At 39.2% G+C, this 72,089-nt stretch overlaps 3 pseudogenes across 2 annotated transcripts; 1 reads left to right on the forward strand and 2 right to left on the reverse strand.

The window, feature by feature from the left end:
- The first annotated feature begins 11,919 nt into the window (after nt 1-11,919).
- On the forward strand, nt 11,920-19,893 carry LOC143620630 (receptor kinase-like protein Xa21 pseudogene; annotated as a pseudogene).
- A 4,440-nt stretch (nt 19,894-24,333) lies between these two features.
- LOC143620631 (uncharacterized) lies at nt 24,334-27,794 on the reverse strand (annotated as a pseudogene). The gene is made up of 3 exons (XR_013151367.1): nt 24,929-27,794; nt 24,430-24,845; nt 24,334-24,360 (listed from the first exon to the last, which is right to left on the reverse strand). The product of XR_013151367.1 is annotated as an uncharacterized LOC143620631 (transcript).
- A 1,951-nt stretch (nt 27,795-29,745) lies between these two features.
- LOC143620755 (uncharacterized) lies at nt 29,746-38,027 on the reverse strand (annotated as a pseudogene). The gene is made up of 3 exons (XR_013151392.1): nt 37,839-38,027; nt 30,242-32,565; nt 29,746-30,160 (listed from the first exon to the last, which is right to left on the reverse strand). The product of XR_013151392.1 is annotated as an uncharacterized LOC143620755 (transcript).
- Nucleotides 38,028-72,089: the final 34,062 nt, after the last annotated feature.

The following is a 72,089-nucleotide window of genomic DNA, read 5'->3' on the forward strand; positions in this document are numbered from 1 at the left end:
AGATGGGAAGGTGGCAAAGATTGGCGAGAACCCCCATGCGTACCTGATGGGCCGGCCGTCGTTGCCGGTGGCGGGGGCATGGTAGTAGCCGCCGCAGTCACTGCCGCAGAATCAGCAGCAATAGTAACCGCCGGCTCGGTGAAGGATGTTGTAAAAATCGCACTCACGGCCGGCGGTGACGTCAACTCGGCTGGAACAGTCGGCTCAGAGTGAGCAACTGGACCAGCGGAAGCAGGCGCAGGCGCCTGGGTCGTCGCCTCTGGTAGGCTGACCAAGCCTACCGTCATCGGCGGGGAGATACTACTCGGCACTCCACCCTGGAATGCGTCAACATCCACGCCTGCGTAAAAAAGAAAAGTGTTAGAATATTATGCTATGAAGATAAAAGCTGAAGGAAGTTGTACTTACGGGTTTTCTTGAGCCTGAAAGTACGGACGAGCGGGGATGAACCCGATGGAGCCGGCCTCTTTGCGCCGGTCACCGTCGTCTTCTTGGGCTCTCCGGAGGTGACAGTCGCAACCTCCGGAGCCGTGGTCTTATCACCACCGGGATTCCCCGCCACCTCTTCGCTCTCAGTCTCCGAGTCAGACAGAGGCACCGGATCGGCAGTGGAGGCCACCTTCTCCTTTCCCTTCCCGCCGGCAGCCTTCTTCTTCCGCACCAACGGAGGACCATCTGCGGATTCCTCATCAGAACAGACGATTAGAGGAATTCCAGCAGAGGTTTCAACATTGAGGGGTCGAGGGTTGAAGAGCGCCTTACCTGGCCGCCTGGCGCTAAGGATCTCATGGCCTAGCGGATAGACCTCCACGAACCGATCCGCAGTTTGTTCGAGGATGGGCAACTCGTTCTCGTCAAGAGCGCGAGTACCCATCCGTACGGGACCGTCAGCCTCCCGCGAGTTGAGGAGCGACTGCAGGTCGTTCCCCTCTGAAATAAAAAGGAAAGAAGTTAGAAGAAATTCAAGATCAAGAAAAGGGAAAAAGGCATACCGTAAGGAACAGAATTCGAACCGTATTCGAGGACGATTGGGATCTTTTGCGCATCGGCAGCCTTCCACACTCGGCTCATCCCCAGCATCACCATCCCGGACTCCGCAAACCGGTAAACCGGAGATTGGACCCGAGATATCTTCGCAAACCATTCCGCCTCCTGGTAGTTGGAGGCGTGAAGGCTCGGAAGTGCTTGCCCGTTCTTGAATTTCATGGCAATGGGGATGGCGCGAGCGGATATGAAGAAAAACTCCCTCTTCCACGAGCGAAGACTGCGCTCGGTCGCGCAGATCTTTAAACCCTTAATCCGGGTTGACAACGTGTACCACCCCTGGATGCACCTCCAAGTATAGAAGGTCATCAGGCGGTCAACATAGGGCTCAACGCCCAGTATCCGGCACACCCACTCGAAGTGGCGAATCTTGGCGATCGCCATGGGGTGTAACTCGGTCAAATGAACACCGTGCCTCTCAAGGACACAGTAAACAAACTTTGTCAATGGGAACCTAAGATTCCCATAAACAAAGAATGCTGCATAAACCCCGATCTTGCCTCTGGGGGCATCGTACACGGTATGATGGGGTTCAGGAAACTCAGGCTCGAGAGACTCGAGCATGAACTTCCTGACGACATACCGGTACAGATCGCCAGGCAGAGCACACTGGCACTCGCCAGCAGTACTCTTATCATCGGCTGTAGATTCAACATCTCGAGACGATATCTTGTGAAGAAAAGAAAACGATTTCGGGAGAATGCTTGCCTGAAAAGGATGAGTATTCGCCGGAAATCGCTTAAAAGATGAAGAGAAGATTGAAAGTGTGGATTACAAAGAACCCTCTCCCCCTTTATATACTAATCGCAATTAATGCGATGAAATTAATGCGGAGGAGAGAGAAAACAAAGGCGCAATGAAACTGTGACACGTGGCAAAAAGCAAGCTGGCAACAGCTGTTGACAGGACGCATACCATTAATTTCGCGGCCACGCGCCCGAAAAATCGCGCCCACGCGCCTGAAAAAGCGTCTGGAATGACCATGTACTGTCACGTCACCATAACTTCCTGCACGTCCTGACACAGTCAGAAGAAACCGTCGCACGACGTTTCAGATGTTTGGACTGTTCCTATCATTCCACCAACTCTTCGAATTTCGAAATTCAAAATTCAAAAAGATTCAAAAGTGAGCGGGAAAATACCCCTTACCTTGGCAATCAAGTAACCGTAAGACGGATGCGGGTACAGTGTCAAGGCAAAACCCTTCACATACCTAACACCCGCAGGGAATTGAAGCCAAGAATAACCTGGCAATCAAGTAACCGTAAGACGGATGCGGGTACAGTGTCAAGGCAAAACCCTTCACATACCTAGCACCCGCAGGGAATTGACGCCAGCAATACCTTGAAAGTAAAGTAACCGTAAGACGAGTACGGGTACAGTGTCAAGGCAAAACCCTTCACGTACTTGGCACTCTGCAGGGAATTCAAACCAAGAAGGATCTTCTGGGCCATGCTTGCGGAAACGTGAATAACATTCCCGCATGACGGGAACGTCGAGAACTATATTGTTTGAAACTCCAAGATGGAATTGGTGGTTTTAGCATGATTGATCACTATGTCGAAAACCACCAAGACCCCATGGAGAATCCACACAAGTGGGACTCAACGCTCCTGACGTGCGAGGAGGTTACAAACCTACCCGCTTCACACCCAAAGATCAAGCAGAAAAGTCGGGAATTTCTGTGTGACATCAGGAAAACCGCGGGATGAATCACCACGGAAAACCGAAAAACTAAACCCTTTTCAAAACCCCTTGTTAAGTCCAAAAGTTCACCTCACTTATTAATAATTCATGAGAAGAACATTGGACTGGGGGGACTTGAAGAGGTAGGTCCCAGCAGAGCCCAGTTGGACCCGCAAGACTCACCTTAAACAGGGACGTCTGCGCAATGACCAACTGCTCCAGCAGGACCCACCATGCTCAAAGAACCTTACGCGCAGTACGCCAGCTGTACCCGCAGGGAAAGCCTCCCAATGGTGAAGTACACCGTCTGTTCCCGCAGCTGCGGATACAAGCCATCAGGGAAGGCTACCCGCACTAACAGCAAGGCTACACGCACAAGGCATTAGCTACTTCAGTAGTCACATGAAGGAATGAGCAAGGCGGGAATACTCCCGCCCAAGTGAGCCAGTCCGTATGCTTCTGGAAGGTCTTTCGTACTATACCTACTAAGGTATGGGCGGAACAGACAAATTGACCAAAAGCAGCCCATGAACCAATCACAGGGTGACAGCTCACCGACAACAATACGAGGAGGAGCACCCTCTAGTACTGTTTGTCACTATTAGCCGCTGCCTACTCACCAACCCTTACAATGGGACGTGCGCAGCCTACAGTTGGTGGAACAGTGCGTAGCCGGCAGTAAAGGAACAGTATACAGCCGACCTTATTACTGTTGGCTGTAACCTATCCACCAACCAGCATGGCCTGTGCATAGTCCACTGTTGGTAGAACAGGAATACTATTCAGCCGGCTGTACCTGCTTGGAAACCTACCTTCGGCTATAAATACTCCAACACCTTGGAATGGTAAGGACATCATCTGATATCTCAATCTTATCTAGCAATCTCTTAATATACACTTATATTCAGAGCAATCTAGTCTGATTCTCACGCCGGAGGGTGGTCACAAGGAGGAACCCCCCCCCTTCTCAGTGACGAGCTTACGGTGTCTGTTTTGCAGGTCCCCTGAAGAACAACTCTCTGCTGGATCTCATTCCCGTGGGAAACATTACTTAACCCCCAGATTATCTATAATATGTCCAGGGTTCACCTAGTGTTTCTTCAGTTATATATAGTTTTGTGATAATTCATATACTTTTAACTGAATATTTATGCAGACTTCTAGTAGTCTGTGCTTGTGAAGATCCCTGATTACATATGGCGACGGCAGGCAAAGTTTCAAAAGCTTGTGAGACATTTACTTACCGTTATATTTAATCAGAGTTTCTGGATAATAGAAGGATCTAAGCCAGTGGGATTGAACGGGCCAATACCTTCTAGCGTTACACTTTTAACAAACTTATCAGACTTGTGAGTAATATCTTGAATATTACATTATTTAATTTGCTTGAAATTATAATTAGTTGTGGTAAGTGAAAATTAGCGACTTGGGAGGAACAGACTCAGTTTGCCCACCTTTGGGTAACACATCTTTTAAAACACTGTGACTACTTGAATTTCTCATATTAATGAAGTATTACCATTTTATTCTTTTGATGGTTTATTTTCAAGTTAATAGTGTTAGGATCTTAAAGCATATAGGGACCATAAGAAGTGGGCTTCTAGGCCTGGACTTAAGCTCTTTACAACCGACTTAGCACACTGCACACCACAATTCCGTTGTTTTACAAGTTGAAAAATGACCAAGAGATGATCATTTTGTTATGTTTATTTTTTCCATGCAAAGACACTCTAAACCTGCATTTTGGTGTATCTGTTGAAGCATATAACACATTACTTAGGTTGTGTTTGTTTTTTCTTATAAGGTCTGCAAGAAGCCTATGTCTGTGGGCGCGCAAACATAAGCTCTTGAAGACTGTTTGTTTTTTAAAAAGAAAAAGATCTGAAAATTGCTTTTATGGTCTTAAAAAATAAGTTTTTTTCACCATCTTCACACTTCTTAACATCATACCAAGTACCAACACCCAATGTCCAACACCACCACCACCCACCATCCGCCACCACCGTCCGCCGCCACCACCACCCACCGTCCGCCACCACTACCGTCAACCACCTGCCACCACCACCGTCCATCACCACCACCACCCCCGCCGGCCACAACCACCGTCCACAACCACCACCACCCACAGTCCGTCACCACCACCATCCACCACCACCCGCCACCGCCACCACCCACTGTCCGCCGCCACCACCATCCACCACCACCACCGTCTGCCGCCACCACCACCCGCCTCAACCGTCCACCACCACCATAGTCCACCACCCACCACCACCGTTCATCACCTCCACCACCCATTGTCGGCCACCATCACGGTCCACCACCACAACCGTCCATCACCACCACCCATCGTTCACCGCCTACCACAATCGTCTACCACCACTCACTTTCATAGTTCATACATAACTACCAATTATTTTAGCAGGCTACAAACGTTAAATGACTTTTATTTACTTCAATATATATGATATGTAACTAATTTTCAGCTTATGCAGACGATATCCAGTTTATAAAACAAACAATATTATATTTTCAGATTGCAGACCTTCAGACCACATCTTCAGTTACAAACATTAAATCAGATGAAATCAAATTGCAGACAATTTTTGTCTTTAAAAACAAATAGCACCTTAATGTTATAAGTTACTTGTCTTGTTTACACATTGTCTTGAAATCTGACATTTATGTGTCATCCATCAGAAAATAAGATCTTCTTGATGAGGCCTGACATTTATAAGTTAGTTGTCTTGTTTTACTACCGATTTTCCATTATTATATAATTTGAAATCTTTTGACTGATATGTAATTTTTTTTATCTGCAGTTGCTTGTAATGGATGAAGCTTTTGCTCAGTTTAACTGTGAACTTGTAGTCACTGAACTTGAGATCCAGGTTTGCTTCACTATTTTCACTTTAATTATACGTTTTCTTTTCATGTTCAAATTTATTTTTTTAAACTTTTTTCTTCAGACATTGTTAAATATTGCAAAAGAAATTGCTAATTATGACATTCTGGCTGCAGGTTTAAGAAAATAAACTGGAAACGCATCTTCCATCTGGTCTTTTCTTTACATGTAATTATTATGACCTTTTAACACTCAAAGTGGATAAACTGTTAATATTATATCATTTTTTTAGTGCTAATTATTATATATATTAATTTTTAACTTTCTTAAGCTTAAAGGGTTGTACCCCTAGCATAAGGGGTTGTACCCTCTTTCTTAAGCTTAATGAGTTGTAATCCTAGCTTGAGGGGTTGTGCTTTTACTTCACGTATACAAAACACAAACTTTTCAGTGTTTTATTATATTATTTACGTTTCAGTTTAATATTTGTGCGTACATGCTGAAACAGACGTGCGTGATTGAACGTTTTACATCCAATTTCCGTTAGGTTTAACAGTCTCGATGCAAAGCACGGAGGGCTTAATACACAACTTGAACAAAACGTTTAACATTTCTTTTTCATGGTTTTACACCCCCGCCGCAACACGCGGGGCTTAATAGTAGTTAGTTGATGAATTACATTTCAGATTTGAGCATGCGCCTGTTCAAGTGTTGTTATCGGAAGAAATTAATTACTGCTTCTTTAAGGAAGCTGAAGGTATGCAATTGTGATATTTATAGCAATTGTAGCACAACAGATCATTTCTGACACATCTTGAACCAAACATATTATGTTCACACCAAGATCAAGAAAATTAAAAGTTTTAATCTTTTGCTATGTAAACAAACACAAATGAATCCTACTAAGACTGAAATTTGTGCTTTGGAGCTCAACTTACCTTTCCAATTTCACTTGCTACGCTTTTGCAACGTAATTGGGTAGGGAAATTCAGGTTTTTTTTTGCCGTATCTCAAACTCATAGCGAAACTCATCGGAAATTTAGGTTTTTTTTTCTGCATCGTAACTTTATCGTACATGCATAGAAACCTCTTGACAAAAATAAAAAAAATTTATAGCAAAAGCTCTTGTTTTCTAGCAGTGGTATTGTTCGGTGTCGGATGTCTTTATGAACAATATATAATATCTGTCATTTTGAAATTATTATTATTTTTGTGAGATGAGTGTTTTTTTTGTTATTATTAACTAGTTGCGCCATGGCAATAGTAAAACCCAAGCGTTGTCGGTCACAAGTGTTAAGGCGGTAAGTCGAAGCAAACTCGATCGGTTGGTTCCGGTTACATGTGTTATGGTACCAAAACTAAAACCAAAATAAAAAAGAGGAAAAATTTGAGCGGGACCAATCGGGTGGCGTCAACTAGTAAAACTTGGGCATTGGAAAACCCGATCGTTGTTAATCCGGGTATTGAGGCAATGAGTCTACGCAAATTCGGTTGGTTTATTTCACATCCGTGACGGTACCAAAACTAAAACTATAAACAAACAAAATCAGCATTCTATCGATTTTCATTACGTTTGTTACGGTAATAGAACTAAAACAAAACACGTCGAGTCTACTCGAATTTGGTCGGTTACTACTATCATGTTTGTTACGGTATCAATATTAAAACAAAACAAAATTTACATTTGGTCGGTTTTCGTAACGTTTGTTACGAAACAGACCGTAACTAATACAAACCAAAAAGGATCAATACGTTGCCACAAAAGTTGCCCGATCAAGACTTTGCGGCACCAAACTTCTTGTTTGTATTATATAATAATTACTTGAATAATAGCTCAGGCTAAATCATTATCAATTGATCATTATGAGTGAATTATGCTTCGTGATCATTACATACATCTTACAATACTATTAAAGCAACACAATATTTCACATGACATTCAACTAGGGTGTCCACCAATGTTTTCAAACCCGACTTGAACACCGACCCGGAAGTCTTACCGGGTCAAAGGTCGGACCGACGCGGAAGAGCGGACTGGTGTTTGACCCGGATGATGTCATAAATAATTTAAATATATATTTATTTATATATATAATTCATATACATATAAAACATAATAATAACAAATTTTAATATTTATTTATGTTTCATACATTGCTTTTTGAATATTTATGATTTGATCACTAAAGACATCAATGAAGATTGGTTGGTTGGCTCATGGGTAATTGTTAAAGCTTCCATCTAGAAAATAACCCAAGTTCGAATCCCGTCATGCACATTTCATTTTGGTGTTACTGAAAAAATAGGTTTTACCGGTAGACTCGCCTAGTCGTCGGGTTCGATCCGACCGCCACCTGCAAAACCCGGCCGAGTTTTTAGAAAACGGCCCAACCCAGCCCGGTTTAAAGACCGGGTCCGACCGGCCGGGCCGGGTTTCAAAACACTGGTGTCCACCTATACATCCATGTTATCATGTTTTCATTTAAATCTTTTTCACATATTCACAATTTATTTTATTCAACATAAAATATCTCATTCTCATTATATGGACCTTAAGATTGTAAACTCTAGTAATAATTTTAATTTAACTTCTCTATCTCTTTCTTGCGTATTACCTCATCTACCAGCTTTGCCGATCGCATATTATTTTTTTCAGGTAAGTTATTTTTTATACTCTAATGGCCGTGTCTCATATTATTCATTATTTTCATTGGAAATTCATTTTCTTTGCCGGTTTTCGTTGGTATTGATTTTAATTATTATATTGTTTTCATATAATCTCTTTAGGTTCTATATCAAAATCCAAGAAGTTATCACATACAATGAGTGGTTTATTTAGCTTGTGATTTCACCTATTATCGAATTTATTATGTTAATTATTCCAGTTATATCCATTGGAAGTTCAATTATTATGGTTACATCCATTGGTAATTCATTTTTTCCGGTTATTGCTAATTATTCCGGTTATACACACTATGACATCAATGATAGATTTGTTCACATAATTCAAAACTACCAGAATTGGTAATTCCATTATTATGTGATATCAATTGTTATCGGTTTTATTGGTAATTATTCTAGTTACTAACCAAAATATAATTTCTGATTTTACCAATCATTTGTTCCGGTTACTAATAAGTTGTTATATGTTGATATCAATTTCAAGGTATGGCCCCCAATTTGGCTGAATAACTAATGTCATTGTTGGAGTGTTTGCTGCAAAAATGGCTTTGATGGAGTGTTGATGTTATTTTACAATTATTATTGTATTTATGTATTCTGCACAATTCATGTAATTTAATTGATTTAGACATCATCATTCTTCTATTGTTGTTGGTCAAATCCATTTCATATATTTGCAGAATGTTGATTCTTTGTCAAATATGATTTAATATATTTTCATGATTTTTATTATTGGTCAAATTCTATTTAATATATTTCCATTATTTTAACTACATAAATACAATAATAAAGTTTCCATTCTTTTCACTTATTTCCACATTTATTTTCATTATTGGTCAAATTCTACTTAAAAGTTTCTTTTAAAATTTCTTGTATTAAGTGAAGTTCCTCCGATGTTTTTAATTTTATATTATCTATATATTATTTTTTGCTATTAATATTAAATGCATTTTATTAATATAATCGTCTATTAAGTATTGGTTTTTATTTGGTCAGTTTCTTCATATGGTAACCATTATTAAATTAAAAATGCAATGACTAACATTTTGGTTCATGTTAATCAATACAAATGAAATTACCTTTAATTCAATCTATGTCAGTTGACTTTTGTTTAAAGATATTTAAGGTAATTAATTAATTTACAATTTGATTTTTGTTTACTCAATTGTAGAAGTCAAATTAAATTATTAACGCTTTCCAAAACACCCGGGTAATTATGGAAGTCAAAATGAATTATTTAAACTCAAATTTATTTTAATTCACACTAATAATATTGTAACAAAGATATATGTATTTTAAGAATGATTTCAAATATTATGATAACTAATTATCATTTGACCAAAATGATATAATCATAATTAATGATATTATATTTTGCCAACTTCAAAACCATTTATACTTTTTATATATGAAAATTCGTTTAAATTATTTTTTTTGCAATATATGTTGACCACTATTTAATTTATTAGTTATGAGGCTATATGTAGTGGAGGGGCTGTAAAATGAGGCGTTTTACGTCATGTGACGCCCAGTTAGCAAAGGGTGAGTTTTTGTTTTAGGGTGTAATAGTGTTGTAGCCCAATATATATATATATATATATATATATATATATATATATATATATATATATCAATATCACCCACACACATACTAATATAATAATATTAAACACAAAACACAATCTGGCGAGAAATACTCTGCCCTCCATGTCGCCCCACAAATCGCGGGGGGGGGGGGGGGGGGGGGGTTGGCGCCCAAATTCGCTCACAACTATCGGCCACTACGTTGGGCCTAACGTTTTTTTAAAATCAATTTTGGAGGGCAATTAGATGTTTCACTTTTTCAATTATTCTTAAAACGGATTTTTCAAACGTTTACGTATTACATAATTTTTCACTTTTATTATATTTTTCATTCGTAGAGAAAGTCTATGTCTCAAATTCGTATGGGTCGGCTATCGTGTGTTTATCAACGACTATTTGTATGAAATTGAAGATTACAACACCGGTATCACAAAAAACTATGATACTCATTTATTATATATATATATATTGTTTATATTTGTTGTCAAATTAGTTATGCAAATAATATATTTGTCATGTGCAGCTTGGTTGGATATATTTGTCATATGCAAATAATATCATAGTTATGCAAAAAACTATGATCTATTTTTAATCCAAAGATAGGCTAATGGCTTATAAAGTAGTTGAGTGGACTCGGTCAAGAATAGTTATATGTATAAGAATAAATTAGTTAAATACGTAGAACTTATAAAATAACCAAAATATGATTAATTAAATATGTATAAGAATACTTATAAATTCGTTTTCAGGGGTCTTTTTGGTGAACTCGGTCAAAAGGATTCTTGTAAAAAGTAGAGATAACAACAGTAATTATGTTTTAAAGTGAAGCAAGTGGGTGTCGGATAAATGTAATATTTACATTACGAGGGCATAAATGAATCAGATTCAGACAAGGGAGGCTTTAGAAAGAAGTAATATACCAATTCAAAACCGAAATTGTGCTTTGTGTGATTCAGAGTTAGAATCGAATGAGCATGTTTTTACAAGTTGTATAGTGGCGACAGTGGTTTGGGACTCAGTGCCGGCCCATATGTTATGCTAATTGAAGCTAGAGCTTTAGACCCATCAATTTTTTAAGGCCTCAGTTTCAAAAGAATAATTAATATATTTAATATGTATAGGGTTTTGTTGGATTTTCTGACCAATTAATCTCAGCTAGTGTGTTTGTAAATTAATGGACTTGTTTTGCTCTGACCAGGGATCGATTCCCATTTCTCGTACTGATTTATTTATTTTTATTTTTTACTTTTAGACCCTAACAAAAATTCAACTCAACATCTCTAAAATGATAAGAAATTCATTTTTTTTGGTAGCTTTAAGTATAATTTATTTTTTTCGTATAGCCTTATAGACTTTACATTTTTCAATATAAAAGTTTATCAATATTTTCTTTTGTACTTCAAGTATATTTCATTTTTTTAAAAAGACTAATTAATTTTATAACTTGAACATATGCATATGCATTAGTTTTTAATTGTGGTCAAAACTTGTTTCTAATTTAGAATATAAATTTAGGAATTATAATATGAATTAATGTTAGGAGAAATGAAACTATTTTAGTTATATATTTAACTTCTTTATATCATTGATATCGAAGCAAAACAAATAAATTTTTGTAAGTACGAACTTAAATTTTTAAAAAGTTCTCAGATTTTTTAATCGCTTTAGAGCACCAAAATGATTGGGCCACTAATGGGACTTTATTAGTCGATGGTGCAAAGTTCTTCCGGTCTACGGTGTCTCGGTTAGAGACTTATTGGATATGCATTGCTCGGTGGGGGTTAGAGACCAAGAGAAGGAGGCTTTTCATGGTATCGTGACCATAGCGTTATGGAGAAAATGGAAAACGAGAAACGACAAATTATTCGGGGGCAAAGAGGTAAAGTTAGAAGAGATTATTGGCGATATTAAGTCCCTAGGTTTCCTTTGGTTGAAACATAGAGCCAAAAGGAAATCGATAAAGTGGTCAAATTGGTGTAGTTTAAATTGTTGTAATAGTGTTGTTGCTTTTTGTTTGGTGGCTCCTCTCCATGTTGTGGAGTGTGTGCCGTTTGTTTATAAAAGCGAGCCGAGCTCAAACCCTTAGATGCCAGATGAGCACAGATCCGCTCGTTTACACCCAGATTGTCATCTTATTCTTTTATGAAAATCCATATGATTATTAACTCATCCACCAATGTACCGACCCTACAAACTTGATTTTTTTTTTCAAAAGTCACCCTTCAAATTCGATGACACATTAAATGACTCAAGTACAATGGGCATAAGAAAAGAAAAAAAAAATACTAAGTGATATCAATTCCTATAAATTGATAGCATCTCTAGCAACTTAAGCAGTCTAGTTTTCTTTCAAACAGTGTCTTGATACCTAATACATATCCTTAAATCTTCATAATGCTCTTGTCCCTATTCTCTAAACTAGAACTAGAAGCAATCCTAACTGTCGTTTTAGTCATACATATGATTGGAGCCGTATGCGGTTCTAGTGCTGCTTCGGATCATCTTGCATTACTGGAAATCAAATCCAAGATTACACATGATCCTCAAGGTGCTTTGACATCTTGGAATGATTCACTTCCTTTTTGTCAGTGGAGAGGAATGGCATGTGGTCGCCGTCACCAAAGAGTTACAATATTGAATCTACAAGACTTGGGTTTAGTAGGTTCTGTATCTCCTTATGTTGGTAACATGAGTTTCCTCGGTTACATTGTCCTTCGCAGAAATCAACTTCATGGAAGTATCCCACCCGAGATAGGTAATCTATATCGATTACAGGTATTATCCCTTTCCAACAATTTATTTACCGGGGAAATCCCAGCCAACATGTCAAGCTGGCCAAAACTTACATTCCTTGGCTTACAATTCAATAAGCTATCCGGGAAAATTCCAAATACTTTTAGTTCTTTGTTGAAAATAAGTTCGTTATCTTTCGCCAGCAACGACCTCACGGGTGGAATTCCCCCATCCCTAAGCAATCTCACAGCTCTCGAAGCGCTCAGTCTTTCTTCTTGCTCATTGGGAGGGAGCATTCCTAATTCCTTCATTCAATTAAAAAACTAGAGAAGAATAGGCCTCGGAGAAAATGGCCTCGTTGGTGTATTCCCTTCGTTTTTATTTAACCTTTCGATGTTAGAAATTCTGAGTTTCCCAGAAAATCAACTACAAGGGAGTCTACCCTTCAGCTTATGTTTGAGTCAACCCCATCTCACACATATAGAAATAGCGATCAATCACTTCAATGGCTTCCTTCGACCGTCAATATCAAATTGTTCAGAGTTGGAAACTCTTGATGTTACTCATAATGAATTCAAGGGAGGAATAGCTATTGATTTTGAAAGACTACAAAATATTACTTTTCTGTCCCTTGGCTTCAACAATTTTGGAAGTAAGAAACTCGATGACATGAATTTTTTTCCTTCTTTGTCCAACTGCAGCAATTTGGAAGTTATAAACCTTCCTATGAACCAATTAGGAGGGGTGCTACCAACTTCACTTGGGAACTTCTCATCCAAACTGTCATACCTACAGATGACTTCAAACTATATCACCGGCAGTATCCCTTCATCTATTGGCAATTTGATAGGCCTAAAGACACTTTCTCTAGGTGCAAACAACTTCAGAGGCATGATTCCTGAAAGCATTGACAAGCTTCATAACTTGCAAATGCTAAATCTTGCCGACAACCGTTTCTATGGGGCCATTCCAAGATCTATAGGAAACTTGTCACTTTTACCTAAAGTAACTTTAGGTGGAAATAATTTGGATGGTACTATACCCATGACTATTGGGAGGTGTAAAAAATGACAGGTTTGGATCTTCATAGAAATAAACTTACTGGAAGTGTACCCAAACAACTATTCGACATGTCCTCACTTTCTGAAGGACTAGATCTTAGTCAAAACAACTTGTCTGGAGTGCTTCCACAAGAGATTGGTAACCTGAAACACTTAGGATTACTTTATATTTCTGAGAATCGTTTCTCAGGTGAACTGCCAACAGGCTTAAGCAGTTGCATCAGCCTTCAAAAGCTAAACCTTTCTGGGAACTTTTTTTATGGATCAGTTCCGGTATCATATAGTTCATTGAAAGGCCTGGAATCGGTTGACTTGTCACACAATAACCTTTCTAGGCACATTCCAACGTATTTGCAACAAATTCCCTTGAAGAATCTCGATCTTTCGTATAATAACTTTGAGGGTGAGGTACCTGTTAAAGGTATTTTCACCAACGCAAGCGCAACATCCGTCATTAAGAATGCTAGACTTTGTGGGGGACTACCCGAGCTTCACCTACCCATCTGCATAACCAAAACAAGAGACTCCAAAAGACGTACTAGAAAGCTTTCTGCTCGTGTTATTATAGCAATTTCACTATCTTCCTCTGTTGCGGGTTTAGGTTTGTTATCATTTGTCTTGCTTTACTGTTGTATAATAAAGAAAAGAGATAAACCATCAGAATCAAAATTTGCTGAATCTTTTGAGAAAATATCATATGGAAGACTTTTCAAAGCAACCCAAGGGTTCTCTTCAAAAAATTTGATCGGAACTGGTAGCTTTGCTTCTGTTTACAAAGGAATTCTTGATGAGAATGGCTTCACTGTGGCGATCAAAGTACTAAACCTTCAACATCGAGGAGGTTTCAAGAGTTTTATGCCTGAGTGCGAGGCCTTGAGTAATATCCGTCATCGCAACCTGGTGAAGGTTATAACTTCTTGTGCAAGTATCGATTTCCAAAGGAACGATTTCAAAGCTTTGGTGTACGATTTCATGCCAAACGGGAGTCTGGAGAGGTGGTTGTATTCAATAGATCATAAGTTAGATCTTGTTCAAAAAATCAATATCATCAAAGATGTGGCTTGTGCTCTTGATTATCTACACAGTGGTTGTGAAAATGTTATTGTCAACGCAGGTTCTAACACAAACATGAGTAGCTCAAGTATCATAAGAGGAACCATTGGGTATGCATCTCCAGGTAATTTATGACTAGTCATTAATTAGATTGTTTGTTCTTATATTAGTCATACTTACAATACAATTCACTCTCAATGAGTTGCAGAATATGGGCTTGGAAATTGAAGGATTTAGAATCAGAATAACAAATTAAACAAGAGATTTGAACAAGGCCTTTAATTATCAAATAAACTGAAGCAAGATTGCATACATACGAATGAAAAGAAACTCTCTTAAATAGAGATAAACATAACTGATCTACCCTTAGGAATCGGACTTGATAAGACCGAGTTTACAGCAGACTTATTCAAAATAAAGAAACAAACTTAACGTTACAAAGCCTTGTAAAATAAACCATGTGCATGGATCATATTTCATCACCCTCCCTTGATCCATGATCCTTTATTCCAAGCCAATGCCTGAAGTGAACAAATTTTTCTCGAGTCACAGCCTTGGTTAGAACATCAGCCAACTGATCATTCGTGTTACAATGTTCTAGTCTCACCTGCCCTTGTTTGACCATTTCCCTGATAAAATGATGTTTTAACTCAATATGCTTAGAGCGGCTATGCATGATCGGATTCTTGCTCAGATTTATGGCTGACTTATTATCACATAACATCAGAGTTGCTTGAGTCTGAGGAAACCCTAGATCAGTCAGGACTCTTCTCAGCCATATAGCCTGACAAGCAGCCGTGGTAGAGGCAATGTACTCAGCCTCTGTGCTTGATAGAGCAACTGTTGATTGCTTCTTTGAACTCCATGAGATTGCACCACTACCAAGTGTAAATACATTAGCAGACACACTTTTCCTATCATCTGCACATGCTGCCCACTCACTATCTGTATACCCAATCAACTCTATCTTGACTCCCTTCTCATACCACAGACCATAAGAAAGAGTTCCTGCAACATACCTTAGTATTCTCCGAGCTGCACCAAGGTGAATCTTTGAGGGTGATTGCATGAATCTGGATACCACACTTACAGCATATGCAAGATCTGGTCTGGTGTGTGTTAGATAAATTAGACCACCCACAAGACTTCTATATGTTACTTCATTTACTTTATCAGCCTGATCTTCCATAGCAAGCTTCTCATATGTATTCATCAGAGTTTCTTCAGCATTGCATGTGGTCATCCAGAACTTGGCAAGAAGACTTCTTGCATTCTCTTGTCTTAGAAACATACCTTTCTTGGACTGGTATACTTCTAGACCCAAGAAGAACTTTAACAGACCCAGTTCAGTCATCTCAAACACATTTTTCATTCCATCTTTGAATTCAGCAATAAGTCTTGGACACGGACTTGTGCAAATTATATCATCCACATACAAGCAAACATAAATGACCTTGTGATTACCATTATTCTTGACATATAATGTAGGCTCGTTATCACTTCTACGGTACCCATTCTCCTCAAAATAACCATCTATCTTTCGATACCGCCCTTGGGGCCTGCTTGAGGCCATAAAGAGCCTTTTTTAGACGGTAAACATAATCTTCCTTTCCTTTCACCACAAAACCTTGAGGTTGTTCAACATAGATCTCCTCAGTCAAATCAGCATTTAAGAAGGCTAACTTGACATCTAGTTGGTGTATAGACCAACCCATTTGAGCTGCTACACTTAATACAATTCTGATGGTTTCAAAACGGGCAACAGGAGCAAACGTTTCCTGATAGTCTATTCCCTGTTGTTGTGAGTACCCCTTTGCAACAAGCCTTGCCTTATGCCGTAGGACAGAATCATCAACACCTAGTTTAGTCTTGTAGAGCCACTTCAGACCCACTAGGTTCTTTCCAGGTGGGATTTTCACCAACTCCCAGGTCATATTCTTTTTTATGGCTTCTAATTCTTCTAGCATGGCATGTTGCCATTATTCTTTACTGGCTGCTTCTTCAAAGTGTATAGGATCAGTGGCATTCAAAGCAAACTGACAGTTGTAGAAATCTTGATCAACATTAATTTCCATGTAATTGTCATAGATTTCATCCAACCCCCTAGTTTTAGGAGGATATGACGGGGTGTAGGTGTGGTCTTGCTGTGATTCTGGGACAGCAGGCATGGAAGAAGAACCACTTGTTTCAGTTGGTGAGTGAGGTGTGTTGTGGGTAGTTGTAAAGGGTGAGTTAGTGCTTGATGTGACTGGATTTGAGTTATTGTGTGACATAGGTGAATATGGTGTAGAGAGGTCATGGTTGTTGTGTGTTTGAGCAGGGTCGTCGATGGATATTGGAAATAGATCAATGAATGTGGCTTCCAAGTAGGAGAATTGAGGTTGATTGTTCCATTCCCACGTTACTTTCTCAAAAAACTGCACGTCTCTCCTTGTTATAAACTTTTGGGTAACAGGGTTATACAATCTATAACCTTTACTTTGAGTCGAATAACCTATGAAGATACACTTCTCCGATTTATCATCCATTTTTCTTCGGAACTGAGAGGGTGTTAGAGCATAAGTCACACAGCCAAACACTTTGAGATGGTTAATAGACGGTTTTCTATTATTCCATGCCTCATGTGGTGTTTTGTTTCTCACAGCTTTTGTAGTAGCTAAGTTAGTGAGATAAACAGCTGTGGCAACACTCTCAGCCCAAAACTGGTTAGGAACATTCATACTTTTGAGCATGCTTCTTGACATTCCCATAATGGTGCGATTTTTCCTTTCAACAACACCATTATGCTCTGGTGTGTAAGGCACAGTGAGCTCCCTCTTTATACCATGTGCTTCACAAAACTTATTGAACTCATTAGAGGTGTATTCCCCACCCCTATCAGATCGTAAAACTTTTATAAAACAATCACTTTCCTTTTCGACCATAAGTTTGAAGAGCTTAAATTTTGAAAACACGTCTGATTTGTTGGAGATAAAGTACACCCAACACATCCTGGTGTAGTCATCAATAAAAAGAACATAGTAATGACTACCACCTAGGCTTGAGACTTGCATTGGTCCACATACATCCGAGTGAACCAATTCAAGTTTTTTTTGTAGCTCTCCATGATTTGAATGGAAAGGATTCTTTAGATTGTTTGCCTATTACACACCCTTCACACTTTTCTGCCAATTGAATATTTGGCAGCCCAAACACCATTTGTTTATCATGTAAAAGTTTTAGACTTTGAAAATGATAATGCCCATATCTCATGTGCCATAACTTTGAGACTTCATCAATGAGAGTCCTGGTATTATTATAGAGGTTAGTTCCTTCCTTGGACGCATTCAGAAGGAACATATTGTTATTCAACACCGGTACTCTCATTAATATACATCCTGTGATTTTGTTAGTAATGACACACTGATCATCATCAAACAAAAGGGAATACCCCTTTTTCATCAATTGTCCTACACTTAATAGATTATAACCCACTTGAGGAGCAACTACTCCTTTTCCTTGAACGACTAACTCCTTTTTGTCACCCAGCTTCACACTAACTTTGAAGGTTTCATCAAGTTGAGAGAAGCAATCTTTGGCTCCTGTCATGTGATTAGATGCCCCTGAGTCCAAGAACCAAAGGTGAACATCATTATCACGTGTTTCAGCATCGGTTGTGGCCATGAACAATTTTTCATCATCTTCTTCCTTTCCTTCATTTTCTGCAGCCATGGTGCCAGCCGGCTCATCATTGTACCAGCAGTCTTTTTTATAGTGACCCAGCTTGTTGCAGTGAGTGCACTGTGGGATCTTTGAGTAATCTTGATTTCCTCCACGACCCCTTCCTCTGATGGGCATACGACCTCTGCCTCTAAAGGAAGCGCCTCTAAAGGAGTTATTTCTTGATCTGTTTGAATCATGCATAATTTGTAGAGCATGTTCATCATTCCCTTTTAGTTTCTCAGGAGTTCTGCTGTTTAACCTTTCTTCTTGGGACTGTAGACATCCCATAAGCTTGAAAATAGTGAGGGTGGTAAGATCATTGTTGATTTCGATAGAGGGAACTACATAATCAAACTTGGAAGTAAGACTACATAGTATTTTTTCAACAACAACTTGATCAGGGATGATCTCACCATAAGCCCTCTTTTGGCTCACAAGCGCCATAACCCGTCCAAAGTAGTCACCAATGACCTCTCCTTCTTTCATGTAGAGATTTTCAAAGTCACGTCTAAGACCTTGAAGTTTAACAGCCTGAACTTGGGAATCTCCTTGAAATTCCATTTTTAAAATTTCCCATGTCTCTTTAGCCGTTGAGACGGCAGCAATAAGTGAGAATAGAGACTCATGCACAGCTTGTTGTATTAGTGACATAGCATATGCATCTTTCTTTTGAGCATTCTTCAATTTGCCTTGATCTTTCTCTGATTCATCAAGACCTTCTTGTACGAAGTCCCATAGATCGCGTGATCGAAGTATCATCTTCATACGGATGCTCCAGTACTCATATCCCTCTCCTTTGAACACAAGGATTGGAGTTGAAGCTGTGGATTGGTTACTAATTTGATCGGCCATGAAGAGAATTAGGGTTTGGAAGGAAGAGAGAAGTAGGGTTTTGGATGAGGGTGATTAGATTGATAGAGCTCTGGTGCTCTGATACCAATCTCTGAAGGATTTAGAATCAGAATAACAAATTAAACAAGAGATTTGAACAAGGCCTTTAATTATCAAATAAACTGAAGCAAGATTGCATACATACGAATGAAAAGAAACTCTCTTAAATAGAGATAAACATAACTGATCTACCCTTAGGAATCGGACTTGATAAGACCGAGTTTACAGCAGACTTATTCAAAATAAAGAAACAAACTTAACGTTACAAAGCCTTGTAAAATAAACCATGTGCATGGATCATATTTCATCAGAAATGAAGTGTCAACTAGTGGTGACATATATAGTTTTGGGATCCTATTGTTAGAGATGTTGACAGGGAAAAAACCTGTTGATCCAATGTTTGAAGGAGGGCTAGGCCTGCATTCATATGCCATGAGTGCCTTAGCTGATGGCTCGGTGCTTCATATTTTGGATCCAGTGTTTCGAAATGAGGATGTCTATGAAGATGGTTTAGTTTCACTGGTAAAAATCGGGGTACAATGCTCTTATGAGTCTCCACAAGATCGGATGGATATTGGGACTGCTGTTCACAAGATCTTTGCGATAACAATATAACTAGGTCTTGATTTGTTAAAACACCCCCAATGTAGGTGGTGCAACCCAAAAGTCTATATAGCTAGTTTGTGGTTATTTATTTGTGTATGTTAATATTGTATTGAATTGATGTTTGGGCGTCTGCGCAAACATTACTTTCTTATATCTTTTGTTATATATAGTATACTGAAACATAATCACAAGATCTACACCATGAACATAATTTTCTGTGCATCCAGTCTAATATCTTTTAGAGTCATCGATCCTTAGACTATAGTGCATGGATCCGGGATTCAGTGTTTTATGTAATATTGGCGAATAGCTAGTGCCTGATCTATTAGACGACTTAGTTGTTGTTTGCCATCTTCTCTGCCTTTTTATTTTTTTAACAGACAGTGCTCTACTTGTATCTATTGAAGGTTTTCTTGCCTTTTGTTTTAAAGATTACACAATAAATCTAAGGAATACATGATTAAAATAACTAATTTTAATTATGATATTTTCTTGTTGAAACTAGTTTTAAGAACCGTTTAATCACAAAAATACTTTTAGGCGAGTTACAAACACAATATTAAATATTTATACTTCGAACTATCCGTTGTAAATTCTTTACCTTAAATATCAAATCCTTAAGTCTACATATATGAAGATCATATGTCTAAAATAATTAAATATTTCTAAAAAACACTTACAATGAGTAAAACCATATATCTATATAGAATGAGACAGGCATCAGTGACTAGAAAGAAAACAGCAATCATGTGGAAGAATAAACAACAACCAGGAAAGTGAAAGTATGTAAAGGTGAGCAGAATTTTATGGACCTCACAAAGCCCAAATTACAGCTAATCTGTTATGCTTGGGTCCCATCTTTCAAGAATATTCGGTCTCGGACCAGCCATCAGTCTTGAGCCAAGTTAAACCGACTTCATGAAGCCCGACTCAAGGCCTTCAAATTTAATGCATTACCTGTTAAATTAGCGGCCCATTAAAACTATCAGTAATAATTGAACAGGCCAAATAATCAGGTCATTAATTTATTAACTTGGTTTGTTTTTCTTCTTGATCAAATACATGATTCAGGAAAATGAATAAAATTAACATAATCATTGAAACATATCTTGATTGAGTTCAATACATGGTTCATGAATGGAAACAAGCATTTAAATAAGTGAATATCACCCTTACATTACTTTTATCTCAATTCATTTCCGCCCTTACATTGCAACCGATATACTATTGTTGCAAAAGGCTCAGATCATTGCACTCTTACAATCACTAAAAATTGACAGAAGAAATTGTTAAAAATGATATTCACTTTATTCCCGACCCTAAAATTGTAATAAACCAAAATATTTGATTTGAATAAGAGCACAATCAAGTACTTGTTCAAATGAGAAATAGACACACAGTAGAATAACAAGAAATCAAGAAAAACCAATAACAATAATAATATAGGATTTACGTTCAAGACTCTTGGGTAGAATCACATCCCTTTATTAACGGGTCAGTCAACCCATGATTTAGCACCAACACATGATCAACACCTCAAACAGAAGAAAACAAAGCAGAGTGTCTAAAAAAGAAAAAAAGAAGGGAAACAAATAACATGTATATCTAATACCCGATTTCCACTTAAGTTAAAGGAGATCGCATCTTAAACATTTTGAAGGGTAGCCATAGGGGTGTTCTTCGGGTTTCGGGTCGGGTTCTTTGGTTTCAAAGTTGTTAATTTTAACCCGAAACCCAACCCAAATCTCTCATGGGTTTTTCGGGTTTGGGTTTGGGTTTTCCGGGTTGGGTTAATCATGTTTCGAGTATCCTAGAAAACAAAAACAAAAAAAAAACTTCAATGCTAAATTAAAACAACATATCATTCTTTGCTCGTAATGCAAATAATCAAATAATAAACCAACATAACTTGATAAAACAATTTAAAAGAATAATATAACTAAGTAACTAACTCGAACCATAATCTTCTTCAATCGGACGTGATTTGGTTGTTCGATTACGGCTGCTATTAGTAATAAACGGAAAACATAATTTAACAATAAACAATCGATCCATAATAGTTGGAATGACAACAATCGATTAGGGTCAGAAACCGATAACTTTAGTGGCTAACACTAAGCCTATTATACCTAAAAATATATTTAATTTCAAAACTAAAAGTTTCTTCGGGTTGACCCGAAACTTATAAATCAAACCCGAAAACAAACCCGAATTTCTTCGGTTCGGGTTCGGGTTAGTTCGGGTTCGGGTACGGGTTTTTAGGGTTGGGATTCGGGTAAAAGTGACAGACCTAGGTAGCCATACTACTCTGCAACTTATGGACAACGTCTTTGATATTCATCCGTTGTGGTGTTGTGGTGGGGAATCCACCGAGCATGATACTCCAATATTCACAATTGAAGCCATGCATTCCTCTATTTTTTGTGCATTTGGTGTGTTTGTTTGCATAGCAATTGCATCATCTTGATGATAATTTATAAGGCCACCATCAATAACATCCATCACATGGTTCGGCAAGGCTATGTATGCAAATTTATGAAGGCTAAGGCCGTTGTTAAGCATGTCGTCTGCTTGTCTTTTCCCTATCACGACCTCCAACAATAATACTTCAAAACTGTAGACGTCTCCACTGCATGTCATCTCACTCTCGAGACCATTCTCTGCAACAAAGACGCATTTTAATATGAGAAAGGTAATAGTGTGTACAACTAAATACACGAGTTTTACCTGGAGGTGCATACCCGGTGGTTCCTCTAAATTCTATAGAGTTGCTTTGATTTGAGTGCGTTCCAAGAAATTTGGATAAACCAAAGTCTCCAACATGGGCCATGATATCTTCATCAAGTAGAATATTGCTAGGCTTCAAATCTCCATGGACGATAGTCGTTTGGCAGTGATTATGAAGATAATCAAGTGCACATGCAATATTGATAGGAATATTTAATCTTTGGATAAGGTGTAGCCGATGTGTACGTGTACTTAAATGCATCCAATCATTTAAACTCCTGTTAGGCATGTATTCGTAAACCAAGGCTTTGAAATTAATGCCTTGAAAATCAACAATTGAACATGAAGTTATTATCTTCAACAAATTTCGGCGTCGAATACTCCGCCATGCTTCACACTCCTTATGAAAGCTTCTGTAGGCTCCTTGGATTTGAAGATGTAACACTTTGATTGAAACAAATTCATCATCATTATCAAGGATTCCTTTATAAACAAAGCTAAAGCCGCCCTGACTAAACTTGACTAAACTGGTATAAGGGAATCCATTAGTAGCCCTGGCTAGTTGATTGTATGAAACTTTCGAGAATCTTCTGTTCGTTAGTGATTGAGACGACTGACTCTTGATTTTCTTCTTAAGCCATATATCTATACAATGATTAAAACCATATATCTATACAATGAGATAGGCAACAGTGATCTGAAACAAAACAATCATGGTTAGGTTCCGACCCATAACCTATTAAAACTAGCAACCCATTTAAACATAAAAAAGGACGGCAACAGCCATTGGCAAAAATCGATTAGTACATTAGCAAAAATCAAACAGGTCAGGGAATGTATTAACTTGTTTAGTTTTTCTTGTTAAATAAAAACTTGGTTCAAGAAAATGATTAAAATTAACGTTCTCTCATAAACATAACTTCTGTGAGATCATGAAACGTAAATAAGCATTTAAGCAAACAGTTGGTCATGTGCATGACAAATGATGCATTACAACTGATACTATTGTTGTAGAGTTCTATTCATTACATTCTTACGATCACAAAGAAATTCTCACAAATAATACTTAATTTATCCACCCTAAAATTGTTCAAATGATAAATAGTTACATAGTAGAATAACAAGAAATTAATAAAAACCAAAAGATTCTAAGATGCAATTGGTGAAGAATCCAAATACATAACCAAAAGCAAAATAATATAGCATATAAATTCAAAGTAATATCTAAATACATAACCCATAAAATACAGAAAACAAATACTAGGCCATACTAATGGTATATGTCCTTCCAATCTGTTGGAAAATAAATAAAGAGTAATTAACAAGAATAAGTTCCTGATGGTGTCTGGGATTGGGCCTACAAATAAAGGTTTAACTTTACAAATACATAACAACCAACCATCCATATAGAACAACGAACAAATACAAGTACATATATACCAAATACTTCAAATTCAAAGCCGTGGGTAGAATCCCACTTGTTTATTAATGCGTCTACCCATGATTTTGGCACGACGTACACGGTCAACACCTCAAACAGAAGAAAACAATGTTTGGCACCTACAAAAGAATTAGAAGCTGAAACGAATTAGATGTGCAAGCAAGAGAGATCATGTATCTACCAAATATATATATATATATACATATATATATATATATATATGTATATATATACCCGTCTATCTTTATCCCACCCTTAATTAATGACACATGATCAACACCTCAAACAGAAGAAAACAACGCTCGTGCCTACAAAAGAAATAGAAGGGGAAACAAATCAGATGTGCAAGCAAGAGAGATCGTGAATCCAATATATACCTGAATATCTTTATTTCCACTTAAGTGAAAGGAGATTGTATCTCGAACATTTTGAAGTGTAGCCATAACTTTTCGCAGCTGGCTGGCAACGTCTCTAATATGTATCCGTTGTGGTGGGGAATCCACGGAGCATGATACTCCAATATTCACAATTGAAGCCATGCATTCCTCAGTTTTCTGTGCATTTGTTGTGTTAGTTTGCGTAGCATTTGCATCGTCTTGATGGTAATTTATAAGGTCACCATCAATAATATTCATCACGCGGTCCGGCAAGGCCATGTTTGCAAACTTATGAAGGCTAAGGCCATTGTTAAACATGTCATCTGTCGGTCTTTTCCCTGTCATGACCTCCAACAACAATACCCCAAAGCTATAAACATCTCCGCTACATGTCATCTCGCTCCCAAGACCATACTCTACAACATATAAGCATTTAAATATGAAAAAGGTAATAGTGAATGTAAATAAATACGGTCATTCTAGAATACATAAGTTTTACCTGGAGGTGCATACCCAATGGATCCTCTAAATTCTATAGAGTTGCTTTGAATTGTGTCAGTTCCAAGGAATTTGGATAAACCAAAGTCTCCAACATGGGCCACCATATCATCATCAAGTAGAATATTACTAGGCTTCAAATCTCCATGGACGATAGTTGTTAGGCAATGATTATGAAGATAATCAAGTGCACATGCGAAGTTGATCAGAATATTTATTCTTTGCAGAAGGTCTAGTCGGTTTTTATGTGTACTAGAATGCAACCAATCATTTAAACTCCCATTGGGCATGTACTTGTAAACCAAAGCTTTGAAATCATTTCCTTGAAAATCAAGACTTGAACATGAAGTTATTATCTTCAACAGATTTCGGTGTCAAATACTCCGCCATGCTTCACACTCCGCATCAAAGCTTCTGTGAGCTGCTTGAATTTGAAGATGTAAAACTTTGATTGCAACAAATCCAAAATCATTATCAAGGATTCCTTCATAAACACAGCTAAAGCCACCCCTACCAACTAAATTGGCTTCGGAAAATCCGTCAGTAGCCCGCGCAAGCTGATTGTATGAAACTTTCAAGAATCTTCCGTTCATGATCAATGATTGAGACGACTGACACTTGCTTTTCTTCTTATGCCAAAAATACACTAAACATAATATGGAGAAAAGTGCGGATGCAATCAAAATGACTATCACCGACAAAGTATATTGTTTTTAATGTTTCTTTGTCTCATTGCATTTGGGTAATCCAAGTTCAACCAAGCCACCACAAAGCCTACTATTCCTCGAAATTGAGAATGCACTTGCATTGGCGAACACTCCTAAAACTGGTACTTCACCAACAAAATCATTAAAGGATAGGTCCAATTGTTCTAACATTAAATGTTCCAGGAATCGTGGTATTTGACCAGATAGCTTATTACGATAAAGATCGAGTACAAGAACTACTCTTAGAGAACTTAATGATGGTGGTATTAGGCCTTGAAATAAATTGCCTTTGAGGGATAAGAATGAAAGGCTAGTGCAACCACCAAGGCTATTAGGAATGCTACCTGATAATCTATTGTACGTTAAATTCAAGTTACTCAACATCTTAAGTTCTCCAACCTCAGTTGGAAGTGAACCAGACAGCATGTTCTGGGAAAGATCTAATGCTATTGACAGAAATGGAAGATGAAGAAGTTGTTTAGGTATATTTCCACTAAGTTTATTGTCGGCAAGGTACAACTCATATATGTGATGACAGTTCCCCAAACTTAATGGTATATGCCCTTCCAATTTGTTGGAATCTAAATATAGATTAATTAGCAAGGATAAGTTCCCAATAGTGTATGGGATTGGCCCTGTAAATTGGTTTATGTATAAACCCACAACCTGTAGCTTTTGAAGCATACCAATGGTTGAGGGGATTTTTCCATTGAATCGGTTATCTCCTATATCTAAAGTGGTCAAGCCCACTAGATTACCGATACTTGAAGGGAGGTTTCCATATAACTTATTTCCAGAAAAACTTAAATACTCGAGCTGATCAGAAAGATTACCAACTGATTTTGGGAGCATTCCTTGTAGGTTGCAATCAGAAAGAGACAACGTCACTAATTTGCTACAGTTACTCAGAGAATCTATAAACTCCATTTCGCCATGTCCATAGAGGTTGTTGTCGTTAAGGTATACAGAATTAAGATCTCTTAGTTTTGAAAAGTTGATTGTCAACTTCCCACTAAATTTTTTTTGCACTCACTTCAAGATACTGTAATTTCGAACAATTAGATATGGAGGGTGGAAGAAGTCCTGTCAGATTGTTCGACCTCAACTGAAGGTCAACAAGATGAGGAAGCATTGCACCTATGGCTTGAGGAAGACTTCCAGTAAGCTGACTCTCAGCTAAGGTGAACTCAGTTAGGAGCGAGAGGTTATAAATGGAATGAGGGATGGATCCATGTAAGTTACATGCTCCCGAGTAAAATTCTCTTAAGCTTTTCCAATTGCCTAAGGCATGTGGAATGCTCCCTCCTAAAGGATTTTCAGTAGTAGAGAATCTTTCCATTGTTGTAATGTTTCCCAGGAAAGGTGGGATTCCACCTGTAAAGTTATTCTTAAACAGTATAAGTTGAGTTAGTTTTGAGAGGAAACCAATTTCTTTTGGTATGCTTCCAACTAGCATGTTGTTACAAAGACCAAGACCTTCAAGGTTAGAACAACCTGACAAGTTAGTTGGAATGAATCCACTGAATTTGTTATCACAAAAACTGAGGAGACGTAGCCTGGACAAACGTCCGAGTTCATGAGGTATGCTTCCTTCAAAACTGTTGTTAGAGAGCCGAAACACACGAAGGAAGCTGAGATTCCCAACATGAGGAGACACTGAGCCTTTCAGGCCTCGAGACATCAGCAATACATGAGTCACTCTTCTTTGTCGCTTCCCGCATGTAACACCACTCCAATCACAAAAATGGAAAGAGGCGTTCCACGAGCTTAGAACTCCATATGGATCTTGGGTGATCATCTTCTTAAATGACAATAAAGCCATGTGATCGGTCTCGTTTCCACCAAAGGAAGCCGAGATGGTAACGACAATAAAAAGTAAAATAAACCCAGAAAATAGGAACATCATATGAAAGGAAGACGGCAGGCTAGTTATCTGTTGCCTTGAGTTCATTTTTTGGAACTAAACTTAAGAATTAAGATCACAGTGAGTATACATGTTGCCCTTTATTATTTCTCAGTGCTATCCACATTATTGATTTGATTGCACTAGCCAGACACAACCAGGATATAATGGACGACTTATTGGATACTACTTGTCATATTCTCTGCTTTTTTAGTGGCCTAGGGCTCCACTAGAATATAATTATGTTTTATTTTGTTCGTTCAAGCCAGACTCTTTTATAACAATATATAGAATTTTTTCTAGCCTTTTGCTTTGAACATTAGGAATAGTCTAACGAATCAAAAGCGTACAAGAAAAAAATAATTGCAAGTATAAACAATAACTAAAATCGTCATATTTCCTTATATTTTCTTGTTGAAAAGATACCTTCACTGTTTAATCCCAAAAATACTTTCGGGTAAGTTAGAAAATGCAACACGGATGATATTAATAGAATTAGCCAATATATGATAAACATTTTTCTTTGTTTATCATCTTTTAGAAAAATGTACTTTTATGAAAATAGGTGGACCTTTGTTTGGGTATAAACTAAACAATGCATCTTTCAAACAAAACAAGATACCGAAACAAAAATAAACATCATATTATTATAACTTAAATTGACTCTCATTGACATACCGAATTAATCCAATTGACTCTCATCAAATTATTAATAAAAAGTTTAAAATTTGCCGCCAAGTAGGGGTGTGCGAAGTCGGTTCAGTTTGGTTATATAAGGGGCTTAACCATAACCATAAACGAGCTTCGATTATAGAAGTTTGCTTAACCATAACCAATACTCAATGGTCGGTTAACCATATGGGTCGGTTTCGGTTACTTGTCCAAACCATTTTTTTCCATTTGTTCCCGTTGGTTCGGTTATGGTGTTCCAATTTCAAGTATGAAGTATCAAATCTGAAAAATGATGGTTCCAATTCCAAAATTTGGTTCATGTGGTGTTTTAAACTATGTAATAGACGGTTGCAACATAATTTAAATGTTTGAAGCTGCAAATAGAAGTATAAAAGATGGAAGTAGAAGTATATATAAAATTTGGAAAATCACAAACATACAAGATTCGGTTTGGTTTTGGTTCAAGTCGGTTAACAAAGACACATTAACTGTAATTGTAACCAAATGGTTGGTTAATGATAATCATTTAACCATATCCATCGGTTTTTTTTGGTTTATGATTAATTTTGGTTAATGTTTTCGGTTAACAATTCAATTTTCGGTTATGGTTGGTTTTTGCCACCCCTAGCAGGAGACTGACTGGCTTATTTTCCCACGTCCACAAAGTGTTGCGAATGGGAAATGTTTTTAAAAGGAAAAAATCAACATAACTCAAACAAGATTTATAAGATTTCTAAAATAAACAAATCTCTCTAAAATCCTTACAATGATTAAAACCATATATCTATACAATGAGATGGGCAACAGTGATCTGAAACAAAACAATCATGGTTAGGTTCCGACCCATAACCTATTAAAACTAGCAACCCATTTAAACATAAAAAAGGACGGCAGCAGCCATTGGCAAAAATCGATTAGTACATTAGCAAAACTCAAACAGGTCAGGGAATGTATTAACTTGTTTAGTTTTTCTTGTTAAATAAAAACTTGGTTCAAGAAAATATTAAAATTAACGTTATCTCATAAACATAACTTCTGTGACATCATGAAACGTAAATAAGCATTTAAGCAAACAGTTGGTCATGTGCATGACAAATGATGCATTACAACTGATACTATTGTTGTAGAGTTCTATTCATTACATTCTTACGATCACAAAGAAATTCTCACAAATAATACTTAATTTATCCACCCTAGAATAGTTACATAGTAGAATAACAAGAAATTAATAAAAACCAAATGATTCTAAGATGCAATTGGTGAAGAATCCAAATACATAACCAAAAGCAAAATAATATAGCATATAAATTCAAAGTACTATCTAAATACATAACCCATAAAATACGGAAAATAAATACTAGACATAATAACTAAATGATTCAAATTCAAGTATGGCGGGTAGAATCCCACCCCTTAATTAATGACACACGATCAACACCTCAAACAGAAGAAAACAACGCTCGTGCCTACAAAGAAATAGAAGGGGAAACAAATCAGATGTGCAAGCAAGAGAGATCGTGAATCCAATATATACCTGAATATCTTTATTTCCACTTAAGTGAAAGGAGATTGTATCTCAAACATTTTGAAGTGTAGCCATAACTTTTCGCAGCTGGCTGGCAACGTCTCTGATATTCATCCGTTGTGGTGGGGAATCCATCGAGCATGATACTCCAATATTCACAATTGAAGCCATACATTCCTCTATTTTTTGTGCATTTCGTGTGTTAGTTTGCATGGCCATTGCATCATCTTGATAGTAATTCATAAGATCACCATCAATAACATTCATCACGTGGTTCGACAAGGCCATGTATGCGAACTTATGAAGGCTAAGGTTGTTGTTAAACATGTCATCTGTCGGTCTTTTTCCTATCATGACCTCACAACAATAATACTCCAAAGCTGTAGACATCTCCATTGTATGTCATCTCACTCCCAAGACCATACTCTGCAACAAATAAACATTTTAATATGAGAAAGGTAATAGTGAATATAACTAAATAGGGTATTCTAGAATACATGTGTTTACCTGGAGGTGCATACCCCATGGTTCCTCTAAATTTTATTGAGCTGCTTTGATTTGAATCCGTTCCAAGAAATTTGGATAAACCAAAGTCTCCAACATGGGCCACCATGTCTTCATCAAGTAGAATATTGCTAGGCTTCAAATCTCCATGGACGATAATTGTTTGGCAGTGATTATGAAGATAATCAAGTGCACATGCGACACCAATAAGAATATTTATTCTTTGGATAAGGTCCAGTCGATGTGTACGTGTACTTGAATGCAACCAATCATCTAGACTCCCATTGGGCATGTACTCATAAACCAAAGCTTTGAAATCATTGCCTTGAAAATCAACACTTGAACATGAGGTTATTATCTTCAACAAGTGTCGGTGTCGAATACTCCGCCATGCTTCACACTCCTTATTAAAGCTTCTGTAGGCCCCTTGAATTTGAAGATGTAAAACTTTGATTGCAACAAATCCATCATCATTATCAAGGATTCCTTTATAAACAGAGCTAAAGCCACCCCTGCCGATTAAATTGTGTTCGGAGAATCCATTGGTAGCCATGGAAAGTTGATGGTAAGAAACTCTCAAGAATCATTCATTCATCAATGATTGAGCCGGTTGGCTCTTGCTTTTCTTCTTACATCGGAAATACACTAAGCATAATATGGTGAAAAGTGTGGATGCAATCATGATGCACAATACGAACACAGGATACCTTTTTTTATGTTTCTTTGAATCCATGCATTTTGGTAACCCAAGTTCAACCAGGCCACCACAAAGCCTATTATTCCCATATACCGAAAATGAGCTTGCATTGGTGAACACTCCTAAAGTTGGTACTTCACCAACAAAATCATTATAGGATAGGTTCAAATATTCTAATGCAAAATGTTCCAAGAATAGTGGTATTTGACCAGATAAGTTATTATGAGAAAGATCGAGTATGGACAGTCCTCTCAAGGAACTTAGTGATGGTGGTATTATGCCTTGAAATAAGTTGTCATGTAGGTTCAAGAACGATATGCAATAATAGGAATTCTACCTGATAAATTATTATATTATAGATCCAGAAAACTCAACATCTTGAGTTCTCCAACCTCTGTTGGAAGTAAACCGGACAACATGTTGTAGGAAAGATATAATGCTATTGACATGGATGGAAGTTGAAGAAGCTCTTTAGGTAGTTTTCCATCTAGTTTATTGTCACTAAGGTACAATTGAGATAGGTGATGACAGTTCCCCAGGCTTAAAGGTATTTGCCCTTCCAATCTATTGGAATTTAAGTTAAGATTATTCAACAAGGATTAGTTCCCGATGCTATCTGGGATGGGCCCTGTAAATTGGTTTCTATGTAGACCCACAGCCTGAAGCTTTCGAAGATACCTATCGTTGAGGGGATTTTTCCAGCGAATTGGTTGTCTTGTAGATTTAACATGGTCAAGCCAATTAGATTACCTATACTTGAAGGGAGGGTTCCATATAATTGATTTTCTATTAAATATAAATACTCGAGCTGATCAGAAAGATTACCGATTGATTTTGGGAGCACCCCTTTTAAGTTACAATTACCAAGTTTCAATTTCCTTAATTGGCTGCAGTTACTTAAAGAATCAATAAACTTCATTTCATCCACTTCTCCATGTCCAAAGAGGTTGTTATTGCCAAGGCTTAATATATAAAGCTCTCTTAGTTTTGAAAAGTTGATTGTCAACTTCCCACTAAATTTGTTTTCACTCATCAAGATATTGCAATTTCGAAAAGTTAGATATGGAGGGTGGAAGAGGTCCGCTGAGTTGGTTATTCCATAACTGGAGGGCAAGAAGAAGAGGGAGCATTGAACCTATGGCTTGAGGAAGACTACTAGTATGCTGGTTATTTGGTGAGGAAAAATAAGTTAAGAGTGAGAGGTTATAAATGGAATGAGGTATTGATCCATGTATGTTACATTCACCAGAGTAAAATTCTCTTAAGTTTTTCCACTTGCCTAACGTGTGTGGAATACTCCCACCTAACGGATTTCCACTAGGAGAGAAGATTTCCATTGATGTAATATTCCCCAAGAAAGGTGGGATTCCACCTGTTAAGTTATTTTCACACGGTAGAAATACTGTTAGTTTCGAGAGGAAACTAATTTCTTCCGGTATGCTTCCAACTAACATGTTGTTACAAAAGCCAAGCTTTTCAAGGTTAGAACAACCAGACAAGTTAGTTGGAATGAATCCCATGAACTTGTTGTACCCAAGATTGAGGAGACGTAACCTGGACAAACGCCCGAGTTCACGAGGGATGCTTCCTTCAAAGCTATTGCTATAAAGCAAAAACTCTCGAAGGAAACAGATGCAGTGTTATAAACAAAACGAAGATCGAATCACGTTGATTCAGTGAATATCCGTGATGAACTTCAAAACTCCCAAATCCCACCCAAAGGTCTAGGGAAAATAAAGAGAAAAACGAAATTTATTAATATTCAAGTCTGTTTGTTCATCTTACATCACCAACATATAAATAAGAGTTCTAATACGAAATGGGCTTAAAACGGGCCATGGGCCAAACACAAACCCAAAAATAAAAACATAAAAAGTGCTGAAAAAACAATAAAAGACCCATAACTTTATTTAGGAGTCGTTTTTGGGCTTCAGACAGGGCCAAGGCGGTTTGCCACAATGTGCTCCTCGTCTCAAGCTTCGATTCGACTGGTAATGGGCCTGAAACGAAGCTTCATGGGCCAAGTTATAGCCGTTTTCGTGGGCCACCCTTGGTTGCGCGATCTTGCCAGAAATATAATAGCCCGATCTTCAATACTTGGGCCCACATCATTCCCCCTGGATAGAAAAAATTCGACCTTGAATCCGCAACATCTTCATCCTCAGAAGTGTCCCCGTAATAAGGTAGTAAATGCTTCACATTAAACACATCAGAACAACGAACGTGACTCGGTAGTTTTAAACGATAAGCATTTGAGTTTATTTTCTCCACAATTTCCACGGGTCCAATCTTCTTAGCCGATAACTTGTTGTAGTCCCCAACAGAAAAACGATCTTTTGTTAAAACAGCCCAGACAAAATCACCTTCTTCAAATTCAACATGTCTTCGCTTTTGATCAGCAGCTTGCTTATACTTTGAATTGGCTCGAACCAGGTTGTCATACACATCTTTATGAATATCATGTAGCCCTTCAACAAAATCCTTCACCTTTTTGGGTACACAACCAGGAACAGGGGGTGACATCAGGTCAAGGGGACCCGTGGCTGAGCAGAATAGACCACCTGAAAAGGAATAAACCCGGTACTTCTATTGACAGCATGATTATGAGCAAACTCAGCTTAACATAGCTTTTGATCCCAAGACTTCACATGATCACCCACAAGACAACGTAAAAGATTACTAAGTGACCGATTAACAACCTCCGGTTGCCCATTCGTTTGAGGGTGATAGGCACTACTGAAGTTAAGCTGAGTGTTCACCATTTTCCATAGGCTGCGCCAAAAATGACTCAAGAAACGAGTGTCCCGGTCAGAAACAATAGAAGTTGGCAAATCATGCAAACGATAAACATCTCGAAAGAATAATTGAGCCACATTAACTGCATCTGTCGTCTTCTTGCAAGGAATAAAGTGCACCATCTTGGAGAACCGATCAACGACAACAAAGATCGAATCGTTACCCCTCTGAGTCCGAGGTAACCCCAACACAAAATCCATACTAATGTCAGTCCAAGGCTTTGAAGGGACTGGTAAAGGCATATAGAGACCCGCATTAGTGGCAGTGCCCTTTGAGACTTGGCAAATTCGACACCTTTTAACATAATGATCTACCTCTTTCCTCATAGTAGGCCAAAAGTAGGAAGACTGCAGTACGGTCACGACCAACATGACCCTCCCCATGTAACTCCTGAATAATTTTCAACCGAAGACTGAAGTCAGGAATACATAGCTGATTCCCTTTGAACAAAAACCCATCATGCAAAAGAAAGTCTGACTTCTGACCCGCTTGCACATCCTGCAATACAACTGAAAAATACGGGTCAGTGGTTAACTGCTCACGAATAACATCCAACCCCAACACATTGATCCTCACTGCAACCAGCAGATTTCCCCTCCTGCTCAAGGCATCAGCAACACGGTTTGAAACACCAGTTTTGTGTTTGACCACAAAAGTAAACTTTTCAAGAAAAGCTAACCAACGCCCGTGCTTATGAGATATCTTGTCTTGCGTGCGAATATGCCTTAGAGAATCATGATCAGTGAATAAAACAAACTCTTTATGAAACAATTAGTGACGCCAATGCTTTACAGCTTGGACCACTGCATAAAACTCCAGGTCATAAGTACTATATCTCAACTTTGCCCCTGTTAACTTCTCACTAAAATAAGCAATTGGTCGACCCCCTTGACTGAGGACCCCGCCAATCCCAACCTTCGAGGCATCAGTATGAAGTTCAAAAACTAGTGAAAAGTTAGGCAATACCAGAATTGGTGCGGTAGTGAGTTTTTCCTTGATAACCTGAAAAGCTAACTCTGCTCCCTCTGTCCATACAAACGTCTTTCCCTTCATGCAATCTGTCATTGGGGCCATAACGGAACTGAAGTGTGGAATGAACCGCCTGTAAAAAGAAGCAAGTCCATGAAAACTTCGGACTACAGTAATAGTGGTAGGAGTTGGCCAGTTTTGAACAGCTGCAACTTTAGATTCATCCACCTGTATCCCATCACCTGAAATAACATACCCTAAGAACAAAACTTTAGGGGTCATGAACACACATTTCTTTGTTGCTGCATAGAAATTGTCTCTGCGAAGCAATGCCAAAACCTCCTGGACATGCACGACATGCTCACTGAAAGAAGCACTATAAATAAGAATGTCATCAAAATATACCACCACAAACTTCCCAATAAAAGGCGCAACTGATTCATCACACGCATAAAAGTACTAGGCGTTGATAAACCAAAAGGCATCACCAACCACTCATACAACCCTTCACGAGTCTTGAAGGCTGTTTTCCACTCATCGAACTAAGACGAATCTGGTAATAACCACTCTTCAAATCCAACTTTGTGAAAACAGTGGCACCACTAATCTGGTCAAGTAAATCATCAAGTCGAGGAATAGGAGACCTGTACCTCACAGTAATCTTGTTAATGGCTCGACTATCAACACACATCCGCCAGGTACCATCCTTCTTTGGAGTTAACAAAGCAGGAACAGCACAAGGGCTCATACTTTCACGAACATGACCCTTAGAGATCAACTCCTCAACCTGTCTACGCAACTCTTCATGCTCTCTCGGGCTCATCCTGTAATGTGGCCTATTGGGAAATTGTGAACCAGGCTCCAAATCAATATGATGTTGGATGTCACGCAAAGGTGGCAGCCCATCAAGTAACTCATCAGGGAAAACATCAGAAAATTCCTCAAGTAAAGGAATCATAGCTTCAGGAATCTCAACTTCCTCGGCCACTAGCTTCCCTATCAAAACAAACACATTGTCTGCCTCCACCAACTCATCTTCAAACTGACTAATGGTCAATAGGTTACCCGACTGCTTTGTGGTTAGCTGCTTGGGCTTGCTTGGAACAAGCGTTATCTTTACCCCACCAAACATGAAGCTATAAGAATTTGACCGTCCGTCATGTTCTATACTTCGATCATACTCCCAAGGTCTACCCAGCAACAAGTGACACGCATCCATAGGAACCACATCACACACAACATCATCTTTATATGTGGTCCCAATAGAAAAAGAAACAAGGGCCTTTTTAGAGACCGTTACCTCTCCCCCCTTTTTAAGCCACTGAAGCTTGTAAGGCTTGTGGTGACTCTCTGTCTTCAAGGCCAAATTTTGGACTGCCTCTTCAGAAATCAGATTGTCACAACTCCCAGAATCGATAACAAACGTGCAAACCTTCCCCAAAATGGTACATGTGGAGTGGAAGATATTATGTTTAAGCCATCCGTCTCCATCAGCCTTTGGTGTATAACAAGAACGCCTAACCACCAAATTCACCCCCACATCATCGGTCACAAACTCCTCCTCGTACTCAGGTTCTTCATCATACTCTGGGGCCTTTTCATATTCTTCATACTGTTCATCTTCGGATTCAACAAGCAGATGCCTCTTACCCGCCTGTTTACAGTCTACTTGCCGATGACCCATCTCACCACATTTGAAACACTTCACCCCGCTACTACTAGCCCCCTTAGAAGTCGACCCAGTATTGTTGGGCCCCGACCTCTGTTGATTAGGCACGACACGAGGTCCTCCACTACCCGACCCCGAATTTCCTCCAGCATGGGCTGGTGAATACGAACCGCCCACCCGACGGTTTTGTTTTTCAAAAGCCAAGGCCCTTTGGTATGCCTCGGCGACCGTTAACGGATCAAAAAGATTTACAGAGTCCATGATCTGAACCCTTAAATCTCCAATATACCGAGCAACGAGTTGTTCATCAGTTTATTGAATATCATTACGAGAAATCAAATGATAAAACTCGGTCGTATATTCATCAACTTACCTGGATCCCTGTTTCAGATTCTGCAAACGTTGATACATCAACCGTTGAAAGTTGTGAGGTAAAAAAGTGTCCCGCAAACACTTTCTCATCTTGGCCTATGTCACGATCCGTGACTTCCCGAGTCTATTTCGTGTCATCTTCAACTGTTGCCACCATGCTGACGCTCTCCCACGTAGCCTGGTAGCGATCAAAGAGACCAGCTTATTTTCAGGGACCTCTCGGAACTCAAACACCTCTTCTACAATAACCAACCAATCAATGAACCCTTCCGGATCCAAACTAGTCCCATCAAATTCTGGGATATCAGTTCGGATCCCCGCATCCCAACGCCGGTTGCCATCACCAGGTTCTTGCCTTGGTCCCCTTTCGTACCCCTCTTCGGAAGACGAACCATCATGACCAAAAAATGGATTATTGAAATCACGCCCCTCCTTGTTTTTAGGGACCTGTCTTCTACGATTTATCAAGTCAGCCATTCGATCAGTGTGTTGATCGACCACTTGATCCAATCGTTGCTCCACCCGCGCCATAAATCGTTGTTCCAAATCTCGTTCGTAAACCTCATAAAGCGGCCTCTGTTGTCTCCTCGGAGCCATTTTCGAGCCAGGAATTCGGCTTTGATACCAACTGATGCAGCGGTATAAACAAAACGAAGATCGAATCACGTTGATTCAGTGAATACCCGTGATGAACTTCAAAACTCCCAAATCCCACCCAAAGGTCTAGGGAAAATGAAGAGAAAAACAAAATTTATTAATATTCAAGTCTGATTGTTCATCTTACATCACCAACATATAAATAAGAGTTCTAATACGAAATGGGCCTAAAACGGGCCATGGGCCAAACACAAACCCAAAAAGAAAAACATAAAAAGTGTTGAAAAAACAATAAAAGGCCCATAACTTTATTTAGGAGTCATTTTTGGGCTTCAGATAGGGGCCCCTCGTCTCACGCTTCGATTCAACTGGTTATGGGCCTGAAACGAAGCTTCGTGGGCCAAGTTATGGCCGTTTTCGTGGGCCACCCTTTGTTGCGTGATCTTGGGCCTCAGAAACATAATAGCCCGGTCTTCAATACTTGGGCCCACATCAGAAACTAAGGTTCCCTACATGAGGAGACAATGAGCCTTTCATGCCTCGTGCGATCACCCATACACGAGTTACTCTTCTGTGTCGCTTTCCGCATGAAACACCATTCCAATCACAATGACGGAAAGAAGCTTTCCAGGAGCTTAGATCTCCATATGGATCTTGGGTAATCATCTTCTTAAATGACAATAAAGCCTTGTGATAGGTCTCATTTCCATCTAAGGAAGCCGAGATTGTGACGATAGTAAGAAGTAAAGTAAACCCAGAAAAGAAGAAAGTAATACGAATGGAAGATGGTAAGCAAATTATCAGATGCCTTGATTCATTTTGGGAATAAACTTAAGATCACAGTTTACTATACATGTTGCCCTTTTATCCTCAATTTTCGTACAATGTAAATGCTAACAAGCTACCCACATTATTGATTTGCTATCTTCTCTACTTTATTAACAAGACCCTGGCTCCACTTGTGTCAAATTATGCTTTATTGTGTCCTTTCAAACCAAAAGTCTTTTATATTTACGTGTGATCTAGAATGATTCCAGCGAAAGCATCAACGTGTCATTTGGAATGAATCCAACAAAAAGTATCAACGTGTAATTTGGAATAATTCTGGCCTTTTGTTATAAAGATTATCAATAGTAGATCAAATGAATACATGTTTAATATACATTATCTATAATATATATAAACAAAACCTTTAAAATTCCATGTGTCGCGCTCTGATCACTCCCCGCCCCCTATGAAGCCACTAGATAGCTTGATTTCTAAATGGTGAGTTCTCAATCATTTAACCCGGTTTTGACCCATTTATATACGCGGGTCATAGCACCTCACAAATCTAATTCCAAATCATCCCCTCAATCTTAGGGGTTTTCTCCAAATCGCAGTTTTACCCTTTCTTGGATCTTGATGATGAGGAAGACCTCAAAAACTTGGGAAACACTCACTCCATAGCCATCGTTCATATCTCCTCTCTCGGTCTCTTTGTTCGCCTCACGTACAATAGGTGATTACTTATTTGGAATTGATTTGGTCGATTGTAATAGTTGGATACAGTTGAGGTTATAGTGAATTATGGGGAAACACGCAACCATAATAATCTTTACTAAAATGAACTACAATTTTGTGCATAATCAATGTTTAGTGTGGAATCTTTTGAGGGAATTTTGGATTAGGAGTTGTTGTTCTTAACGAATATGGAGGAACCATGGGCATATGTTGATTCACTTTTACTTTAGCATATTTAATATTTTCAACAAGTTTAGGCAAGGATTGACTTTGACTTTGTTTCTCAACAAGCAAACTGCAACCCTTAAGATGTCGATGGGGAAATCTTTGATGATAATGACTCGAGTCGGTGATTTGATGATTTCCATGGATATATACCCAACATATAAGTTTTTCTTATTTATCTTCAGATTTGAAACATTATAATATAAATCAATTATTAGAACACTAGTTTGAGGCCTGTGTATTACACGGGTAATTGTTGAAAATTTTAAACTTTGACTATTAAGTGAACAAATTGATCATATATTGTTAATACAATTACAATTAAATTAAAATTACAGAAATTACATAACTAAGAGTCTAAGATTACAAAAATATGTTACATATAGGTCAAAACTTTCTTTTACACTACATTTATAATTGTATTAGCAGGTATACATTGTTATCAAAAATCAAAATATTTAGTTAATGTATGCTTATAACTCTTAATAAAGTAACATTTAGGTCTGCTTATAACTCTTGATATAGCCATATATAGTTGTCCGTGTGACAAAAAAAGATTCTCCAAGTAAATACCAACTCTAAATAAATGATAATATATATCCATGATACTAATAAAAAAAATATCCATACACATAAAATATCGTAGCTTTTAATCAATTAATATGATGTGTCATTTGAGAACATCTGCTCATGTTTATAAAAAAAACATGATTATCCCAAAAACCAATATACCTGAACTTTGATGATATAATCATCCTTAAAATATTTATAATTTGAAATTGATTGATCATGATAAATTTGTTGTCATTAGTATTCTGTATATGACAAATTTTTAATTAACTTTATATTTCAGAATTAAAAATTGTATAATCAAACAACATAAAAACCGAGAATTTAAATATAACAAAATAATTTGTTTATTTCATATGAATGTAATTGCCAGGAAAATGAAAAATACATACTAACATTAAAGCCATATTCAAATAATAGTGATTATTCTGAGTTACAAGAATAAAAATTTAAAGTTACATAAAGTGAAGGTAGTGATTCTTATTTATAATCGTTGAAAGTATGGATGTCACTTTTACCCGTAACATGAAACCCAACCCAAGAAAACCCGTACTTAAACCCAAACTATCCCGACCCGAGAAACCCGAACCTGAACCGAAGTAATTCGGGTTGGTTCTTGGGTCCGAATTCTAGATTTCGGGTCAACCCAAAAACTCTTAGTTTTAAAATCATATGTATATTTAGGTATTAAATGCTAAGCCTTAGCCGCTAACGTTATTAGGATTTAGTCCAAATTGATTGTTCTCATTCCACATATTAGTAATAGAATGTTTGTTGTTTATTAGTTTAATTTTAAATATAAACCATAATAAACACTTTAATTAACACTTCAAAATTCACTAATCATCTCTTGTCAATCCATATGGATAATACTTATTATATGTAATAATGGATTTAGTTGGAATAAACCTGTAATTTTAATGTCATTTATTGAAACAACTTAAAATATAAGGACCATATATGAAAATTAGTTGAAAAGAAGTGAGGAGGGCTATGATATTGACAAGTGACAAAAATGGTAGGCTTTTATTATAATAGATAGATTCTTTATTTGTAATTGATGGAGTTATTCTACAAACAGGAACAAAAATAGGAAGGGCGAGAGGGATATGGAAAAAAACAAAAAACAAAACCCTAAAAAATAATAAAAAAGTAAATAAAATATATCATAAACTAAGAGTTTTAAATAAATAAAAGTCAAAAAACAAGAATGTTTTTCCGTCTTCCTCATTCGGGAAAAAAGACACAATATCGGGAAAAAGATGATTTGTGCTTTTAATTCATTATTTTTTTACGTCATTGATTGTTTCTTTTTTCTTGAAATTGTGTTTTTTTTTACTTGATATTGTGTTATATTACTCAACATTGTGTTATAATTTGTTTGTCATTGTGTTATATTTTGTGATATATTGTATCTTTTTTGTCTACCATTGTGTTTTTTTGCTTATTTTGGTCATTGTTTCTTTTCTTAACATTGTGTTTTTTTTTCAGTTTTATTAACTCAAAAAACGGGGAAACATTTTAGTTTTTTTTTTATTTTTTATATTTATATTTTAAGTTATAACTTTTTTTAATAATTTTTAATAATTTTTCTTTTATTTTTTAGGGATTTTGCGTGGTCACAAATCCTTCTCACACTTCTCATTTTTATCCCTCTTTGCATTTTAACTTTTCCCATGTAATTGATTCTTCAGATTTGTATTGTTGTGTTTAAATGTATATCTTGGGGCAGTATGTGTGTTTGAACTGTGTTTAATGTATATTTTGTGCAAAACCACACAGGCTTAAAAACGTACACCTTACGTTTTGGGTGAACTAATAAGGAATCCAAAAAGGTAGTCTTCAAATATAACAAATGTTAGGTTATAGAACTTGGCAAAGTTAGATGAGTTTGATATCATATCGAATCCTAAATTAAATAACTGTTGAACTGTCAATGCTTTTTTCCTTTGATATGCAAGAGCTATAGTTGTTTGTTTTTCAGAGGTAAAATGTCTGCAGTCTGCGGACCAAATCTGCAAACAACTGTAGCAAAAGAGGTGGATCAAAGTCTGCAACAAGAAGACTGTTTGGTTTTTAACGTCTGCAGACTGCTATAATAAACTAAAATTTAAATAGATTGAATAAAAAACTACAAACTTTTTTCAACTACTAATTAATAACAATATTCATCAAACCTAAACTTTCTACAAACTTTTTTCAACTACAAACTAATAACAATAATTCATCAAACCTAAACTTTCTACAAACCAATAACAATCTAACAAAATTAACAAAAAACTTTATCGATTAACAAAATACGTACTACAAACTTTCACAATAATCAAACAACACCACATTTATAAATCTAAACCTTTTACAACGGTGAAAAAAGAAACAAAACCCACATGACAATTCATGATAGACTTCAAGAACAACAAGTATTAATTACCTCAAATCAAAACTTCGCAAATTGATGGAATGAGATAAGATTCCGTGGATCAAATGATTGATTGATGAAATGAGATGAGATTCGGCGGCGGCGGCCAAGAGAAGTGGCGGATGCGGGGCGGCAGGTAGGTGAAGGAGGGGGTCGGCTGTGGTGGGTGGAGGAGACGGCGGTGGCTGGTAGGTGGATGAGGGTTTCGGCTGTGGTAGGTGGAGGAGGCGGCGACGACAGGTTCAGCAGGTGGAAGGTAGGTGGAGGTGACTGGGAAGTGGAGGTGATAGAGGATATGATATTAGGGTTTGAGGAGATGAGAGTCTGATGAAAAATATGTGTGAGAAGAGGCTACAAGTTTGGACCATGTCTGCACCAGGAAGTGGGCGCGCAGAAATTTTTTAATGAAACGCCTTCAGAAAAACAAACAGTCTGCATAGGGCAATGTCTGCGCGGCGCAAACATAAGAGGCCAGTAAGAGCTTTTCAGAAAAAACAAACACCACCATAGCTATTCTTTAGCCAACAAGGTAACTCCTTTTAAGCCTTTAAACGATCTGAATGTTAAATGAACAGTTCGTGAATTGGGCGAAATGTTCGGTTGTGCTTGCTTATTTAATAAACAAATAAACACGACGATTAATTTTTGACAAAGATCAAAATTTCAATACTTATGCCTTGGAAAAAGATAGAAGTCTAATATAGTTTGGAACTTGGATGTATTTTTAGCCACTTATTGCACATCAGATAAGTTTGTTTGTGCAGTCTGTATTGCTGTATTGCATCCTTTTTTTCTTCCTAAATTATTGTTGAATGCGAAACTGACCTGTTAACTAGACTGATTTGTTATTGTGCATGGGTGTTGAATTGTGCTCTTTATCTATTTATTTTGTGTGTGTGTGTTTCTTTGCGTTGAATGAGTGAATCTCACCAAGAACCAGCGAAGGCAGTTAAATGTTAGTTACCAAGAAGGTGGATGTAAAGTGTATACGGCTAATTTCCGCTTCAATGCTGAACTCACATTGATCCCTAACTCTTTTACTACTCCGTACTACTTATGTCCCATCAGCTAAAAATCCCTTATAAACACAACCATGCAAATCCACCTGAAACTAAACGACCATGCAATGCTAATTGCCAAATACTACTTCAAATTATCATGCCTTTGTTTTGTGATAAACTCTTAGAGGTAAACCTTGGTGAAGATCTAACTTTCTGCTTGTCCAAATTAAGGGATTCTTCTTAGAACCATAACTCCTTCCACCATTGCTTGTCACATTCCCTGCCATCCATAATAATATAAACTTTAAAAATTAAAAGTTATCACAGCTTCACTCTCCCGTCAACCCAGCTTCACCCTCCCTCTCTCACGGTTTCAGCACCACAGCTAGATCAGCTTCTACATCAACACCCGATCAAGGTTTTCGGTCTGTCCACCAGGTGTTCGATAAAATGTCTCAATGAGTTAATCGGTTTTTTCGGGTTTACAGAGGGGAGAGCAACTGTGGGTTGCTCTACTTTCGCCTCTTAGTTCGGGTTTTTACTTCCAAACTCAGCTCGAGTTTGTTTGTTGGCCTTTCGTCTTGTGGGGTTATGACTAGGGCTCGGATTGTCAACGGTGCCCCATCGGGGGAGAATAGCCCGTGCCCGTTTAGAGGATTCCATTGCTGCCCGGATGGATTGGTTGGGTCCAAGGGGATCCAAAGGTTAGGGGCACATATAAAGCGGTTACACCTATATTCGGATGACAAAAAATGCACTATGCGGGATGCGGTATCCGGGGATTGTTTTTTGTTACGTCGGCAGATGTTCTAAAGGTTGACAAACTATGGTTGTGTGGTGAGTGCAAGTCTTTACCGGCCCTCAATCGGCATTGTCACCATGTAGACAAAGTTATCAAGTTCAAAGGTGATACGGGAGGGGTGGAAGACTTCATTGTCGGGATCCCTAAGCCACAACTTGCGATAGATGTAGCTCCTTTGGGTGGGATAGCTTTGGACGCGACCCTCCTTGACCGTATTTTCGCACTTCTGGTAAAGACAGTTAAAAGCATCCCTTCTAGCTGTCGCATGGCATTTGCCCATGCCTTATCTGCTTCATTGTGCAAGGTGGTGTCTAGGCCAGAGTCCATTGAAGCGTGGGTTAAACTTTTGATATTACCCCGTTGCACATTACAAGTTGTCAAGCCTTCCAACCGACAGGAGCGTAGGTCGGGGAATAGGAAATCCTTACAATGCCATTCTATTCGGCAGGCCCTAGCAAGTTGGGGTGATGGAAGCGGATGTTTTGATCTTATCCCATCGCTCTTTAACCAACCGATGGATATAGGCTCCAGAGCTGATGAGGGCTCCTTCGGGGGTGATCATTCGAGGGAGGGCCTCAATGCTAAGCAATGTATTCAGAAAGTTGCCGAAGGACTTCACGGCCGCAGTTAAAGTTTTGTGCTCTTCGGGTGTTGCTCCTCTTGGTGACGCTACAATGAAAGCGTTGCTTGATAAGCATCCCGTCTTGCCCCCGCCCGCCTTGCCTGATGCCTTACTCTCGGTGGCCCCTTTGGTTGTGGACGTTGAAAGTGTCCTAGGGTGTATTAAATCATTTCCTAAAGGGACTTCATGTGGTAGAGATGGGCTTAGGGCCCAACATATTTTGGATTCCCTATGTGGGGAAGGATCCGCGATTGCCGTGGGGTTGCTTAAGGTTATCACTGAGGTGGTTAACTTGTGGTTAGGGGGGGAGATGCCCTGTTTCTTTGGCGGAGTTTGTGGCCTCGGCCCCTCTAACGCCACTGCTTAAGCCCGACAATGGGGTTAGGCCTATTGCCGTTTGAGGGATTTGGAGAAGACTTGTATCCAAAGTGGCTATGAGGAGTGTTGGGAAAGAGATGGCAAAATACCTTGGTGATTTTCAATTCGGGGTGGGGGTCCCGAGTGGAGCGGAGGCGGTGCTTCATAGCGCGAATAGATTTCTTAATATGTTCCACTCGGATGGGTCGTTGGCTTTGCTTACAGTAGATTTTTTTAATGCATTCAACCTGGTGGATAGGACCACCCTCCTGGAGGAAGTTCATGCCAGATGCCCATCTATTTCCCTATGGGTTAATTTTCTTTACGGGCAACCTGCAAGGCTATATGTAGGGAATGATTGTATCCAGTCAACTACTGGGGTTCAACAAGGCGATCCTTTAGGACCACCCCTTCTCTTTGCTTTAGCTTTACACCCCCTCATTCATCAAGTACGAGATGGTTGCAAGTTACTTTTCCATGCATGGTACTTAGATGATGGCACGATTATAGGAGACGCCATTGAAGTGGCTAAAGCCTTGGATATAATTAGATCTAAGGGCCAAGTTTAGGGCTTGAGGTTAATATTAAAAAGATAGAAGTATACTGGCCGTCGTGCAATGGGGTAAAGGCAAAAGTAGGTTTATTTCCTATAGGGATTGGGAGACCGGAGTTAGGGGTAAAACTCCTTGGAGGTGCGGTTAGCAGGGATGCTAGGTTTATCAGTAGTTTGGCCATTACCAGAGCTTCAAGAGCCGTGGAACTAATGAGATGTCTTACTCGTCTGCGTGACCCTCAATGTGAGCTTCTCTTGCTTCGCTCATGTATGGGGGTGGCTAAATTGTTGTTTGGACTCCGAACATGTCAGCCTATGTTTGTTAAGGAAGCTGTCTCTGTTTTTGATAAAGGGCTTCGAGCGGCGATTGAGGATATTGTGGTATATGGGGGTCCGTTTTTTGGGGATTTTCAATGGAGACTAGCCTCTCTCCCTATCCATTTCGGTGGTTTAGGGTTATATTCAGCTGAGGATGTTTCCACCTATGCTTTTGTCGCCTCGAGAGCACAATCTTGGAAGTTACAGGACCGCATTTTGCGTGATTGTGGTGGTGATGGGTTGGATTCCGATTTTGGGTGTGCGATGGATTATTTGCACAACTCTATTCCCGATTTTGATCTTGGCGGGTTCGCTAATAAGGACACCGCCCCCCTAAAGCCCAAAATGCTTTGGCGAGTGCCTTTATAGTAATACCGTCCAAAGTTTGGGAGAAAAGTTTGGCATGTCCTCTCGTCAAAGAGCGGTATTAGAATGTCTTCAGGCTCCTCATGCTCAAGACTTTTTGATTGTCACCCCAATCAAAGGGTTAGGCCAGCACATGTCAGCAGTGGAGTACCGAGCCATTCTTAAATATCGTTTAATGATCCCACTGTTCCCAGTTGATGAGCCATGCCCGGTCTGTCGTAAGGTTTGTTTAGATAATTTTGGTGAACACGCGATTCATTGCAAAGAACTCCCTGGGTTCAAATATAGACATGATTTAGTCAGAGATGTCCTTTGTGATGTGTTAAAACGGGCGGGAATCTCGGCAAGAAAAGAGACTCCTGTGAATTTCTTGTCGGATCCACGTGAAGAAAGGTCTACTCTCCGACCAGCGGACATTCTTGTGTTTGGATGGGCGGGGGGAAGCATGCTTGTGTGGACCTTACTGGGGTGTCCCCTCTTGTCGGCCTTAGGGACACCGGGTTTGTTGCTAGGCATGTCGTGCTAAAGGCAGAAGCAGGAAAAATTGCTAAGTACGAGAAGACGTGTGTGGAGAATCAACACGCCTTCATTCATTTTGCTTTTGACACATTTGGGTCTTTTGCCCCCGATGCTGTTGCGTTTCTAAAAAGAGTTCAGCGGGTCGTGCACAGTAACTCATCGACGCCGAAGAACGATAACTTTGTTTTCAGTAGGATCGGTTTTGCCATTTAAAAGGGGGTGGCGGCGCAGCTTGTTGCTCGCTTACCTGCCTCTTTATTGTAATTGGAACTATTTTTAATATAAAGTTATCATACTTCAAATGAGTTTTGACTTTGTAAAGTTAACTAAACTATATTCAATTTTAAATTACACTTTAAACCATTCAATTGGCTGACATTTTAAGCATGTAGTCAAAATTCTACATCCGGATTCCGAAAACAAATGGTGTCTTTTCTACTTTGATTCCAAAAAGAATACAGTTGACTTTCTAAATTCAAATAACGTACCATTAAAGTTAAGGCTATAAATTGATGCAAAAAAAACATGTTAAGAACAAAACTTCAAATTCTAGGCATTAGAATTTCAAATAAACAATGACAACTCTGTATCACTAAAGTGGTCAATTCTGTTTCTCGATAAATTCTCATAAACTATATTCTGTTTATGTGAATTCTCAATGAATTAGACATGAGTTTAGGTCAAGAAAGGATTGAATTGATTAATTGAAAACAATTAGTCGTCAAGAAACTGAATCAGTGATTACCTTCTCAAGTCCCGTATCGATAATCAACACACAAACTAAACGAATAACTCTCGTTTATATTAACCAGAAAATATCACTCTAAAAACTGATTACAAACCCTCAAACCCTAACTCGGTTTGACTCTTGATGAACCCTAACTCGGTTACACCAAACTCACCACCCACCTCTAATGTCTAACCATTACCCGGTTTATATAGACTAACCTAACTTGCTAGTCAAGACATTACCAAATATAATAAACCCTACTTCTTGGGTTGGGCCTTACACTTGGGCCAAACAACAATTTACCCAACAATCACCCCCGCAATTGTTGTACCCGAGTCACCCGACTCACCCCCTAATTTCCTACTCGAAATTGGTGGGTCTTCAACTTCACGCTTGTCATCATTCTCTTGATTCTCCCGAGACTTTTCATGATCTCTTGCAATGTCCATTCGGCTCCACTTGGCTAGAAGACACATTTGCTTCGTTTGATCATTACACGCCTTCCCTTGGGCTTGAATCACTTTCTTAACCACGCGTTTAGTTTCTTGAACTCTCTTCTTTGGACTTTGAATTTTGGAACTTGGATCTTTTATTGGAATCTGACTCGTAACTGGCTTGTCTTCTTTTAGTCCAATACTTTGAAGATCTCTACCTGCAAAATTCTTCATTCCACTTATAGCTCGTTTACCGGGACTTGTTATCTTGAGATTAATCTTGTACAATCGATTTTTGGTCCTTGTCACCTTCATCAAAAGCTTACCTATATCATCTTTCATGGTTAGCAAATCATGTTTCATGTGAATCTCGCATCCACCTTCCGTTGCTTGACCAAGACTTATGATATTGCACTGTAGGCTCGGAATGTAGTAGACATCGGTCAACAAACGTTGCTCCCACGTTTTTCCTTCAATTAAGACCGACCCTTTTCCTCGAATATCAATACAAGATTCATCTCCGAACTTCACCGTTCCCGTGACTTGTTCATTCAATTCATAAAAATACGCTTTATTACCCGTCATGTGATTCGATGCTCCGTTGTCGAAATACCAAACATCTTTCTCCATCGGCTCAGTTTCGAAACGCTTTGGAATCACACCATCTTCATTCAGAAAAACCGTTTTCTGATCACCTTTTATCATAAATAAACTTGGATCAAAATCATCTATTTTGTTCAAGTTAGATTCTTCCTTTTTCTTCAAACGTTCCAGACACGAAGACGCAAAGTGACCGAACTCATCACAACGGAAACACTGAACCTGTGACATATCCTTTATTCTCAATTGACGATCCTTCCTTTGACCCGTATACCTTGACCCACGATGTTGACCATCTCGGTTGTCACAACCATCTTGATCCTCATCCTCTCGGTCTTGACCTCCGGTTTCCCGGCCTTTTCCACGTCCCTGTGAACTCGGCCAACCCTTACCTCGGCTACCGGACAGATCATACGACTTCCCTTTGTAATTACTTTCTGTCCGATTGAAAAGTAACTGACCTTGTGAATTTGAAGCGCGTTCTCTCCCTCGTAGACGTTCCTCAAATGCCTTAAGTCTTCCAACAGCATCTTCAAACCTCATACTATCAAGATCAACCGTTTGCTCGATTGAGGCTACCAAGTTGAAGTATTTGTCTGGAACCGCATCAAGTAACTTTTTCATCAATACATTTTGCTCGAAAACGTGACCAAGACCCGTTGCCTTTGAAACCATACCGGTTATTTTTCCCACAAACTGATCAACAGTCTCGTCTTCCGCCATCTTGAGTTTCTTAAATTCACTTTTCAATGTCAGAAGTCGAGCCTTTTGAACTCGCTCGGCCCCAACAAACTGTGCCTTCAAAGCCGCCCATATTTCTCGAGCATTCTTGTATTGAGAAACCTGAAGAAGAATATTACCTTCCATAACTTGGAACAAAAACGACCTTGCTGTTTTATTCTTCTTCGCATCAATAACCGCACTCTCATTCGGTTGAACAACTTCCCATAACTCTGGATCATCCAAGATCGCTTCCACCACAATCGCCCATGTGATGTAATTAGTTCCGTTCAACTTTGGAACCTGCAACGATATCCCCCCACTCTCTTTGGGTTGGATTACCGGCTCTTCTTTGTCACCTGCCATTGACTTCGTTAAACACCCTTGCTCCACTTAGTTGGAACAAATACAAACCAACTAGTCCCGAACAACTTTTCAGAACCAAACTCGTTTGCTCAAATCTTGGTTAAAACCTAACTCGTTTAACCAGTGTAAAAACGAACTTTGAATTAAACCGTCTTCTTCAACCCAAATAAAAACCCTCTCGATAAAACCGTATCGCCAATATTTGTCTTCGTAACAAAAGATCAAACCACCTGTTGACTTTTGCCTTCTTCAACAAAAATATATAAACTATTATTCTCTTTCTTTTTTAATAGTTGGAACACAGCACACTAGCACTATATTCAAGAACCAAACTTGACGTGTGTTTTTTTTTTATTTAATATCAAAATAAATCCACCAGATGGACAAAGTTTACTTTGCTAACTCTCGAATTGCGAGCCAGGAGACGCCACATGGAAACCCAAATCCACCGAAACAAACAGTTGTTTTGCGCCGAACACTTTTAGCCTTCCGAACACTCAAATTCGAAACCAACTCGGTTACGATATGCACCGATTGATAACTCCTCCTCAAGTCACTAATCACCGCCGGTCGATTATTGATTTCTTGAACTTGGCTCTGATTCAAATTCAAGTCCCGTATCGATAATCAACACACAAACTAAACGAATAACTCTCGTTTATATTAACCAGAAAATATCACTCTAAAAATTGATTATAAACCCTAACTCGGTTTGACTCTTGATGAACCCTAACTCGGTTACACCAAAGTCACCACCCAACTCTAATGTCTAACCATTACCCGGTTTATATAGACTAACCTAACTTGCTAGTCAAGACATTACCAAATATAATAAACCATACTTCTTGGGTTGGACCTTACACTTGGGCCAAACAACAATTGACCCCACACCTTCATGATCCAAACTATGGATCCGGATCCGCGTTTCTTTCAAAATCCGAATCCGAACAAATTTTGGTATTTTTCCCGCTCAGTCCTGGATTGAAAATCGTCGCATTATGGTGACACACCGATGCGAATAGTATTAGCAATTGTATAATTTATAAAAAATACATATTTAAAATGACGCGTATTGGGTTGGTAAGACCAGCTCGTTGGGGTTGCGAGTCGACTCGAATTCTGTTTGGTTCGTAATGGTACCATAACTATTAACTAAACTTAAAAAATTTAATTTGAAAGCCAAATACCAAAATCTAACATACTAAGAAAAAAAACATAATATCTTGATGACGCAGCGTTGGTAAAATATATTTGTTGCGTGTGAGTCGACACGAATTCGATCGGTATGAGTTAGAATCGTGATGATACCTGAAATAAAAAATTAAAACTAAAAAAATCAAAATAAAAAAATTAACAAGATAAAAAGATTAAAAATAAAAAAAAAGTCGGATAACTAAAACGAAAAAGAAAAAAAAATTGTAACAAATTTCGTATCGGCTTATTACCCTGTTCAACAAATCCCAACACCTATTACAACAATCCTCCTCCCAATTTAACAACTAAATACCCTTGAGTAGTTTTTTTTATCTCAAAATACAGCATTCCACCATTCCAACCAGCCACCAATTATGAATTGATTATATGAGAAAAAAGAGTAATTAAACCATTTCTCGATAATTTATGACTGAAACTTCTTTTAAAATAAGTTTCCGACACATATCAATTATTTGTTAATCAAAAGTTGCAGGAACAAATTAAGATTAAATTAAAAGAAACACATAACCAACCATCCATACAGAATAACAAATAAATACAAGTACATAAATACAAAATATTTCGAATTCAAAGTCGGTGGGTAGAGTTCCCCCCGTTTATTAATGGGTCAACCCATGATTTAGCCACGACGTGCATGATCAACACCTCAAACAGAAGAAAACAGTGCTTGGTGCCTACAAAAGAATTAGAGGGGGAAACGAAATAGATGTGCAAGCAATAGAGATCGTCTATTTACTGAAAAAATATATATACCTGTCTATCTTTATTTCCACTTAAGTAAAAGGATATATCACATCTCAAACATTCTGAAGGGTAGCCATAATATTGGTGGGCAACGTCTCTAATATTTATCCGTTGTGGTGGGGAATCCACCGAGCATGATACTCCAATATTCAAAATTGAAGCCATGCATGCCCTTGTCTTCTGTGCATTTGATGTGTTAGTTTGCATGGCTATTGCGTCATCTTGAGGGTAATTTATAAGGTCACCATCAATAACATTCGTCACATGGTCCAGCAAGGCCATGGATGCAAACTTATGAAGGCTAAAGGCCATTGTTAAACATGTCGTCTACCGGCCTTTTCCCTTGTCATGACCTCCAACAATAAAAACTCCAAAACTATCAACATCCCCGCTACATGTCATCTCACTTCCTAGATACTCTACAACATATAAGCATATCAATATGAGAAAGGTAATAGTGAGTCTATATATATGAGTTTTACCTAGAGGTGCATACCCAATGGTTCCTCTAAATTCTATAGGGTTGCTTTTAATTGAGTTTGTTCCAAGAAATTTGGATACACCAGAGTCTCCAACATGGGCCACCATGTGTTCATCAAGTAGAATATTGCTAGGCTTCAAATCTCCATGGACGATAGTCGTTTGGCAGTGATTATGAAGATAATCAAGTGCACATGTGACATCAATAAGAATACTTATCTAAAATCCGTTGTGCATGTATTCATAAACCAAGGCTTTGAAATCATTGCCTTTAAAATCAACACTTGAACATGACGTTATTATCTTCAACAGATTTCGGTGTTGAATACTCCGCCATGCTTCACACTCCTTATCGAAGCTTCTATAAACTCCTTGAATTTGAAGATGTAAAACTTTGATTGCAAAAAATCCATCACCAATATCAAGGATTCCTTTATAAAACAGACCTAAAGCCGCCTTGACCAAATAAAATTGGCTTAAGAGAATCCATTAGTAGCCCTGCCTAGTTGATTGTATGAAACTATCAAGATTTTTTCGTTCATCAATGATTGAGACGTTCGGTTCTTGTTTTTCTTCTTACGCCAAATATACACTAAGCATAATATGGTGAAACATATAGATGCAAGCAAGATGCACATCACAAACACAGGAAACCTTTTTTATGTTTCCTTGTCTCCTTGCTTTTTGGTACCCAAGTTCAACCAAACCACCACAAAGCCCACTATTACCAAAAACCGTGAATGCACTTGCATTGGAGAACACCCCTAAAATACTTCACCAAAAAAAATCATTAAAGGATAGGTTCATATATTTTAGTGAAAAGCGTTCCAAGAATCGCGGTATTTGACCACATAAGTTATTACGAGATATATCAAGCGAGACTACTCCTCTCAAGGAACTTAGAGATTGTGGTATCATGCCTTGAAATAAGTTGTCATGTAGGTATAAGAACGAAAGGCTAGTGCAGCCACTAATGCTATAGTGGGAATGCTACCTCTGTTGGAAGTGAATCGAACAACATGTTGTAGGAAAGCTCTAATGTTATTGACAAAGATGGAAGTTGAAGAATCTGTTTAGGTATTTTTCCACTAACTTCATTCTCACTTAGTTATAACTCAGATAGGTGTTGACAATTCCCCAGATCTAATGATATATAACCCTTTCAATCTGTTAGAATTTAAATAAAGAGTAATTAACATGGATAAGTTCCCAAAGGTGTCTGGGATTGGCCCTGTGAATTGATTTCCTCTTAGATCCGCAACATGTAGCTTTTGAAGCATGCCAATGGTTGAGGGGATTTTTCCAGTGAATCGGTTATATCCAAGATTTAAAAAGCCAAAGCCATTTAGTTCAAGGGAGGTTTCCATGTAATAGATTTCCTGGTAAATATAATATTTCAAGCTGATCAGAAAGATTACCCTTGAAAGTTGTATGTGTGAAGATTCAAATATTTTAATTGGCTACAGTTACCCAGAGAATCAATAAACTTCATTTCATCAGCTTCTCCATTTACATAGAGGTTGTTATCATCGAGGTACAGTACGTAAAGATCTCTTAGTTCTGAAAAGTTGATTGTCAACTTCCCACTAAATTTGTTTGCACTCATTTCAATATATTGTAATTTTGAACAGTTAGATATGGAGGGCGAAAGAGGTCAGCTGAAGGATGAGAAGATGTGGAAGCATTGCACCTATGGTTTAAGGGAGATTACACTACAAGAAAATCGAGCAACAGCGGCGGTGTGTCGCCGCTATTAGTATTAGCGGCGATTTTCATGGTCTTTAGCGGCGACAAATGTTGCCGCTAATTCTCAGTTTTTTTGTAGTGTTACCAGTAAGCTGGTTATCACTTATCAGCTACGGTAAACACATATAGGTGCGAGAGGTTACAAATGGAATGAGGGATGGATCCGTATAAGTTCCCCAAGAAAGGTGGGATTCCACCTGTTAAGTTATTGTCAGTTATTGAAAGTACAGTTGGTTTTGAGAGGAAACTGATCTTTTTGGGTATGCTTCCTGTCACACCCCGATCGTGATGGCGGAATAATCGAGGCGCGGCGACTAAGTCGTGATTGTTGAGCACAATAGTTTAAAAGTCTAAATGCATAAACATAACCAAAATGTCAAATATTACACCATCCAGGTAACATGAAACAAATTGTTTTAATACAAAATATCAAGTTTCCAAATAACTCCTAGACTAGCCTTCATCTCTCTAAGGCCTCTAAACTTGCTAGGGATTTCTTGCTGCATTATTTCCTGAAAACATGTAACAAACTGTCAACTACTTAAAGTAGATGAGTGAATTCATAGGTTTAAAGAAAAAGAGTTTATACACAAACATACTAGTATAGGTTGTAGGGGTTTATATATAGGGTGTACCTGCGGCTAACCCACCACTCCTACAACTTATACTACTATGTTTGGATATAATACCCGGTTTTAAGATGGTTTGTAAGAAAAGGTCTCTTGGTTTTCCCAAAGAGGTTTTTGTAGTAAGTAAAACATGAAATGTTCTCCTGGACTCTCAGCGGGCTTATTATTCTCCCATTAGAGTCGTTTGTGATAAGATTACTCAAAGATTTGTGGTCTCCCAACGGTACATGTAGCACATAGCAGTTAAGCATAAATAAGGACATATAGATTTGAGCATGCTAAGTTTACTAGATAAACCAACACCAAGATCCCACTGTTTACTAGTATCCAAGATGATGGTGAATAAATGATGATGATGATGAATGATGATGGAACTCAATGATCACACAAGACTTGATTGACCCCACGCAAGACTTAAACCAAGACTACCTCGTTCTTGTCATCCAGGACTCAGCTAGGTTCCACCGAGAGTAGGATAGACTCCCCAAAGAATCCTGGGTTCCCTTGGTCCCTACCGAGACTAGTATAGGTCCTCAAGAGTTATGGATTTCACCGAGACTAGTATGAAATCCCATGAGTTACGAGTGCCACCGAGAATAGAATGCCACTCATGGTCGCGAGTTCTACCGAGAGTAGAATAGACTCTCGCGTCCAATTCAACTCATGATGCTTTGATCTCTAGATTTCCATGCTGACACAATGACTATGATGATATGAATATGATTCCCATTCCCATGATGTCAATGTTCATAGAATTTCCCATACTCATTGATTTCCAATGTTCTTAGATCTCCATAAGTTGATGGGTTTTCCCATGTTCATAGATTTCCAAAGTTTATAGATTCTTAAAGAGCTTGTGGATTTCCGCACGTGTGTAGAAATCCAAAAGTTTATAGTTTAAAGAGTGTTTGCATAAATGCATAAATGATTTTATCCAAGCGTGTAAAGTTACCATGTTTCCACCCCATAGTTTTGAAAAGCTTAAATAGGGGCTATGAACTCACCTTGATCTCGGGTTAGGATGGTGCTACAATAGATCTCCTTAGCCTAGAGTTGAACATATATATAAGGTTAACAACGTGCTATAAGTCTAAGAAAACGAGCTTACGCGGCCTCGAGCAAAAACTGGGTTTTAACGACGAAACAGCTTGGTTCTGGCTTGATTCGATCGAATAGGAACACGTTCGATCGAATAGACACACATTCGATCGAATCTGTGGCACGCTCGATCGAACTAGAAACACATTTGGTCGAACCAGTTGGAAAAACTCGTTCGGTCGAACATGGAACTTGTTCGATCGAATAGACACTCGTTCGATCGAATACGAAACTCATTCGGTCGAATGAGTTGGAGACCATTCGGTTGCTTTCCTATTCGATCGACTGGACTGATTCGATCGACTGGACTGATTCGATCGACTGGTTCGATCGAATGAGTCTGATTCGACTCCTTCAAGCTGGGCGACAGAGAAACCTACGGGTTTTTCAGATTTTCCAGATTTTTGACCCAAAATCGAAGTTTTTGACATGGAAATGCTCGGGATTGAAAGGGCTATCGATTCCTAGTGATTTTAAACACAAAAGCCTGCATTTTGACACCAAAACAAGACGGTTTTTGACCCGAAAACTCTAGAAACGAAAATGGGTGTTTTTGCTCGATTTGAGGCCGAAAATGGTTATGAAAATGGATGATTTTCAAGAAGATCTTACCAAGAATAACAACAAACAGATTTGTGGACTCGGATTTGAAGTTTGAAGACTTTCTCTCTCTAGTTTCTCTCTCTAGAATGAGAGTGTTTGGGTGGGAAGTGTTGGTGGAAATGAAAGAGATGGTGTAAGAATACTTGATTTTCCGCTTAAATACTCGGGTGACTCGGGTTCGGGTTTAGGCTACCGACGGGTCAAGACTAGTCGAGTTCATAAGTTTTTAAACAAACTAAAACTTTTTCAGCAAAACTTTTATAAAACCAGTTTCCGAATAATTATTTGAAATCTTTTTAAATAAGAACATTTAATTTTTTTGAAAGCATAAAAATTAATATTTTTCAGGCGTAAATGTCGTTTTATAAAATAAACATTTTAAATGATAAAAGCAGATTTTTCCAATGATATGGGTTCCGAACTTATCGTCCAGAATCCCAAAGTCTATAGTTTCCGATGATTTCACGATCCTAGTTTACCAATCGAATTTCAGGGCGTTACATTCTCCCCAATTTAGAGGAATTTCGTCCCGAAATTTAGAACTTAGTATAGTTGATGCAATGATGTTTTAGATCAAATGATCCCATGATGACCACTATGCGCCACTACCCCTAATTTTCGTCTTGGATACCACCCAAATCAAGTTGAAGGGGTTTATATATAGGGTGTACCAGCGGCTAACCCACCACTCCCTCAACTCCACTTGGGTGTTTCTTTCGACTCCTATTAGTTCAATGACACACAGGACGACACACTATTTTCCACTACAAGGCATCACCTTCAAGCTTTACATCAGACATATTCATTTCGGATTGAAGGGGTTTATATATAGGGTGTACCAGCGGCTAACCCACCACTCCTTCAATCCCCAATGAATAATTCCCTCAATAACTCTTGAATTTAACGCCTCACAGCTGCCACGCTAACTATTAGTCCCTAATTCCAAGTCTCGCTTCAGACATAATCAACTTGTGCCGAAGGGGTTTATGTATAGGGTGTACCAGCGGCTAACCCACCACTCCTTCAACATTCATTGATTAATTCCCTACACGAAGCTTGAGTTCATGACTCATAGTTACACAATAGCATATTGTTTATACACGTATACACCTGTGAACTTGATGTAATTATATTCCGGACTATAATTACGAGTTCACCTTGTATCAATGTATAAACTCCATTGTGTGCGGCTAGAAAAATCGACACGACACCACACACACACACACAACCATGCTTCATGAATGCTAGAATGATGACAAATTTTGGCTCAATGATACATAGTTTACCCCAATGTTTACATGATTAAGTATGCACAACTTGTGTTTTCCAGCACGAGTCATGGGTAGCCAAACTTGGTGTTATGCAAATAAGAGAATATTTATAAGCAAATAGGAACAACATGATACTTCATTGATTGATATTGGTCCCTGATTACATGATTACTATTACATAGACTCCAAGATTTCTAGAATTACAAAGATGATGACTATGCGAACAGATGAGGGTATTCCTCCCTCATCTTATCCTCTCGTTCCCATGTGAACTCGGGTCCACGATGGTTGTTCCAACGTACCTTGACTATGGGTATCCGGCTTCGCTTAGTCCTTTTGACTTCTCGATCTAGGATCTCGACAGGTTCCTCAACAAAGTGTAGTTTGTCGTCGATGCGAACCGTGACGATCGGGATTTGAGCGGTCTCGTCAACGAGGCACTTTTTGAGTTGCGACACATGAAAAACGTTGTGAACACGGCTGAGTTCTGGAGGCAATTCCAAGCGATAGGCTACGGGTCCGACCTTTTCGATGATCTTGAAAGGTCCTACGTACCTTGGAGCAAGCTTTCCCTTTTTCCCGAAGCGAACAATGCCCTTCCAGGGGGAAACTTTGAGCATTACGTGATCGCCTATTTGGAACTCCAGAGGTTTGCGGCGTTTGTCAGCGTAATACTTGTGTCGACAGCGGGCGTCCTTAAGTCTTTGCTGGATGATGGCGATACTGTCAGTGGTTTCCTGTATCAGTTCCGGGCCGAGGATTTGAGAATCTCCGGTCTCGGACCAACACAGTGGAGAACGACATTTCCTGCCATAGAGTGCCTCGAATGGTGCGCATTTGATGGTAGCATGATAGCTGTTATTATATGAGAACTCTGCAAGAGGAAGGTGAGTCTCCCAGCTACTACCGAATTCAAGGATACAGGCTCTGAGCATATCCTCCAGGGTTTGTATGGTCCTTTCGCTCTGTCCGTCCGTTTCAGGATGATAGGCAGAGCTAAGTTTCACACTTGTCCCAAAGGCTTTCTGAAATGACTTCCAGAACCTTGACGCAAAAGAGGGGTCACGGTCAGACGTGATGCCCTTAGGCACACCGTGACGGGTTACGATCTCACGAATGTAAATCTGCGCCAGCTTCTCCGTAGTGTAGTCCTCGCGGACAGGGAGAAAGTGGGCAGACTTGGTCAAGTAATCCACGATAACCCAAATCGTGTCATAACCGCTGGGTGTCCGCGGGAGTTTGGTGATGAAGTCCATAGCGACTTCGTCCCACTTCCACTGCGGTATGATCGGTTGCTGTAGCAGGCCAGATGGTCTCTGATGTTCAGTCTTGATCCGCGAGCATGTTAGACATCTACCGACGTATAAAGCTATGTCTTTCTTCATACCCGGCCACCAGAAGTGAGACTTGAGATTCTGATACATTTTATCACTGCCCGGGTGAATAGAGTATCTGGATTTGTGCGCTTCGTTCAGGATAAGTTCTCGAAGTGGTTCAGAGTTTGGAATCCACATGCGATTTAAGTAGTAAAGTATACCATCAAACTTGGTTTCAAACTTCCGTTCGGCACCGCAAGATAGCATATTTTTGAGATCACCACCAGCAATCGCTTGCTTTTGAGCTTCGAGAACCAAGGAGGGAAGATTGGACTGAATACGGATCGCATGCAACTGGGTCCTTTCCTTGCGACTTAACGCGTCAGCCACTACGTTAGCCTTTCCAGGGTGGTAGCGGATTTCGCAGTCGTAGTCACTTAGGAGTTCAACCCATCGACGTTGTCGCATGTTTAGCTCCCTTTGGTTGAGGATGTGTTGTAGGCTCTTGTGGTCGGTGAAGATGACACATTTCGTACCGTATAGGTAGTGTCTCCATATTTTTAAGGCAAAGACCACAGCACCCAATTCCAAGTCATGAGTGACATAATTCCTCTCATGACTCTTGAGTTGACGCGAGGCGTAAGCGATGACCTTACCGCGTTGCATTAAGACGCAGCCTAGACCTTGGTTCGAGGCGTCGCAATAAACAACAAAATCATCGTTACCCTCAGGAAGTGACAGGATTGGTGCATGACAGAGTTTATGTTTCAATGTTTGGAAAGCCTCTTCTTGCTCTTGGTTCCAAATGAATGGTTCCCCTTTTTGAGTTAACATTGTGAGAGGCAATACGATCTTTGAAAAGTTCGAGATGAATCGACGGTAGTACCCAGCTAAACCAAGAAATGAACGAATTTCGGTTGGCGTTGTAGGCGCTCCCCAATTTTTGATGGCTTCAATCTTGGCAGGGTCGACATGAATGCCTTCCTTGTTAATGATGTGACCTAAGAATTGAACTTCCCTTAGCCAGAATTCGCATTTGGAGAATTTGGCGTAGAGTTGCTCTTTCCTCAGCAGATCCAAGGTAAGCCTGAGATGAAGCTCATGGTCGGCTTTAGAGCGGGAATAAACGAGAATATCGTCAATGAAGACGATAACAAACTGGTCCAGGTATGGACGACAAACGCGATTCATGAGATCCATGAACACCGCAGGGGCATTCGTCAAACCAAAAGGCATGACTAGGAACTCGTAGTGTCCATAACGAGTTCTGAAAGCGGTTTTCGCGATGTCGTCCTCCATGACGCGTACTTGGTGATAACCTGAGCGTAGGTCGATCTTGGAAAAGTAAATGGCTCCTTGCAGCTGGTCGAAAAGATCGTCAATCCTTGGTAATGGATACCGATTCTTGACCGTGAGTTTGTTAAGCTCACGATAGTCTATGCACATCCGGAAAGATCCGTCCTTCTTCTTGACGAAGAGGACTGGAGCTCCCCATGGAGATGAACTAGGGCGAATAAAACCCTTGTCTAGTAGTTCCTGTAGCTGGCTCGATAATTTCTGCATTTCTGACGGAGCCAAACGATACGGAGATTTTGCCACGGGGGTTGCACCGGGAACTAATTCGATGTGAAATTCGACTTGTCGGCTAGGAGGTAGTCCGGGTAAGTCTTTAGGAAAAACGTCTGGAAATTCACGCACAACGGGGACATCAGAGAGCTTCTTCCCCAAAGATTTCTTGATGGAGACATGAGCTAGGAAGGCGAGACACTTCTTTCGAAGGCATCGCCGAGCTTTAAAGCAGGAGATTAATTTCAGACATCTGCCTGATCTTTCTCCTTGAATAATTATGGACTCGCCAGAAGAACAAGGAACGCGAATGAGCTTCTCAGCACACACCACTTCCGCGTGGTTGATGGACAACCAATCCATCCCAACAATTACATCGAAACTTCCCAATTGCATAGGGATGAGGTCAATGTTAAGAGACGTCTGATCAAACGTAAGCGTGCAATTGCGAACGATTTTGTTCACTTGGGTAGACTCTCCGTTTGCCATTTCGACAGAGAAAGCGGGGTCTAAGACAGAGGTTCCTAGATTAAGCAATGGGACCAACTCGCTAGAAATAAAACTCCTATCTGCACCCGTGTCAAATAGAATAGAAACCCAGAGATTGTTGAGAATGAACGTACCAGTAATGACGTCAGGATTTTGGCGAGCTTCAGCAGCGCCAATAGTAAAGGCTCGGCCTCGGGCCGGAGGAAGATTTGCAAGACGAGGACACCTGCTCTTGAAGTGGTCCGTGGCTCCACACTCGAAACAGCCTCGAGTGTTGTTGGGTTGGGAACTGCTGCTCTGTATTGCCAGTTGATTACCTTGAAATCTGCAGCGTTCCGCTAGGTGCCCCAAACGTCCACAGTTCGTGCATTTCCAGCACGGGGTTCCGGCAGGGTGATGAAATTGGCAAGTGCCGCACTTAGGGTGAACCCCAGTGTACTCCCTCTTTGGCCTTCCAGAAGGGGTGGGAGCAGGAGCGACAGAGCTGATTGGGGTTGCGGGAGTAACCATCGCGTAACTGCTAGCCTTACGCTTTTTGATGCGGTTGATCTTTTTGGATGAGCCCTCAGCGGCCTTGCCCGTGTCCTTGGCTAGGACCCCAGTCTTAACCTGATCCTGGGTCAGTCGGGCAGCTAGTTCAATGGCCGCTTGTAGGGTTGATGGGTCAGCCCCGATAACGATTCCACGGACAGTGTCAGGTAGGCCATTGATGTAAAGCTCAATAGCCCGGGAGGGAGGGGTGACCAGGTGTGGTACGAGAAGGGAGAGCTCGTGAAAACGCTCCGTGTACCCTTGGTGATCAGCGCCCTTCATTCTGTGCACCCAAAACTCAGCTTCAAGTTTCTGCACCTCACTGCGAGGTACGAACTCGCGGGTAACCAAAGCTACAAATTCCGACCAGGTCATGGCCAAGGCAGCCTCACGCCCGCGGGTTCTTATCTCGTTGTTCCACCAGGTCAGCGCGCGTTTAGACAACATGCTTGCCGCGTGCGTGACTTTCAGTGTCTCAGGGCACGAGCTAATAACAAAGGCAGCCTCCATCTTTTCGATCCACTGGAGGAGACCAACGGCGCCTTCTGAACCGCTGAAGCTGGTGGGTTTGGTAGCCATGAAGTCCTTGTATGGCTTATTTGCTGGTTCGTTTGCGTTCTGAGCTGGAATTTGGTTGGCCCCAGAGGTTCCTTCTTGCCTCAGCCCCTGGCTGATGGCTGTTACCATGCCTGGTAACACAGCCGCGATCTGCTGGGCTATAAGGTTGGCTAGATCAGCGGAGTCCAAGGGGGCGGGTGCACGTCTGGGAGGCATTCTTGACAAAACGAAAACGAAAAAAAAAAAAAAAAAAAACGAGTGTTAAATAGAATCAATGACACGCCAAAGATTAAGAATAGAGAACATAGATTATACCAAGAACACAGAATGACATGGCTCAAGAGATTAACAGTTAATATGCAACACATAAGCACGCAGCACGTATATAAGTGTAGACATGTGATTGTGATGCATGAGCTATCTAGAGTCAAGGATCCTAGGTTATAGTCTAGGTCGGTTTCCTAATTCCCTATAACCACTGGCTCTGATACCAATCTGTCACACCCCGATCGTGATGGCGGAATAATCGAGGCGCGGCGACTAAGTCGTGATTGTTGAGCACAATAGTTTAAAAGTCTAAATGCATAAACATAACCAAAATGTCAAATATTACACCATCCAGGTAACATGAAACAAATTGTTTTAATACAAAATATCAAGTTTCCAAATAACTCCTAGACTAGCCTTCATCTCTCTAAGGCCTCTAAACTTGCTAGGGATTTCTTGCTGCATTATTTCCTGAAAACATGTAACAAACTGTCAACTACTTAAAGTAGATGAGTGAATTCATAGGTTTAAAGAAAAAGAGTTTATACACAAACATACTAGTATAGGTTGTAGGGGTTTATATATAGGGTGTACCTGCGGCTAACCCACCACTCCTACAACTTATACTACTATGTTTGGATATAATACCCGGTTTTAAGATGGTTTGTAAGAAAAGGTCTCTTGGTTTTCCCAAAGAGGTTTTTGTAGTAAGTAAAACATGAAATGTTCTCCTGGACTCTCAGCGGGCTTATTATTCTCCCATTAGAGTCGTTTGTGATAAGATTACTCAAAGATTTGTGGTCTCCCAACGGTACATGTAGCACATAGCAGTTAAGCATAAATAAGGACATATAGATTTGAGCATGCTAAGTTTACTAGATAAACCAACACCAAGATCCCACTGTTTACTAGTATCCAAGATGATGGTGAATAAATGATGATGATGATGAATGATGATGGAACTCAATGATCACACAAGACTTGATTGACCCCACGCAAGACTTAAACCAAGACTACCTCGTTCTTGTCATCCAGGACTCAGCTAGGTTCCACCGAGAGTAGGATAGACTCCCCAAAGAATCCTGGGTTCCCTTGGTCCCTACCGAGACTAGTATAGGTCCTCAAGAGTTATGGATTTCACCGAGACTAGTATGAAATCCCATGAGTTACGAGTGCCACCGAGAATAGAATGCCACTCATGGTCGCGAGTTCTACCGAGAGTAGAATAGACTCTCGCGTCCAATTCAACTCATGATGCTTTGATCTCTAGATTTCCATGCTGACACAATGACTATGATGATATGAATATGATTCCCATTCCCATGATGTCAATGTTCATAGAATTTCCCATACTCATTGATTTCCAATGTTCTTAGATCTCCATAAGTTGATGGGTTTTCCCATGTTCATAGATTTCCAAAGTTTATAGATTCTTAAAGAGCTTGTGGATTTCCGCACGTGTGTAGAAATCCAAAAGTTTATAGTTTAAAGAGTGTTTGCATAAATGCATAAATGATTTTATCCAAGCGTGTAAAGTTACCATGTTTCCACCCCATAGTTTTGAAAAGCTTAAATAGGGGCTATGAACTCACCTTGATCTCGGGTTAGGATGGTGCTACAATAGATCTCCTTAGCCTAGAGTTGAACATATATATAAGGTTAACAACGTGCTATAAGTCTAAGAAAACGAGCTTACGCGGCCTCGAGCAAAAACTGGGTTTTAACGACGAAACAGCTTGGTTCTGGCTTGATTCGATCGAATAGGAACACGTTCGATCGAATAGACACACATTCGATCGAATCTGTGGCACGCTCGATCGAACTAGAAACACATTTGGTCGAACCAGTTGGAAAAACTCGTTCGGTCGAACATGGAACTTGTTCGATCGAATAGACACTCGTTCGATCGAATACGAAACTCATTCGGTCGAATGAGTTGGAGACCATTCGGTTGCTTTCCTATTCGATCGACTGGACTGATTCGATCGACTGGACTGATTCGATCGACTGGTTCGATCGAATGAGTCTGATTCGACTCCTTCAAGCTGGGCGACGGAGAAACCTACGGGTTTTTCAGATTTTCCAGATTTTTGACCCAAAATCGAAGTTTTTGACATGGAAATGCTCGGGATTGAAAGGGCTATCGATTCCTAGTGATTTTAAACACAAAAGCCTGCATTTTGACACCAAAACAAGACGGTTTTTGACCCGAAAACTCTAGAAACGAAAATGGGTGTTTTTGCTCGATTTGAGGCCGAAAATGGTTATGAAAATGGATGATTTTCAAGAAGATCTTACCAAGAATAACAACAAACAGATTTGTGGACTCGGATTTGAAGTTTGAAGACTTTCTCTCTCTAGTTTCTCTCTCTAGAATGAGAGTGTTTGGGTGGGAAGTGTTGGTGGAAATGAAAGAGATGGTGTAAGAATACTTGATTTTCCGCTTAAATACTCGGGTGACTCGGGTTCGGGTTTAGGCTACCGACGGGTCAAGACTAGTCGAGTTCATAAGTTTTTAAACAAACTAAAACTTTTTCAGCAAAACTTTTATAAAACCAGTTTCCGAATAATTATTTGAAATCTTTTTAAATAAGAACATTTAATTTTTTTGAAAGCATAAAAATTAATATTTTTCAGGCGTAAATGTCGTTTTATAAAATAAACATTTTAAATGATAAAAGCAGATTTTTCCAATGATATGGGTTCCGAACTTATCGTCCAGAATCCCAAAGTCTATAGTTTCCGATGATTTCACGATCCTAGTTTACCAATCGAATTTCAGGGCGTTACACTTCCAACTAGCATGTTGTCCAAGACGAAGCTTTTCAAGGTTAGAACAACTAGACAAGTTAGTTAGAATGAATCCAATGAATTTGTTCTGACAAAGCTCGAGGAGGCGCAGCCTGGACAAACGTCATGGATGCTCCCATCAAAGCTGTTGTTACGAAGCGAAAACTCACGTAGGAAGCTGAGGTTCCCCACATGAGGAGACAATGAGCTGTTCAGGCCTTGTGAGAACAGCTGCACACTAGTCACTCTTCTGTGTCGCTTCCCACATGAAACACCACTCCAATCACAATAATGGAAAGAGGTGTTCCACGAGCTTAGAGATCCATATGGATCTTGAGAGATCATCTTTTTAAAAGACAATAAAGCCATGTGTTCGGTCTCATTTCAACCAAGGGAAACTGAAATGGCTACGGTGGTAAAAAGTCAACCTGGATTCATTAGACGACTTGGTTGTTGCCTTTCATTTTCTCTATTTGTTTCATTACTAGCCTCAGGCTCCACTTGTATTTAATATATATCTTGGAAGTTTTTCTAGCCTTTTCATTTTTCTAGCCATTCATGGTCAATGATTGAGACGGGACGGCTGGCTCTTGCTTTTATTTTTACGCCAATTCTAGAAATTTTTTTTACAAATGAATTTTTTTAACAATTAATTTTTTGCACACTACAGGGTTGACCTCCTATTTCATGTCTTAACCATCTTAACACTCTATCAAAATGGGAATGGCATACAACAAATCAAATGCATACACGAAAAAACAATAACTAAAGTTATCATATTTCGTTATATAAGTAACTACTTTCTCTTCTGCTGTTTAATTACAAAAAATACTTTTAGGTGAGTTTGAAAATGCAATGCAAATTATATTGAGGTTAATTACTAAAATTTCATTTGACCAGTCAAAGTAAACAAAAGGTCCATTTGATCATTTTTATTCCCACAATGTCCACCTTCAATCTCGTCGGCCTGTACGTTTTTTAATCATTAGCCGGCGATATTTTCAATGAACAAGATTCTGCCACGCATCTGACAAGATTTTTTTGGCTTCCGACGAGATTTTTTTTAGCTACCGATGAGTTTTTTTTTCTTTTTTGGTTTCCGACAAGATTTGTTGAGCAAATGATAAAACCTAGTTTGTTAAAAAACCCCTTCGAGTAATGACTAAAAGGGGTCGGTTCAACGAGATTTAGGAATGAATATTAGGGGAATAAGATTTCTATTGACTTTTACTGTTTAATTTTGGTCATTTTCCCTTATATTAATGAAACCAAAATAATGGCAGTTTTTGGTTTAAAGAAAAAATGTATAACCTCTATGTAAAACAGGTTTATAAATTGTAAGTATCTAGGGGCCAAGACCGTACCACTTGTGGAGTCTGTATCCACCCAAACCCGGTATCCCGAGTTGAGAACCATAACTGGCCAGCATCTTTGTACCCACTGTATTGATTCCATAACCACCACTTAACCCAAACGGCTGAGCTGTTGAAGACACGCTGTTCTGATTCAAAGCAGACACCAACAGGCTTGGAGGGTGTGTGAGTCACATCGTCGGTCGGGGTACAAACTTTTTTATACATATTACATATATATGTTTTTTGGTGTTAAAAATAATGTTATTTGGAATTGTTTATGAGATAATTATATGCTTCGAATGGTTTCTACTTATAATAAATTGATCGATAAAAGTTTTATCCACGTACATTAGCGAATAAAAAATTTTCGTTAAGGCCTATGAGCATTTTTATTTTGGCTCGGCCGAGGTATTTAATTTCTCGGAGACGGCCCTGCGAACATCGGGTAACATTTGCAACAAAGATCTTCCGTCCGGCTCGATCGGGAGGGGTGATTGGCTTGTTGTTACGGGGTCGGCCTGGCTTGTCCGATTGGTTTCTTTTGTTCTGTTTGTGCTTTGGTTGCTGCTCCTCCTCATTTCACAAACACTGATATTTATATGAGATTTCAAACAATTGCACGTAAGATATTAATAACCTCACATCATCAACCTAATAAACAAGTACTTTTATAAAGCACAAAATTTCAACTGATATAATATTGTTGCAGATGGCTCAATTCTTTGCACAATCACACACAAAAAATAAAAAAATAAAAATAAAAGACAAAATAAAGTTTATAAACTTATCGTAAGGAAACCGGCTCACATGTGTTTGATACCAAGATCGAAAGGTTGTTGCATTTCAGTACCATTCCACTTTAAGCAATATTCTAGCTTATTCCTAGATTGAAAGGCCCTGAAGTGCTTAACTGAAAGATTCACTGAAATTTGTATCAAGCGTCGGTCTCGGTCTATTACCCTATTCGAAGAAGCCCGGCATCGATTTGGACCCAAACCCGAAATGATCAAATAGGTCTGGTCCTCAGCTACATTTTTATCAAATTATACTAGTTAATGGGCCCTGCGCAGGATCGTGGATTCGTGGGTTGTAGCATATATTGAGCAGCATAATAGGGACCTATCAGGCCAACCACGTATTGACCCGTTACATAGCCTGCCCACAGAAACCGATAAACAGGCTAATTTAAAAAAAAAATCTATCTTAAACGGGCCCAATAAAATAATATACCAAAAATGGGAATGTGTCAAGCTAACCAAACGGGTTGAAAGTCAACCCGACTTGATCTGACCCAACCCGCCCGGGCCATCTCAACACATTAAAGGAGATGTCATCTTTCATCTTAAAACACTTATTGACAACCTGCCTGCCCAAAACAATGGATAAATAACTCTATAGTATCAATAAGTTCAAGTTGCGGAGTGAAGAAATCACATGAGATGTCAAATTGGTAGCAGGTTATACGCAATCCACCGTATCCCCCAAATGTACAATAAAATACGAAATTTGATATTGAACGATTAATATTTTCAAAAACAAAAAAGACTTGAATGGGTTCAATACATGGTTCATGGGATGGATGCATTTAAATGAGTGAATATCACCGAGAACCAACACAGGCATTTAAGCAAAGATTACATGAGATATAATATACTTTGGTGTGCATGACTACTGTATATTGCAAAGGATACACTACTTTAGCTCAACTCATTGCAGCCCTAACATTACAAAGTAACAACTAATCGTATGTGACAAATCATCTAGCGAAGCTCCAATTTCATGTCAAATCCTCTTGACTGTGACAAAAATTAAAAGACAGTGACCATCCAAATCACGATCGATGTTACGAAACGTCTTTTGCAGGTTACGAATTCGCGTGCCCTATATCAAGAGGTACGACTCAATTAGTTTTTCAGAACGCTAATTTCATTGTCGAATTCACGAATCGGAGCGTTTGCGGAACACCTTCGTATCGCGATCTGATACGGACGTTCCAGATCGAAAATCGTGGGCATCTCAGCGATTTATGTGACTATGATATATTCATTAGAAACCAATGCCATTTGTAAAGAATGAACTGAAAACAATTAAAACTAACAAGTTTCAATGTTAACACTTCCAGTCCTTGTAGTTTTACTAACTGCGAGAACCTAAACCAAACTTTGATTTTGATTAATTACTTTGATTTTGTAACCGGTATTAACGCACACTTTGTCCGTTGCTGACTCAGACGTAACATACAACACCACCAAATAAGAACCGAGTTTGGAGGTAACGAGCTAAGGCTACGAGATCCAAAGAAGAGAGAGTTTAACATGTGTCACTTGAAAAAGGTACGTAATACGTAATCAGTTTTAAACAGTGGCTTCTGATAGTTATATTGGTTTTAAAATTTTGGTAGCAGAATTTTATGGACCTGACAAAGCCCAAAATACCGCCCCGATATAGTCGGAACCCATCATGTATGCATTCTAATCGATTATTCTTCAGTTCCATCTTTCAATAATATTCAGTCTTGGACCAGTCCTCAGTCTTGAGCCAAGTTAAACCGACTTCATGAAGGCCGACGCAAGGCCTTCCAGTTCAAAGCATTAACTATTAAAATTAGCGTCCATTAAAACAATGAAAAGGATGGCAACAAAAATCAACGGTAATAACAGGTCAAATAATCAGGGAATTAATTAATTAACTTGGTTTGTTTTTCTTGTTGATCAAATACATGATTCATTAAAAATAACATAATCATTTAAACATAACTTGAATGTGCTCAATACATGGTTCATGAAATGGAAACAAGCATTTAAATGATACACTATACTTTCGCTCAATTCATTGCAGCCCTTACATTACTGATGAGCGGGTGTTTGCTTATGACTAATTGTTAATAATATTGCATTTTTAGTTTAACGCCCTGCTTGTGGTGCGCGCATATAATGTATATGTGTGTGAACCCTCGGGTGGGCCAAAGTGAAATCGCACTAATTTTGACATTATTTTACTAATCTCGTGAAAATAACGTTAAAAGTGGCGGAAAGTTTATCAGATATTGAATACTGCTGCCGTACTTATCCAAAAGACAAAAACTTTTGATACTCTAAAGTTTTCTTTTGCGGAACAGATATCCGAGCTTGTGGACAAGGAAGACAGCTTAGATCAGCTAAAGGATCTCCTCGGTATTGATGACGAGGATCAATATGAAGCAGAAGTTGAAAACACAGAGGGCGAAGATGAGGGAGGCGAAGATGCAGCTCCTTAGATAGAGATCTATCATCCGTGTAAATATCATCTTTTCAATGTAATCCCATTTGATAAGTAATAAGAATTTTGCTTTGTCCGTTACACTTTGTCTTATATATTATAATATAAGTGTTTTGCCGGACCTTCGTTTTTGTCAATAAAGGATTACAAATTATCAAAATAACATGAGACTAATCATAACGTTTCCATAGATCGGACATAAGCTATATTACAAAAATTGAAATTACATAACTTCTGCTAGTCTATTTGGGCGCGCAGGCCAAAGTAAAAAAACAAACGAAACTGTTATATATAGCACCTCTTTAACTGTGCCACATTTCAAGTTCGAGGGACCTCAGTCCCATCTAATTTTTCTAACTTGTAAGCACCCTTAGATAAAACTTGTTTTATCTTATAAGGGCCTTCCCAAGTTGGGGACAACTTGCCCGGAGGTTCTTGGCCAGAAGCCTCATTGTTGCGGAAGACATAGTCTCCTGCATCGAACTAGCATTTTTGGACCCGTGAGTTATAATATTTCTGAAGTTGTCGATTATAATTGTGCTCACGGATCGATGCCAATTCTTTCCTCTCCTCGAGGAGGTCGAGATTCATCCGGAGTTCATGATCATTATCATCAATTAACAAAACTCTTGCAGATGGAATCCCGTTTTCGGCTGGGATCATGGCCTCAGTGCCGTAGGTTAAACTAAAAGGTGTCTCAGAATTACTGGAATTCTTTTGGGTGCGAAAGGCCCAAAGTACATGGGGCAATTCATCGAACCAACCCGTCCGTTTAGTTCCTAACCTTGCCTTAATCCCTTCTTTGATAGTTCGGTTGGTTCTTTCGACCATACTGTTTGCTTGCGGGTGAGCTACAGATGTGAAATTTTGAATGACTTGTAGTTCCTTCAGCCATTCTTGTAGTCCGCTATCAACAAATTAGGTCCCATTATCACTTACCAGTTCCTGCGAAAGACCAAACCGGCAAATGATGAATTCCCAAAGGAATTTCTTAACGCTTGACGCCGTTATTGATGCAACCGGTTTGGGTTCCACCCATTTGGTGAAGTAATCAATGGCCATTATCAATAATTTGACTCGTCCAGGGGCTTCCTGGAAAGGTCCCCTAATATCAATAGCCCACTTTTGGAACGGACAGGCGGATGTTACTGGAATCAATTCATTTTTTGGACGCAGGGCATTGGGAGCATGACGTTGGCAAGAATCACACTTCCTGATTTCTTGCACAACCTTTAAATGCATCCCAGGGCAGTAATACCCAGCGTTCATGAGTTTTACCATAGTCATTCGAGGACCCGCGTGTAAGCCACAAATGCCCTCATGGATTTCACGTATTAAGTAGTTCGCATCTTCGGCGTCTACACAGCGCAAGTCCTAAAAATGATCTCCGGTACAACACGCCATCATTTAATTGGTAATTCAAATCTTTGTGCTTAATTTTCCAGGCCTTGGCTTTCCCTGTTGGCAGAATTTCTGATAATAAATAAGCTACAATCGGTGTCATCCAGGATTCCGTGCCAGTCTGAATTACTAGTACTTGGTTTTGTGGGATGGATGGGTGGTCCAGAACTTCAAAACGAATATCTTTAGCAAAGTGCTCAAAATTTGTTGAAGCCAGTTTGCTAATGGCACCCGCCGACTTGTTCTCGCTTATCTTTATATGAATAACATTGAAAGAGGAGAATTGGCGAATTAAGTTCTTTGCTTGCAATAGATATGAAGCCATGATATCATTTTTTGCTTCATAAGTTCCATTAATCTGCTCTGCAATTAGCATGGAATCCACCCGTGCCTCCAGATGTTTTACGCCAAGCTTTTTAGCTATCCGCAGGCCTGCTAGAAAAGCTTCATATTCTGTCTCATTGTTAGTGCTTTTAAAGTCTAACTTTATGGCGTATGTGAATTCATGTCCCTCGGGATTGACTAGCCTGAGGCCCGCATCGGACCCTTCGCTGCTTGAAGCTCCGTCCGTGAACAACGACCAAATTTGTCCTTGTTCCGGAGGTGCTTGGGGTTGTTGCTCGATCAAACATTCTTTCTCTTTGTGCTGTGGAGCTTCTGTGACGAAGTCCGCAAGAACCTGCCCTATAATTGCTGGTCTGGGTTTATACTCAATCGCATGTTCACCCAACTCGATGGCCCACTTCGCCAATCGCCCAGACAATTCTGGTTTGCTCAGCACATTCTTAAGTTTATAACCGGTCAAGACATTTATGTGATGTCCCTGAAAGTACATGCGGAGCTGTCGAGCTGCATAGACTAGTGCTAAAACAAGCTTTTCTAACATTGAGTATCTTGTCTCCGGGTCTGACAACGTCCTACTGACATAGTAAATTGGAGTTTGGACATTTTTTATGTCCGTTAGTAGTACGGCTCCCACAACAATGTCAGATGCCGATAAATACAACGTCAATGGTTCTCCCGCACAGGGATCTGTCAACGTGGGAAACTCCATCAAACATTTATTGACTTCTTGGAATGCTTGTTCGGCTTCCGTAGTCCACTTGAATTGTGCTTTCTTGAGGCAATTCCTCAAAGTTGAAACGAATGAATACGATTTGGCTGCATGGTTCGCTAGAAACCTATTCAATGCTACCAATCTTCCATTGAGGGTCTTTACTTCTTTGAGGGATGAGGGAGAGGGCATGTGGGCCACTGCCTGGACCTTGTCCGGGTTAGCTTTAAAGCTTGTGCCTGTAACGACTACTCCGAGGAACTTCCCTTCCTCTA

This window comes from Bidens hawaiensis, unplaced genomic scaffold (genome assembly GCF_021521415.1).
Source record: "Bidens hawaiensis isolate Kalapana, Puna unplaced genomic scaffold, B.hawaiensis_p1.1 tig00002631_1, whole genome shotgun sequence".
NCBI classification, from domain to species: Eukaryota; Viridiplantae; Streptophyta; class Magnoliopsida; order Asterales; family Asteraceae; genus Bidens; species Bidens hawaiensis.